Raw genomic sequence first — 60,948 nt, forward strand, 5'->3', positions numbered from 1 at the left:
CCCAATATATGACTAATAAGGAAAATGCAAAAATGTTAACCTTTTCACATAGGACGCGTCAAATAGCCGGAGAGGGAAGATCACACTTTTGATGCAAGACAGAGGACATCTCTGCCACAGCAAATTTATGGCTTATGTGTTCATGACCGGACTGTCACACAAGAGCAACGAAAACTGCATTAAAGCACCACCTAGTGGCCAAACTGAAAATTGTCGTAAATACGTAGAGTATGAAGCGTAAAGGATACTGTTATCAATCACATGGTAATCATGTACATTACTTTTGCTATGTTTGCTTTGTGATTGATATCTGTAGCCTTTATACTGTGTAGTTTTCGTGTATTTAAGGGTCTGTTCGACAATGTTCACTTTGGGCACTAGATGGCACTTTAAGGCAGTTTTAGAATGTAATATGACAGTTCAGTCATAATGTTTATAATAATAATAATAACTAGTATTTATATTGTGCCTTTCTCCCAGTGGGACTCAAAGCGCCTTTCAGCGCACGCTCTCGGAATTGACCAAATCGGCAGCTGAATAGTAATAGATGTTACTACCTGGTTATATTTACTGCTGTTTTAATAGGTCCTGTAATTTGTCAGATTTGGCATATATTGTTCACTTAGTACCAAATGGTATACTTTCACTTGGCTTATTTTAATACCGAAAGGGCCTTCAAATAATATTTCTGAGCATGTATACCTAACGCTATAGTATTCTACAGTCAAGTTAGATTCAGGTCCCCCCTTAAACAAATTAAGAAAAAATATAGCAGGTTTTAATTTAACTTTTTCAGCAATCTCTGCAGCTGCCCACTCGGCCTCCGGTGACGTCTTCCTGCAACTATTCTCATCTTTGTCTTCTCCAGCCAATCCAATGCTTCTCACAGGAGAAGTATTAGGGAAGGGAAGCACATGTGCTGCGATGGCCATGCTCATTCAGTCAAATGCCTCACACAGGACATGTGTTTGGCCCTGCAATATAAACATTAGCGTATCTACAAAACAGCAATGTTTTACATTGCAGGGCTAAAAGGACAGAACCACTGCACCCAGACCGCTTCATTGAGCTTATAGTAGTAATGAAAGATAAAGAATAAGGGAATAACAAGAGTATGCAATAAGTAAATGTTGGAGCCTTAAGACTCTGCACATCTTCGAAACTGTACACAGTCTCTCCTGGGGTTAAACTCTAAATAACAATTCCTGGCGTTAAACTGATTGAGATAAGATCCAGAGAATGCATTCTTGGGTTCAACAATCCTCCGTGTTTTGCGGCAACAGTGGAATGTAGTTTATACCAAGACTTCGTAATAAAATGCCAGGTTTTATCCATAGAAACTGACAAGACAGTAGTATACCCACTAACCATAAGCAATAGAACTGCTAAATTGAAAGTGGTTCCAGGTGAACCTCACTAACACCAAAAGTAGAAAACAGAAAGCAATAAAGTGGAAACCACCTTCACAAAAAATAATAAGATACAACCTGAGGAATATATCCAAAATTGGAATATTCTATATAAGCATGTAATAAAATCTGGAATGATAAAAAGTGTATATCATAGCGTAACACAGTAAGATGATAATAATAAATTGTGGAGTAAGTAATGCACTCACAAACAAAAGTGTAAATCAGGCCTCTCACCCCCCTGGGGTATATGTAGTATGGGACTTGATAGTAGATCCAGATATCAGAATTTCTTCAGAGAAATGGGAAAAAAAGGACCATGCATAGTGAAGTATGTATAAAAATATCAAAAGAGAATTTATTGGTTACACTTACAGACATAAAGTGGTAGTAAGCATGTCTCCACTCTCAGTGGAACTGGAAGGCAGGGTAGAAAATACCAGACACAGATCCAATCGGAGCAGCAGAGTACAGGAACAATAAACGGACTATAAAACAAATAAAATCAAGAAACAGTCCGAAAAAGTTCGAAAAAGTTATTTTTCGGACTGTTTCTTGATTTTATTTGTTTTAATTTTTTTTAATTTTTTTTTTTTTTTTTTTTTTTTTTTACACACTACTCTTAGGGTTGCCAGATATTTCTCATGTATTTCTTAGGGTTTCCAGGTATTTCTCAGAAGTATTTCTCAGGTATTTGAGGCTGCCTAGCTGGTGCCGGTATTGCAGTAATACCGGCAACACAAATGTCTGTCTCAGTATAAACATAGATTATTCTGCAATACCAGCGCCGGCCAGTAGGGGTCGCTGTTTGTGTGGAGAGAGGCAGTGATAAGAAGTTACGGCATCTCCCTCCCTGCCTCTCTCTACTCACTGATCCGCGGGGGAGCAGCTCTGCACAGAGTGTCCAGACAGCAGCTCCGAGACATGGGGACGCTGATACATTGGGACACTGGGGAACATGGGGACCCTGAGCATGGACGTCCGCAGGAATTTTTCCGTGGGGGGGGGGGGGGCATAATTGTAATGACATCCATGCTTGGCCCCTTTTTGACAGTGTCATGAAAGGGAAGGAGCATAGTCATTTTCACATAAAGCAAGGATGAATAGCGTTTTCACAACTATGGTGTCAGGAATATATGTTTGTATTCCTGACACTATAGTGTTCCTTTCATCAAATTACAGGAACATTCTGGTCACCATAACAACTTTATCTAAATGAAAATGCTGTGATGCAAAGAGGCCCCTGCGTGCTCTTTCTTTGAAGGGGTGAAACTGCTCTCAAATGGTTTACCCCCAAAGGCTTCCTTCAGCTCCAGATCTCCAGGTCGCTCAGTGGTATTCGACTTCTGAAACAGAGTGTCAGGAAGTGCAGATTGGCATTGGGCATGGGTGCCGCTGATTGGCTAGAGTGGTCAGCTGACACTCTAAGCCAATCGCTAGTTCCCGATTCATAAAAATGTTTTAGCCAACAATGTTTTAGCCAATCAGCGGCACCCCTACCCAGCGGCATTCTGTGTTTCCTGACACTCAGTAAATAAAAGTGAACACATTAACACTGATATTGTTTCCTGTTCCCTCTTCCTACTCCTTGCTGCCTCTTCCTACTCCTTGCTGCCCCGTCCTACTCCTTGCTGCCCCTTCCTACTCCTTGCTGCCCCTTCCTACTCCTTGCTGCCCCTTCCTACTCCTTGCTGCCCCTTCCTACTCCTTGCTGCCCCTTCCTGCTCCTTGCTGCCCCTTCCTGCTCCTTGCTGCCCCTTCCTGCTCCTTGCTGCCCCTTCCTGCTCCTTGCTGCCCCTTCCTACTCCTTGCTGCCCCTTCCTACTCCTTGCTGCCTCTTCCTACTCCTTGCTGCCTCTTCCTACTCCTTGGTGACCCCTCCTGCTCCTTGCAGACTGTCCCTACCCCTTCCTGCATCCCCTTCCTATTCCTTGCTGACCCCTCCTGCCTCTTGCAGACCCTTTCTACTCCTTGCTGACCCCTCCTGCTCCTTGCTGACCCCATCCTGCTCCTTGCTGCTCCTTCTACTTTACCCTCCTGCTCCATGAAAACCTTTCGACCCCTTATTGCTTCTTGCTGCCCCTTTCTATTCCTTGCTGACCCCTCCTGCCCCTTGCAGAACCTTTCTGCTCCTTCTACTTTACCTTCCTCTATGCGGTCTCCCCCACCCCCCCATCCCTCACTTACCTGCTCTGTAGGCTGCCTTTGTGCTGCTCCCCTGCGGTTTCAGTCATGAGAGAGAGGCAGGGATTAGCTGTAGCTTTCTGCCTTTCTCAATTCACAGCGCCACCTACTGGCCAGCGCTGGTATTGCACTGTATTCTCACACTAAAATGAAAAATAGCAGCACAAGCTGAAAAATCCGGGGGGGGGGGGGGGGGCGCAAGTACCCCCCTTTACCCCCCCCATTCGGACGCCCATGACCCTGAGACACTAGGGACACAGTGGCCCCATGTCTCCCAGTGGCCCCTAGTCTGTGTCCCCATGTCTCCCAGCCACTGTCCCTAGTGGCTCAGTGGCCCCATGTCTCCCAGTGTCCCCATGTCTCTAAGTGTCCCCTAGTGTCCTAGTGACATCAGGACACTGGGAGACATGAGGACACAGACTCTAAGGGACACTGGGAGACATGGGGATACAAACACTAGGGGACACTGGGCGACATGGGGACACTGAAAGGCATGGAGACACAGGGAGACATGGGGACACTGGGCGACTTTGAGACATAGGAGACATGGCAGTGTCCCCATGTCTCCCAGCCAGTGTCCCTAGTATCTCAGTATCCCCATGTGTCCCTGGTGTCTCTCAGTGTCTGTAGTGTGCCAGTGTCCCTAGTGTCTCAGTGTTCCCTAGACTCCCAAAGTCCCCTAGTCTCCCAATGTCTCTGTGTCCCCATGTCTCCTAGTGTCTCAGTGTCCCCTAGTATAAAAGAAAAAATCTCAGGCACTCACTGTGATAGATTTAGGCAGGTTTATTGGACACCGCAACGTTTCGACCTGTACCCAGGTCTTTATCAAGTCTCCAATGTCCCCTATGTATCAGTGTCCCCTATGTATCAGTGTCCCCTATGTATCAGTGTCCCCTATGTATCAGTGTCCCCTATGTATCAGTGTCCCCTATGTCAGTGTCTCAGTGCCCCATGTCTCTATGTGCCCGTAGTGTCTCTGTGCCCGTAGTGTCTCTGTGCCCGTAGTGTCTCTGTGCCCGTAGTGTCTCTGTGCCCGTAGTGTCTCTGTGCCCGTAGTGTCTCTGTGCCCGTAGTGTCTCTGTGCCTGTAGTGTCTGTGTCCCCTAGTATAAAAGAAAAAAATCTCAGGCACTCACTGTGATAGCTTTAAGCAGGTTTATTGGACACCGCAACATTTTGACCTGTACCCAGGTTTTTATCAAGTCTCCAGTGTCCCCTATATATCACAGTGGCTCAGTGCCCCATGTCTCCCCGTGTCCCCTCGTGTCTGTCACCCAGTGTCCCCAAGAGTCTCAGATTTCCCAGGTCTCCCAGTGTTCCCTAGTATCTGTGTCCCCATGTCTCCCAGTGTCCCAATGTCTCTCAATGTCCCCTAGTGACATAGGGACACTGGGAGACATGAGGACACAAACACTAAGGGACTGGGAGACATAGGGACACAGACATTCCCCCTTTTTGTGTATGTTCGCCCTTTCAGCCGTTCTGGTTAGGTGATTTGTGTCAGTAGCCCACCATTTTACCGCATCCATAGACTTCCTGCTTTACTGGACACTGCTGTTAGGGGGTATGGGTTTACTTGAAAGATGAAAGCATGAGATTAGCAAAGGGTATGTTTTTTCTCATAGTTGCATCCTATGAGTTTCCCTACAGCATCATCTCCATCAGATACATGACGCTTAGGAGGTAGGACTGTTTTAGTGTTTTTGGTCAATAAGATTTTGTAATTAGGCCCATCATAATTATCAGCACCAGGCCCACTGGGCTCTTAATCCGGCCCTGGCATAGGTGTATAACCATTTGGCTTCCCCAGGCCAAAATAACCCCTTAAACTCTTAAAGGATCACTATAGTGTCAGGAAAACAAAGCGGTGGCTTCAGTTACTTACCTTAAAGGACCACTCTAGGCACCCAGACCACTTCAGCTTAATGAAGTGGTCTGGGTGCCAGGTCCAGCTAGGGTTAACTAATTTTTTTATAAACATAGCAGTTTCAGAGAAACTGCTATGTTTATCAATTAGTTAAGCCTTCCCCTATTTCCTCTAGTGGCTGTCTCACTGACAGCCGCTAGAGGCGCTTGCGTGATTCTCACTGTGAAAATCACAGTGAGAGCACGCAAGCGTCCATAGGAAAGCATTATGAATGCTTTCCTATGTGACCGGCTGAATGCGCGCGCAGCTCTTGCCGCGCGTGCGCATTCAGCCGACGGGGAGGAACGGAGGCGGAGAGGAGGAGGAGAGCTCCCCGCCCAGCGCTGGAAAAAGGTAAGTTTTAACCCTTTTCCCCTTTCCAGAGCCGGGCGGGAGGGGGTCCCTGAGGGTGGGGGCACCCTCAGGGCACTCTAGTGCCAGGAAAACGAGTATGCTTTCCTGGCACTAGAGTGGTCCTTTAATCCAGCGCCAGGCTCCCTCGGTGCTGGTGACCTCTCCTCCCTGTCTGACGTCAGCTCCCCCGTCCGACATCACTGGAGCTGAATGCGCATGGCCGCGCGCGCATTCAAAATGTCCATAGGAAAGCATTTCTCAATGCTTTCCTATGGACACTCTGCGCGATGGAGGCGAAATGTGCCTCCAGCGTCGCAGATGCGCCTCTAGTGTCTGTCCGGAAGACAGCCACTAGAGGCTGGATTAACCGCAAATGTAAACGTAGCAGTTTCTCTGAAACTGCTATGTTTACATGTGAAGGGTTAAAACCTGAGGGACATTGCACCCAGGCCACTTCATTGAGCTGAAGTGGTCTGGGTGACTATAGTGTCCCTTTAACGCTGTTACGGCGTTATATGCCGTCCGCATTTTAATGGGCTATTAAGTTGAATTCTGATGACTCCGCAATGCTATGGGGCTGGTATGTAATTTTTTCCAGGGCTGGTTTTCATACCCAGTCCGGCCCTGAGTAAAGCACTGCCCTATAGGAGAGAGCAAGAGACAGGTGTGTGAGGTAGAGGTTACTCTGGGAGGCCATACGCTTTCCTAAATGACTGAAGCCTAGGGGAGAGTCTGATGGCGGTAGGCAGGCTGTTCCATAGGAAGGGAGCCGCCCGCGAGAAGTCTTGCAACCATGAGTTGGCCATACGCATGCGAGCAGTGGACAGAAAAAGGTCACGGGCAGAGCAGAGAGACCAAGATGGGGCATACCTATGGATCTGTGAGGAGATATAAGAGGGGCTAGAATTGTTCAGTGCTTTATAGGTATGGGTTAGCACTTTGAATTGATTCCTATAGGATACAGGAAGCCAATGTAAGGACTGACAGAGGGGTGAGGTGTGAGAGGACCGACTGGAGAGGAAAATCAGTCTGGCGGTAGCATTCATTACAGACTGTAGTGGGGCTATACGGCTTTTGGGGAGACCAATCAGAGGGTTACAATAATCCACGCAGGAAATTACTAGAGCATGGACAAGCTCCTTAGTAGCATCTGCGTAAGAAAGGGGCGGATGCGGGCTATGTTTTTAAGATGGAATCTACAGGATTTGGCAACAAACTGGATGTGAGGCTCAAATCCTGTATTGAAGGAATGTCTAAGTGGGCAAGTCATATTACTTTTATTATCTCTGTGATGGCATTGTAATAAAGCTAAACCTAGCTACTTTGGATTTATATCTGCACCGTTATGATTTTTACATGTCGGTGTTGGTCGATAACATCGTTTCTAGTCATTTTTGCGTGGGAGCCCTTGCCATTTAAAATGAGACTTTGCAAAGATATTTACTAGGACGCCATTCCACACAAGGAAGAAATGTTCTCTTTGCCAATATTGTTCTTGCAATCAGCCTCATGTCTTCGTCCCAATCTTCATTCTGTTTTATCAAAATGCTTCAAACTAAAAGATACAAACACACCCTTAGCCACTTCATATCTCTTAGAAATTTGCATATTATTGATCCAATGAAATTACTATTTGCCAATTTACTATTGAAATTTAACTTTTTTTACAACACCTTATGAAATTATTAGATTTTAACATCTCAACGCTAGATACAATTGTGGCAGCTAAGATCTTTTTACAATCTTTTTGTGCATATTCCTATTTGTATGCATTCCATTGTATTCAACACAAAATTCTGAAATGTATCCTTTGGTTTTTTTTCTGTCTTCAACTTCCTGTTTTTATATGTTGCTTATATAATAATAAATATCATATAATAATAAAGAACAATATCTCAAGATATCAAGTACAATCCAAGTCTAGGGGGAGTCAAAACAAATAATAACTTTATGAATAACGTGAGTGTAAGGATAGTCAAATCCAAACTGCTATAACGTGTTATATTGATTTTATAATTTTATTGGTATATTATATGGAGTGGAACAAACTAATAATGACAAGCTCCACTAGGGGGGCCTAGCTGTAGAAGAGATCACTCTCTTCTGAAGCTAGGCTCCCTAGTGGAGCATGTCTTTATTGGTTTGTTCCAAATTTATGTAGGGTTAAGTCCTTAAGATTTACCTTCCAACCATTTTTTCCACTTCAGGTTTATTTTACGAATCTCTTTCTTTCAATTTATTTTAATACATAGAGTGGATTTAGGGACATTCCCTTTGGTATATGAGAATATATATTAATATAAAACGTGGGAAAATATTAAAATTCTTTATGGTTGATATAAATACCTGCTTTAGTCAGGTTACACAGTACAAAATAGATATTTTATTTATCCTAATTTAATTTGGATGAATTAAATTTTTACATTTTCAAAAGAAAAACAAATTTGATGAAAAGGATGTATAATTTTAAATGATGCAATATATGCAAACATGTTTGACTCAAAATCAAGGTCAAACTCAAGGTGAACTTATTGCTGTATTCGTCAAGGTCTTCAGAGAACAGCAAGGTATGCTACTAGCAATAGTGATGTCGAGAACATAAAATTTTCCGTTCACAAATGGCGGATGCGAACTTCCGCAAATGTTCGCGAACGGGCGAACCGCCATAGACTTCAATAGGCAGGCGAATTTTAAAACCCACAGGGACTCTTTCTGGCCACAATAGTGATGGAAAAGTTGTTTCAAGGGGACTAACACCTGGACTGTTGCATGCCGGAGGGGGATCCATGGCAAAACTCCCATGGAAAATTACAGAGTTGATGCAGAGTCTGGTTTTAATCCATAAAGGGCATAAATCACCTAACATTCCTAAATTGTTTGGAATAACGTGCTTTAAAACATCAGGTATGATGTTGTATCGATCAGGTAGTGTAAGGGTTACGCCTGCTTCACAGTGACAGACCAAACTCCCCGTTTAACGCACCGCAAACAACCGCAAACAGTCCATTTGCACAACCGCAAACTCCCCATTTGCACAAGGTTGGATACCAAGCTAGCCATGTCCCGTTCCTTGTCCTCACTGATGTAATTGAAGGACTCTTCCTCCACCCAGCCACGTACAACACCAAGGGTCCCTGAAAGGTGACAACAAGCCCCCTGTATTTTTTTTTTTTTAAATGTACCCTACTGTTACACCAGATATGAGTTGCACTGGTGTGACACTGTGCCCTGGCAGGCCCTGAAACGCACACGTGTTAAGGAAACTGACTGCTATTATTTCACAGTTAAAAAAGTCTTTTTTTTTTTTTTTTTTTTTAAATGCAAGCTATTGCACCAGATATGAGTGGTGGCACTGTGACCACCTTAAAAATATTGGATATCGCTAAAAATCATGATCACTATATACTTTCTCTACAAACCTCTAAAACGAACCAAACTACTCATCCATCCGCTATACCACTTTATCCCACCTAGAACTAGTGCCCAGTTAAAATACTTGACTCTTACTTACCCACACTCAGTCATGCCACACACATTTCACCACTACTCTCACTGAATCCCTGTGACTACGGCTAAATTCATCTTCTACATCAGAACACTACTCCTAAGATTGTGTTGTATCCATGTCTCTGGTCTTTCATTTAGAATAGTGGCAGCTTCGGTCTCCTTCAACACTGACACTCCAATGCATATTATTAAAAGATTGGGCAGATGGAAATCCTCAGTCTACAACCGATATATTCCTCATCCCGAGAAAGAAATGAGGAAAGCTTTTAAAAGTTTGGCTTTGTAAATTTGATGCAATAAGTGTGTTTTTCTTTAATACCTTTTCACCCTCTTAGCATGAACCCAATTTACATATATTACTAATTTGTTTCTGAACATATATATTATATTATTCACTCACTCTCTGGGCCGGCCTAAGACATCATGCTGCCTAGGTCCAACGATCAATGACTATGGGGGATAGTGTATAATAAATACAGGTTACTGGCTATGGGAGGATAATGTATAATAAACACAGGTTACTGGCTATGGGGGGATAATGTATAATAAACACGGGTTACTGGCTATGGAGGGATAATGTATAATAAACACAGGTTACTGGCTATGGGGGGGATAATGTATAATAAACACAGGTTACTGGCTATGGGGGGGATAATGTCAGGGCTCGAGTCCTGCAGGAACGCGTGGGAACGGCGTTCCTGCACTTTTTTCACAGCAGGAACGCCGTTCCCCCTGCAGGCACTCAGGGGGCGGCAAAAAATGCCGCCCCCAAATGCCCTCTGTTCCCCCTGTCATGGGGGGGCCACCTGATTGCCCCCCCTCCTCCCCCCGGCGGGCGGCTCTCTCCCTGTCACACGCGGCGAGGGAGCTGTGTCCTCTCTGCTCCCTCTCGCCGCGTGGGTTGTCTGCTGATGCCGGGAGCCGGAATATGACGTCATATTCCGGCTCCCTGCATCCGAAAACGGCGCGCGGCGAGAGGGAGCAGAGAGGACACAGCTCCCTCGCCGCGTGTGACAGGGAGAGAGCCGCCCGCCGGGGGGGAGGAGGGGGGCAATCAGGTGGCCCCCCCATGCCAGCCTCACTGCAGCCCCACTGGACCCCAGGGACCCATCCATGCCAGCTTTCCTGAAAGGTAGGGAGGCTGGGTGGGTGGGCAATGTTTATTTGAATAATTTGCATATATGTATGTCTGTTAGTGTATGTGTATGTATGTGTATGTATGTCTGTGTGTATGTCTGTTAGTGTATGTGTATATATGTCTGTGTGTATGTCTGTTAGTGTATGTGTGTGTATGTCTGCATGTATGTCTGTATGTATGTCTGTTAGTGTATGTGTATGTATGTGTGTGTGTATGTCTGTTAGTGTATGTGTATGTCTGTTAGTGTATGTGTGTGTCTGTTAGTGTATGTCTGTTAGTCTATGTATGTGTGTATGTCTGTTAGTGTATGTGTATGTATGTGTGTGTATGTCTGTTAGTGTATGTGTGTGTGTGTGTATGTCTGTTAGTGTATGTGTATGTATGTGTGTGTGTGTATGTCTGTTAGTGTGTGTGTGTATGTCTGTTAGTGTATGTGTGTATGTCTGTTAGTGTGTGCGTGTGTGTGTGTATGTCTGTTTGTGTGTGTGTATGTCTGTTAGTCTATGTGTGTGTATGTTAGTTCATGTCTGTTGGTGTATGTATGTGTGTGTTTGTGTCAGTGTGTGTGTGTGTGTATGAGTGTATTTACGTCTGTTATCATATGTACGTGTGTGTGAGTGTATGTGCTTCTGTTAGTGTATGCATGTTTGCGTGTATGTGCTTCTGTTAGTGTATGCATGTGTGTGTGCGTATGAGTGTATGTGCTTCTGTTAGTGTATGCATGTTTGCGTGTATGTGCTTCTGTTAGTGTATGCATGTGTGTGCGTATGAGTGTATGTGCTTCTGTTAGTGTATGCACATGTTTGCGTGTATGTGCTTCTGTTAGTGTATGTTTGTAAGTGTCTGTCAAATCAGTGAGAGTCTGTTTGTCATTTAGTGCGTGTGGCTATTAGTGTGTGTCTGTCAGTGTGTTTGTGTGTGTCTCTCTGTCAATGAATGAGTGTGTGTCAGTGAATGTGTGTGTGTGTCAAATCAGTGACGTCTGTGTGTTTGTCACGTAGTGTGTGTGTTACTGTCAGTGTGTATCTGCCAGTGTGGGTGTCTGTCAGAGAGTGTGCTTAGAGGGACACTATAGGCACCCAGACAATTTCAGCTCATTGAAGTGGTCTGGGTGCAGTGTCCCAGTCCCCTTAAACCTGCAAGTGTAATTATTGCGGTTTCTCAGAAACTGCAATAATTACCTTGAGGGGTAACTCCACCTCTAGTGGCTGTCTATCAGACACTAGAGGGACTTTCGGGTGGTTAGGTGACCAAAAGTCGCCTAACTGATGCTGGACGTCCTCACCCCTGTGCATGAGGACATCCAGCATCTGCTAAATACCCATAGGATTTTAACCCCATCAGTGTCGAATGAGGGAGGGGGGGCACTACAGGGAATTATAGTGCCAGGAAAACAGCTTTGTTTTCCTGGCACTATAGTATTTCTTTAAAAGGAGCAGGAAAAGGTGGAGTCTAAAGAGGAAGGGGTGGGTTCTTAATCAGGAAGCGGTGCGCCCTTGACAGGAAGGGGTGGTAAATATAGATTAGGGGGTGCTCAGGTATAGTCATGCCTAGGGCAGCACAAAATTAAAATACACCACTGTGTGAGTGTCTGAGTATGTGTGTGCGTCTGTGAGTGTCTGAGTGCATGTGTATGTGTGTGCACACGTTTATATATGCATTCGAGTGTGTTTTTTACTTGGTGGGGGAGAGTTCCCACACTTTTTTCCCCAGGACTTGACCCCTGGATAATGTATAATAAACACAGGTTACTGGCTATGGGAGGGATAATGTATAATAAGCACAGGTTACTGGGAGGATAATGTATAATAAACACAGGTTACTGGCTATGGGAGGGATAATGTATAATAAACACATGTTACTGGCTATGGGAGGGATAATGTATAATAAACACATGTTACTGGCTATGGGAGGGATAATGTATAATAAACACAGGTTACTGGCTATGGAGGGATAATGTATAATAAACACAGGTTACTGGCTATGGGAGGGATAATGTATAATAAGCACAGGTTACTGGGAGGATAATGTATAATAAACACAGGTTACTGGCTATGGGAGGGATAATGTATAATAAACACATGTTACTGGCTATGGGGAGGATAATGTATAATAAACACAGGTTACTGGCTATGGGGGGATAATGTCTAATAAACACAGGTTACTGGCTATGGGAGGGATAATGTATAATAAACACAGGTTACTGGCTATGGGAGGGATAATGTATAATAAACACAGGTTACTGGCTATGGAGGGATAATGTATAATAAACACAGGTTACTGGCTATGGGAGGGATAATGTATAATAAACACAGGTTACTGGCTATGGGAGGATAATGTATAATAAACACAGGTTACTGGCTATGGGAGGGATAATGTATAATAAACACAGGTTACTGGCTATGGGAGGGATAATGTATAATAAACACAGGTTACTGGCTATGGGGGGATAATGTATAATAAACACAGGTTACTGGCTATGGGAGGGATAATGTATAATAAACACAGGTTACTGGCTATGGGGGATAATGTATAATAAACACAGGTTACTGGCTATGGAGGGATAATGTATAATAAACACAGGTTACTGGCTATGGAGGGATAATGTATAATAAACACAGGTTACTGGCTATGGGGGGATAATGTATAATAAACACAGGTTACTGGCTATGGAGGGATAATGTATAATAAACACAGGTTACTGGCTATGGAGGGATAATGTATAATAAACACAGGTTACTGGCTATGGGGGGATAATGTATAATAAGCACAGGTTACTGGCTATGGGAGGATAATGTATAATAAACACAGGTTACTGGCTATGGGAGGGATAATGTATAATAAACACAGGTTACTGGCTATGGGAGGGATAATGTATAATAAACACAGGTTACTGGCTATGGGGGAATAATGTATAATAAACACAGGTTACTGGCTATGGGAGGGATAATGTATAATAAACACAGGTTACTGGCTATGGGGGGATAATGTATAATAAACACAGGTTACTGGCTATGGGGGGGATAATGTATAATAAACAAACACACAAAAAAAAAATGAATGCAGCTTCAGAATTAATCTAAATTGTATGCTGTCTAGGAGGTGGGAGGGTCTGGGAGTGAGGGTCTGCTGCTGATTGGCTGGAATGTGTCTGCTGACTGTGAGGCACAGGGTCAAAGTTTACTCAATGATGACGAATAGGGGGCGGACCGAACATCGCATATGTTCGCCATCCGTGGCGAACGCGAACACGCTATGGTCGCCAGGAACTATTCACCAGCGAAACGTTCGAGACATCACTAACTAGCAAAGATAGAAGATGTAATCTATATAACAAATCTGTAAGGAATTGAAGTAAAGTAATGAAAGCAGGGGGTGTGGCCGAGATATTGAAGGGAGCAGACGCATGTTGGACTACCTCCCGCTGCGAATACAGCAAACGCATGCTAAACGGCATTTTCTCACCCTGACACCACCGCAGACCGGGCCCAATAACACCTAAGATGGGCAAAAAGACGAAAAAACTCAGAACCCTCGTGGGGAGGGCTCCAGAAGCATCTGTGACCTGCTACAGCAACCGCGGCCTAGACCCAAAATGGCGTCGCCGGCGGACTCGACCTGCCCCTCCTCCGACGAAGAAATCCTCGATGCCCCCGATGACATCCCGAGATCGGAGGGCCCAAAGGTATCCTTACTGCAGGGTGACCCTCAAGCCCCAGCTACCAAGGGCGATATTCAAGCCCTGCTGAACAACATCAGAACTTTATTTAACGCAGACCTAGACATCATCAGGGAAGACATCTCTATGGTCACGGCGAGAGTGAGAGGTGCAGAGGAGTCTGTTTCCGCCATAGCCCAACGCCAAACAAGCGAAGCAGAGCAGCTTCTGCAGCTTCAGACCGCACAACATTCCACCCAACTTCAACTAGAGGCGATGGAAGATGCGAGAAGGCGCACAAACCTCAAGATTAGAGGCATTGCAGAATCGGTAGATGACCAAGAACTGCCGCATTTCATACGCCGCCTACTCGCAGCATTATTGCAACAACGAACTGCCAAAAACATACAATTAGATGGCTGCTACAGACTAGCCACTTCAGCGAGAGCCCCGGCAGGGGTACCTCGAGATGTGATGGTACGTTTCCTTATGCTCAGAGACAAAATGGCGGTCCAACGAGAGACTAGAAACAAAGCACCTTACCTCTTCAAAGAAATGCAGCTTCACTTCCTACAGGACCTATGCCTCTCCACTCTTACTTGGAGAAGATCCCTCCAACGGGTCACGCAAGCACTGAGATCAACAGGAATCGCCTACTAGTGGGGACCCTCACGAACCCTGATAGCTACGAAGGACAGCCGCAACTACACTATCTCCACGGCGGACGAGACTACAGCCTTCCTGCAAAAGCTGGGCATAGCACAGCCTGAGACAAGCATCATGAGACACACAGACACTTGGGACGTTTCCACGATAGTCCCGTTTACCCCCCGAGCTGGGACTGACACAGGCTGAAACCGCAGGGGACGCTTGGTGGCGAGAGAGTCGCAGACCGAAAACCGCAGCGTAATGTTGCACAAATGTTTTGTTAAATTAGGCGTTGAACCCTTCAGTTTAATTGTTTGCTCCTGACAGTACCAGGCCGGTATCTGAAACACCTTACCCAGCCCCAATCCCCCCCCCCTGCGCTCAGGGGTTACTGAGCGACACTTCACAATACATGTAGTAAATGTTTAATACTGCCTATAGACAGCCCTTAAAGTTCCTGACTTATATGTTAGCATACGCATTCCTTCAAGGTTTTAAACATCACACACTGGCTGCATACGCACCCCTTACATGTTTTAGTAGCCCTGTAGCACCAGCAAATGTACTCCGCATACATTGTTAAAGTCGTACACTGCCGACATACTTCACACCTAAATGTTCTCAAACCAGAAGCTACAGCCACCCATGCTCATATGATTATATACTATCAACACGCGTTATTAGTACCCTTTTCACATGTTACAATAGGCATGCCACATCAGCACAGATATTCCTTAACTGCTCTTAAAGCGGCACATTATCAACGGTATAATCCTTAAATGCTTCTAAGTCACGTATTATCTGAAACAGCAACTGTTTTCATTATTGCTTATGTTTGTAGGCTGTTTTATTTCCATGTTTCTCCTTTTATTTTTTAACTCATGTAACATCAGCACCGTGCTACTTACATTTTTGTACAGTCGACCATCGTCACCATATATAAGCCTTATGTATTCTTAAAAATTCATATGTTAACAGCGTATAACTTCCTCAAATGTTATAACTGTAATGTCAGCATGCATGTTCCTTTTCATTTTGCCTTAAAAAAAACCAAAAAAACGGTGCAGCTTCTTATAACATATTACTGGATCTTTTACTCGAAATGTTTTGATGAGATGTTTATAACGTGCCGTTGTAACAATCTGACGCTACTCGCACCACAAAAATAAAGAATTAAAAAAAAAAAAGTAATGAAAGCAGGTTCGGAAATGACTGAGCACCTGTGTCCCCATTGCCGTACCCTGCAGCTGTAGACAGTAATTGTCATTGAAGGGTGAAATGATACTTATATAGAACAATGTCAAGCATTGTGAGCAGAACATTTCTATGTGGTCCACTAAAATCTAGGCTTGTAAGGGCCAACACAGCCAGCTGCCTCCTGGAGAGATACATTACAAGCAGCTGACATCCAGAAAGAATTGGCACATATAGACTGCAGTGGCATCCCTGCCCGGCGGCACTCTGCGCTTCTTGAAAGTCAAACTTCAGAAGCCTCATGCGGTCTGGTGGGGAGTTGAGACCGGCAATGAAGGCAACTTTGGGGTTAAAGCATTCGTTTGGGGTTAAAGCAGAAGGGCCTCCTGGCACCATAATGACTTCATTTAGATTAAGTTATGATGGTGCCTGTAGTGTTCCTTTATCGTACGAATTGAAATTTGGAATATACTTGACTGGATTCTTTTTACCTTTGTTACCACATTATAATATACTACTATAATATTTTGGACTTGCAGTTGCATGTGGTTATTATTTTGGCTGATAGAATTTGGTTGGCAAATGTTTAAATTGTATACAAGATATATCTGCTTTGCTCTTAATTCTCTTTGCCATCACATATTGTATTGTCTTTTTCCCCAATTGTACAGTTCTTTGGAACATGTTGGCGCTTTATAAACGGCAGTAAGAAATAACAACTAACTCTCTAACACTCTAACTCTCTGATCTAGCTTCATTTTGACTATTTCTTCCTGTATTTACTTTTTTTTGTCCTTATTTTGTTTTCTAGTTCAAGGAATGAACAGGTTTCACACCGATTTGTATCTGTGTATGTGACTGTACGTGAATGGTTAGGTGGTTGTTGACGACACACAAAAGTTTAAAATTTGTTCAGCGTTGGTGCCAACATTGGGTGCCCAGTGAGCTAGCTATGCCTGGAGCAGGTATAGACAGGTAAGTTCTGATAGCAGATTCCTGTAAACCCTGACTCCAACAAATGGAATCCCTAGATTTTACGACAGGGTTATTATCTAAACTATGAACTGTCAAGAATTATCCACAAAATTGACAATTTTAGGCCACAACTGCTGAACTGTAATATTTCTCCAACATACCTAGTCTACAATAGTTTCTGATTCAAATTTGGAATTCCCCGGTTACATCCTGACTATTGCCAGTTCAGAGAATAATTCTGTCTGTGAGGACGATTGTTGACAATGTGTTTGTGAAATGCGGATATTAGAAATGTGCAATATTACCTGCTTAACGCAGCAAAGGCATCTATACCAGCTAGATGGAAACAAATCCAACCTCCCACCATTGCAGAGTGGCTACAGAGAGTTGAGGAGATACACACAGCAGAGTCGCGATACGCAGAACTACTAGGAAGAGGCACCAAGCATGTTGACATCTGGACCCCATGGTATGTTTATCTCTCACGTCTCAGAACTTAGGAAGACACAAGCACACAACACAGCACCTAGGGAATTGGGATGACCGGGCGCACCTCGACACATGTTATCCTCTCCACACCACCTCCCCCTCCCCCCCCCCACTTCACCCACCCCATTTTATTCACATAACTTTTCTGAGGGACTCCGCAAAAAACAGTGTGATTTGCGTCCGAGGGGGCCGGAGCCGGGAGGACTCGAATACTCTGACATGCAATATCTAGACATGGCACGAAGCAACATAGATACGCTATATCAACATCGGCAAAGGCCAAAAAGACAGAGGCAAGACGGGGACAGGCGCATGGAGACCCAGTCTCCAAGACATAACACAAACAATCTGATGAGAGGATAGGAGCTGAGCAATTGCTCTATGGCAAATAAGGGCGACTAGATGCGAACACAACTCACATTAGAACAGCGAGATACACACACACACAAAAAAAGGTCAGGCTCGCTAGAAGAACAAAGATAAGAACACAGGCATGACAAAACAAGGAAAAATCTTATTTCGCATTCTAGGACGCATGGCCCGCTTATGGAATTTAAACGCGCATATTTAAACGAAATGGTTAAGAATGTAACATACTGCATCAAACAGACACACCACTCACAAAAAATATCAAACCCAACTACATATTCAGTGTGCCTATCTTGATCCCCTTGTCCGTTCTACGTCATTTCTGATTTAGTGAATACAACCCAAAAAAGTTTACATTTATTTCGTAATTTACTTCCAGAGCTAATTTTTATAGGAGAACCCATGTTGAAGCTAGGATTTAGGGATTCACTTACTAAACAGTGACATGTAAGGAATTGGAAACTGAATTGCAAAATTAATTCCAAAATAAGACCTTAACTTTATAATCTACATGTCAAATATCTCTTAGAATTGATGCTCCTGCCTTGTTTTTCCCACCGACATGTATGCTTAACTTTACGGCAGTAATCTATAGCAACGCAGTAATTCATCATTTATGTTCAGCCTGTTATTATCTAGTTTGTTTATGTTTAAAAAGTGCACACACTCACGCCAATGTTAAGCATGTATGCATCTATTTGAACGCTGTTGTGGCGCTTGACAAAAACCTGTAATCAAAGAACAAAAATGCACACATATCTGTGCCACTGTTAAGCATGTTTATATGCACGTGTACGCTGTTGTGGCATTTGTATTTGTTTTTGTACACACCTGCGCAACAAAAATAAATAATAAAAAAAAAAGTAATGGTAAACATCATAATTAATTCCAAAAAAAAAAGAAATGTGCAATATTAATGTGGCGAATATTAGAAGCGTGCAATATTAACGTGGCGGATATTAGAAATGTGCAATGTTAACGTGGCGGATATTAGAAACGTGCAATGTTAACGAGGCGGATATTAGAAACGTACAATGTTAACGAGGCGGATATTAAAAACGTGCAATGTTAACGAGGCGGATATTAGAAACGCGTAATGTTAACGTGGCGGATATTAGAAACGTGCAACATTAATGTGGCGGATATTAGAAACGTGCAACATTAACGTGGCGAATATTAGAAACGTGCAACATTAACGTGACGGATATTAGAAACGTGCAACATTAACGTGGCGGATATTAGAAACGTGTAATGTTAACGTGGCGGATATTAGAAACGTGTAATGTTAACGTGGCGGATATTAGAAACGTGCAATGTTAACGTGGCGGATATTAGAAACATGTAATATTAACGTGGCGGATATTAGAAACGTGAAATATTAACGTGGCGGATATTAGAAACGCGTAATGTTAACGTGGCGGATATTAGAAACGCGTAATGTTAATGCGGCGGATATTAGAAACGTGTAATATTAACGTGGCGGATATTAGAAACGTGTAATATTAACGTGGCGGATATTAGAAACGCGTAATGTTAACGTGGCGGATATTAGAAACGCGTAATGTTAACGTGAAGGATATTAGAAACGCGTAATGTTAACGTGGCGGATATTAGAAACGTGTAATATTAACGTGGCGGATATTAGAAACGTGTAATAATAACGTGGCGGATATTAGAAACGCGTAATGTTAACGTGGCGGATATTAGAAACGCGTAATGTTAACGTGAAGGATATTAGAAACGTGCAATGTTAACGTGGGAGATATTAGAAATGTGCAATGTTAACGTGAAGGATATTAGAAACGTGCAATGTTAACGTGGTGGATATTAGAAACGTGCAATGTTACCGTGGCGGATATTAGAAAAGTGTAATATTAACGTGGCGGATATTAGAAACGCGTAATGTTAACGTGGCGGATATTAGAAACGCGTAATGTTAACGTGGCGGATATTAGAAACGCGTAATATTAACGTGGCGGATATTAGAAACGTGTAATATTAACGTGGCGGATATTAGAAACGCGTAATGTTAACGTGGCGGATATTAGAAACGCGTAATGTTAACGTGAAGGATATTAGAAACGTGCAATGTTAACGTGGCAGATATTAGAAATGTGCAATGTTAACGTGAAGGATATTAGAAACGTGCAATATTAACGTGGTGGATATTAGAAACGTGCAATGTTACCGTGGCGGATATTAGAAACGTGTAATATTAACGTGGCGGATATTAGAAACATGCAATCTTAACGTGGCGGATACTAGAAACGTGCAATGTTAACGTGGCGGATATTAGAAACGTGTAACGTTAACGTGGCGGATATTAGAAACGTGCAATGTTAACGTGGCGGATATTAGAAACGTGCAACATTAACACGGCGGATATTAGAGACGTGCAACGTTAACGTGGCAGATATTAGAAACGTGCAACATTAACGTGGCAGATATTAGAAACGTGCAACATTAACATGGCGGATATTAGAAACGTGCAACGTTAACGTGGCAGATATTAGAAACGTGCAACGTTAACGTGGCAGATATTAGAAACGTGCAATATTTACGTGGCGGATATTAAAATCATGCAATATTTACGTGGCGTATATTAGAAACGTGCAATATTAACGTGGCAGATATTAGAAATTCTGATTCTGCTGGTGTGCATCCTAAGGACAACCTGCAGTTGGGGATGCATGCTAGGAGAATCCTCTTGTTGGGCGTGGTACCATGCGGTGTGCATGGTATTAGAATATTTATACTTTTTGTTTATATTAGCTGAATCTTGATTTTAGGGTGTGCATGATAAGAATTCCTAATAATGGGTGTGTGCATGCTATGGGAGTCATAATATTAGGGGGTGCATGCTAGGGATATACTGATATAGGGAGGCCATGATATTAGGGGGTGCATGCCAGGGAAATACTGATATTAGGGGGTGCATCCTAGGAGAACCCTAATATTAGGGGTACATGTTAGGGCCAGGGCCGGATTAACATAGGGGCTGATGGAGCTGCAGCTCCAGGCCCAGGCCCATGGAATAGGCCCATTGGTTTAAAAAAAAAATAAATTTTTTTTTAATTTTTTTTTTTTTTTTTTTTTTTTTTTACACACTACTCTTAGGGTTGCCAGATATTTCTCATGTATTTCTTAGGGTTTCCAGGTATTTCTCAGAAGTATTTCTCAGGTATTTGAGGCTGCCTAGCTGGTGCCGGTATTGCAGTAATACCGGCAACACAAATGTCTGTCTCAGTATAAACATAGATTATTCTGCAATACCAGCGCCGGCCAGTAGGGGTCGCTGTTTGTGTGGAGAGAGGCAGTGATAAGAAGTTACGGCATCTCCCTCCCTGCCTCTCTCTACTCACTGATCCGCGGGGGAGCAGCTCTGCACAGAGTGTCCAGACAGCAGCTCCGAGACATGGGGACGCTGATACATTGGGACACTGGGGAACATGGGGACCCTGAGCATGGACGTCCGCAGGAATTTTTCCGTGGGGGGGGGGGGGCATAATTGTAATGACATCCATGCTTGGCCCCTTTTTGACAGTGTCATGAAAGGGAAGGAGCATAGTCATTTTCACATAAAGCAAGGATGAATAGCGTTTTCACAACTATGGTGTCAGGAATATATGTTTGTATTCCTGACACTATAGTGTTCCTTTCATCAAATTACAGGAACATTCTGGTCACCATAACAACTTTATCTAAATGAAAATGCTGTGATGCAAAGAGGCCCCTGCGTGCTCTTTCTTTGAAGGGGTGAAACTGCTCTCAAATGGTTTACCCCCAAAGGCTTCCTTCAGCTCCAGATCTCCAGGTCGCTCAGTGGTATTCGACTTCTGAAACAGAGTGTCAGGAAGTGCAGATTGGCATTGGGCATGGGTGCCGCTGATTGGCTAGAGTGGTCAGCTGACACTCTAAGCCAATCGCTAGTTCCCGATTCATAAAAATGTTTTAGCCAACAATGTTTTAGCCAATCAGCGGCACCCCTACCCAGCGGCATTCTGTGTTTCCTGACACTCAGTAAATAAAAGTGAACACATTAACACTGATATTGTTTCCTGTTCCCTCTTCCTACTCCTTGCTGCCTCTTCCTACTCCTTGCTGCCCCGTCCTACTCCTTGCTGCCCCTTCCTACTCCTTGCTGCCCCTTCCTACTCCTTGCTGCCCCTTCCTACTCCTTGCTGCCCCTTCCTGCTCCTTGCTGCCCCTTCCTGCTCCTTGCTGCCCCTTCCTGCTCCTTGCTGCCCCTTCCTGCTCCTTGCTGCCCCTTCCTGCTCCTTGCTGCCCCTTCCTACTCCTTGCTGCCCCTTCCTACTCCTTGCTGCCTCTTCCTACTCCTTGCTGCCTCTTCCTACTCCTTGGTGACCCCTCCTGCTCCTTGCAGACTGTCCCTACCCCTTCCTGCATCCCCTTCCTATTCCTTGCTGACCCCTCCTGCCTCTTGCAGACCCTTTCTACTCCTTGCTGACCCCTCCTGCTCCTTGCTGACCCCATCCTGCTCCTTGCTGCTCCTTCTACTTTACCCTCCTGCTCCATGAAAACCTTTCGACCCCTTATTGCTTCTTGCTGCCCCTTTCTATTCCTTGCTGACCCCTCCTGCCCCTTGCAGAACCTTTCTGCTCCTTCTACTTTACCTTCCTCTATGCGGTCTCCCCCACCCCCCCATCCCTCACTTACCTGCTCTGTAGGCTGCCTTTGTGCTGCTCCCCTGCGGTTTCAGTCATGAGAGAGAGGCAGGGATTAGCTGTAGCTTTCTGCCTTTCTCAATTCACAGCGCCACCTACTGGCCAGCGCTGGTATTGCACTGTATTCTCACACTAAAATGAAAAATAGCAGCACAAGCTGAAAAATCCGGGGGGGGGGGGGGGGGGGGGCGCAAGTACCCCCCTTTACCCCCCCCATTCGGACGCCCATGACCCTGAGACACTAGGGACACAGTGGCCCCATGTCTCCCAGTGGCCCCTAGTCTGTGTCCCCATGTCTCCCAGCCACTGTCCCTAGTGGCTCAGTGGCCCCATGTCTCCCAGTGTCCCCATGTCTCTAAGTGTCCCCTAGTGTCCTAGTGACATCAGGACACTGGGAGACATGAGGACACAGACTCTAAGGGACACTGGGAGACATGGGGATACAAACACTAGGGGACACTGGGCGACATGGGGACACTGAAAGGCATGGAGACACAGGGAGACATGGGGACACTGGGCGACTTTGAGACATAGGAGACATGGCAGTGTCCCCATGTCTCCCAGCCAGTGTCCCTAGTATCTCAGTATCCCCATGTGTCCCTGGTGTCTCTCAGTGTCTGTAGTGTGCCAGTGTCCCTAGTGTCTCAGTGTTCCCTAGACTCCCAAAGTCCCCTAGTCTCCCAATGTCTCTGTGTCCCCATGTCTCCTAGTGTCTCAGTGTCCCCTAGTATAAAAGAAAAAATCTCAGGCACTCACTGTGATAGATTTAGGCAGGTTTATTGGACACCGCAACGTTTCGACCTGTACCCAGGTCTTTATCAAGTCTCCAGTGTCCCCTATGTATCAGTGTCCCCTATGTATCAGTGTCCCCTATGTATCAGTGTCCCCTATGTATCAGTGTCCCCTATGTATCAGTGTCCCCTATGTATCAGTGTCCCCTATGTCAGTGTCTCAGTGCCCCATGTCTCTATGTGCCCGTAGTGTCTCTGTGCCCGTAGTGTCTCTGTGCCCGTAGTGTCTCTGTGCCCGTAGTGTCTCTGTGCCCGTAGTGTCTCTGTGCCCGTAGTGTCTCTGTGCCCGTAGTGTCTCTGTGCCTGTAGTGTCTGTGTCCCCTAGTATAAAAGAAAAAAATCTCAGGCACTCACTGTGATAGCTTTAAGCAGGTTTATTGGACACCGCAACATTTTGACCTGTACCCAGGTTTTTATCAAGTCTCCAGTGTCCCCTATATATCACAGTGGCTCAGTGCCCCATGTCTCCCCGTGTCCCCTCGTGTCTGTCACCCAGTGTCCCCAAGAGTCTCAGATTTCCCAGGTCTCCCAGTGTTCCCTAGTATCTGTGTCCCCATGTCTCCCAGTGTCCCAATGTCTCTCAATGTCCCCTAGTGACATAGGGACACTGGGAGACATGAGGACACAAACACTAAGGGACTGGGAGACATAGGGACACAGACATTCCCCCTTTTTGTGTATGTTCGCCCTTTCAGCCGTTCTGGTTAGGTGATTTGTGTCAGTAGCCCACCATTTTACCGCATCCATAGACTTCCTGCTTTACTGGACACTGCTGTTAGGGGGTATGGGTTTACTTGAAAGATGAAAGCATGAGATTAGCAAAGGGTATGTTTTTTCTCATAGTTGCATCCTATGAGTTTCCCTACAGCATCATCTCCATCAGATACATGACGCTTAGGAGGTAGGACTGTTTTAGTGTTTTTGGTCAATAAGATTTTGTAATTAGGCCCATCATAATTATCAGCACCAGGCCCACTGGGCTCTTAATCCGGCCCTGGTTAGGGCAACACTGATATTAGGAGGTGCATGCTAAGGCAATACTGATATAGGGTATGGTGGTAAGGCTATACCATGGGGTATATATATGCATGGTAGGGGTAATACTGATATTAGTGGGTGCATTCTAGGTGAACCCCGATATTGGGAGGTGCATGCTGGGGGACTCCTGATATTAGGGGTGGCATGGTAATATAATACTGATATAGGGGGTGCATACTAGTTTAACCCTTATATTGGGGTGCAGTAAAGCTTTGTAATCCCGGACTCAGATGTGAACCCTGATATCGGGTGGGTGCATGCTATGTGGGGGGTGGGGGGGAAGCAGTAAAGCTTTGTTAACCCATTCAGCGCTGGCATAGAATGCCCATTCCAGGGATGTGAGCTGAATCCCCAGGCATTTACCCTGTTTCCTGCTGTATCCGGATGTCCCAGGCTGAGGCTCCTCCCTAGTCTGAGCCGGCTGGGGCTGCAGAGAGGACTCGGGAGCTTTGCGGGAGGTGAGTGAGAGTGGAGCTCCAGGTACTTACTGAATATCTGTATGTAGTGCTGGTTACTGGCCAGTCCAACTCTGACAATCTGGTATCTTACAGGAATACCCTAATAACAGCTCTCAGGACAACTAGTTGCATTGTGTCAGCTGATGGAATCATTGCAATCAAAATATTTACTGTTTAACATTCTATCAGCTGATTATATCTGGAACTAGAGACTGATATTGTAACATTGTATCAGTGATTAGATCTGTGACCAGTCTGATATTGTAACATTGTGTCAGTGATTAGATCTGTGACTAGAGTCTGATATTGTAACATTGTATCAGTGATTAGATCTGGGACCAGAGTCTGATATTGTAACATTGTATCAGTGATTAGATCTGTGACCAGTCTGATATTGTAACATTGTATCAGTGATTAGATCTGTGACTAGAGTCTGATATTGTAACATTGTATCAGTGATTAGATCTGTGACCAGTCTGATATTGTAACATTGTATCAGTGATTAGATCTGTGACTAGAGTCTGATATTGTAACATTGTATCAGTGATTAGATCTGTGACTAGAGTCTGATATTGTAACATTGTATCAGTGATTAGATCTGTGACCAGTCTGATATTGTAACATTGTATCAGTGATTAGATCTGTGACTAGAGTCTGATATTGTAACATTGTATCAGTGATTAGATCTGTGACTAGAATCTGATATTGTAACATTGTATCAGTGATTAGATCTGTGACTATAGTCTGATATTGTAACATTGTATCAGTGATTAGATCTGTGACTAGAGTCTGATATTGTAACATTGTATCAGTGATTAGATCTGTGACTAGAGTCTGATATTGTAACATTGTATCAGTGATTAGATCTGGGACTAGAGTCTGATATTGTAACATTGTATCAGTGATTAGATCTGGGACTAGAGTCTGATATTGTAACATTGTATCAGTGATTAGATCTGGGACTAGAGTCTGATATTGTAACATTGTATCAGTGATTAGATCTGGGACTAGAGTCTGATATTGTAACATTGTATCAGTGATTAGATCTGGGACTAGAGTCTGATATTGTAACATTGTATCAGTGATTAGATCTGTGACTAGAGTCTGATATTGTAACATTGTATCAGTGATTAGATCTGTGACTAGAGTCTGATATTGTAACATTGTATCAGTGATTAGATCTGGGACTAGAGTCTGATATTGTAACATTGTATCAGTGATTAGATCTGGGACTAGAGTCTGATATTGTAACATTGTATCAGTGATTAGATCTGGGACTAGAGTCTGATATTGTAACATTGTATCAGTGATTAGATCTGGGACTAGAGTCTGATATTGTAACATTGTATCAGTGATTAGATCTGGGACTAGAGTCTGATATTGTAACATTGTATCAGTGATTAGATCTGGGACTAGAGTCTGATATTGTAACATTGTATCAGTGATTAGATCTGGGACTAGAGTCTGATATTGTAACATTGTATCAGTGATTAGATCTGTGACTAGAGTCTGATATTGTAACATTGTATCAGTGATTAGATCTGTGACTAGAGTCTGATATTGTAACATTGTATCAGTGATTAGATCTGTGACTAGAGTCTGATATTGTAACATTGTATCAGTGATTAGATCTGGGACTAGAGTCTGATATTGTATCAGTGATTAGATCTGTGACCAGTCTGATATTGTAACATTGCATCAGTGATTAGATCTGTGACTAGAGTCTGATATTGTAACATTGTATCTGCTGATGGAATATTTATTTATTATCTGGTATTGTAACTTTGTGTCTGCTGATGGAATATTTATTTATTATCTGGTATTGTAACTTTGTATCTGCTGATGGAATATTTATTTATTATCTGGTGTTTTAACTTTGTATCTGCTGATGGAATATTTATTTATTATCTGGTATTGTAACATTGTATCTGCTGATGGAATATTTATTTATTATTTGATATTGTAACTTTGTGTCAGCTGATGGAATCTGTATTGTTATGTTCATGGTGTATTTAGACATTGACTCGTTTTCATGTCAGAATGTGGTCGATACAAGCCATTTTACAGAGTTCAAGAACAGGGCAAGTTGAGTGCTGAAATACTTATCTTTGCTCTCCAGAGATCTGGCAATCGTAGGGTTAAACCACTAGCACCCAGTGGGTCATCAAATAGTCAGTCACCTCTGCATTGTCTAATAGAAGCATGTGTAATATTTGAGATATAATAGTAACGCAGAGACATATCCCATCCACACCAAAGATTAATAACATTTCTAAATAACACAGTAAGTCATGTAGCTCAAATTTTATATATATTTTTTTTAATTGAAAATAAAAATATGCAAGCATTAAGAGTAAATAAATATAGGGAGATAACCATCAAATTTACAAGATTTAGGATGGATAATTAACCTATGGAAGACAACAATTTGCTTTACAATTAAATAAAGACTTTGTTTTAAAAAAAAAAAATACCATCCCAAACCCTTTAAAGACAATGGATACTTTTACAGTGCACCCAAAATTAGGTTGTTTACACTGGAGAAACTTGTTTATGGTATAAAGGGTTAAGAATTGAAAATGCAAACCTCAGTTAAGAGTTGCAAATGAAACCGGTCTCTCTACCTGCGCTTTACCTGTTTGTGATTATTGTCATTTCTAAGTTGAAAGGCCCAAGCATTTAAATGGTAATTAGGTCTGTTTTACATTCATCCTTAACAGATCTTGAATCTGAAAAGGCAAGTTGTTTTTAACCCCTTAAGGACCAAACTTCTGGAATAAAAGGGAATCATGACATGTCACACGTCATGTGTCCTTAAGGGGTTAAAGGACCACACCTGTCTCGAGGAGCATTCTATTAAAGCATTGAAAGAATACAATTAAAATATGAATGGATTAAAATGTAAATCATAAATCGCTCCTTTGGAAATGTGTAGTGAGCACACTTAACTCGGCTTCATAGACAATCCTGTTGCTTGGATTATCTCCCATTGGTATGAATAGGGAAGTACAGTACATGAGAATGCGATAAGTATTTGTCTGTGCACTTTGCACCTAACATTAACACAAACCCATCATTTATTTGATGGTGCATTGCTGCATATGTATTGCTTTAACCATTAACTCATCCATTATGTATAACTACATTCCCCTTATTGTGGCGTGGTTTATCAATCTTTGTTTGCTTGTTTTGTTTCACATGGGGTTGGGAATCCCAGTGGGATTTACTGCTGCCCTCTTTATTGAAGCGAGCGCCTTTAATTGTAAATCTTAATGGAAGCAAGCCATCATGACAACGTTTCGGCCACCAACAGTGGAAAACTGCTTCTGGTTTTAGAACCACCAGCTCATTATTCTAATTTAACACTGTGGCACGAGGGCAGCCCCCCCTTTCTGTTTCATACATTGCCAGGCTGGGACTAAAGCTCAGTTGGAGAATTCTTCCAAAGTGGATATTTAGGCTTAAATTTCACAATTAGTTTTTCTATAATTCACTAGGAATTACTGTTCATTGAAGAAAAGAAAAAAAAACACAAGGTCACAGGGCACCCCTAAATTCAAACAAATAAAGATGGCTTTGTTCTACAAACTTGATAGCTCTTAAACGACTCCTATTAGATGATGCGTTGACGAGAAGTAGTTTGGAGGATTGCTGGGGTGGAAATAATGTGATTTCCAGTGTGGGACAGTGGAGCATTTTGTTCAAGAAGGTAAATCTGCTTAGTCTAATTAAAAGGCCTTGCTATGTGTAAGGGAATTCACTCATTGTTGATCCAAGAAGAAAAGCCATTTTGGAGTCAAGAATGATTTTTTTTGTTCCATTGTTATTGGCAAAAATGGAAATTTCTTCAAATTGGGTTTTTCACCTTTGTGAATGTGCAAGATAAGAGATGCGTGAATGGTTGAATTTAGTTTTGTTTTATCTAATTTACTAGCAATTCCATTTGATTCTGGAATGTTGCTTGGAAAGACCTTGTACAAATGCTGTTTAAAAAGAGAAAACATTTGCGTATTAATTGATATATTACCTTTCACCCTTTTTTTTTTTTTATAGAATTGCCCTGTGTTTCTATGGCTTGGATAGATATTCCCAGAGAGAACCTGTATCTGTCAGAGCAGGTCATAGTGCTACTGTCCTGCGTACTGTCCTTCATCGGCTCTGCTCTTATCATCTTCACCCATGTCCGCTGGCCGGAGCTCAGAAGTCGTCCCCGTGAGCTGCTCCTCTACTTATCTGTGGCTGACCTGCTGTCTGCTGCCTCTTACTTTTATGGAGTCTTGAGAGACTTTAATGGACCCAGGTGGGATTGTGTTGCCCAAGGCGCTGTCTCCACTTTTTCTAACACCAGCTCTTTCTTCTGGACAATGTCGGTGGCTTTGTACCTCTACATCACAATTGTGCATTCTAAGAAGGCTTTGGCAGACCACATGATTTACTGGTTCCATTTAGTCAGGTGAGTAAAATATACATTTTAGAACGATATGTGCTGTTAACTATCTAACTCAGAGGTTCCTGAACCAGTCCTTATAACCAACCAACAATCTAGGATTTTTGTACTTCTCTTTTTTTATTCCAATGGAGACACTGACAAAACCTCGGCAGTTGCTTGGTCATGAGGACTATTTTGCGAACCACTGATCTAACTACTTGGTAGGTAATTTGTCTTTTACTTTTGTCTGTGTTTATTGATACCTACATTTTTACTATATAATCTTCTATTTTTTTTTTCTCTCCGCTAATCTTTCCCAAAGGATTTCCTATTTGCCATTTCCCTAATGACCCCCAGAATACCAGGCTATTCATTGACTTAATTGTAATAATACCTAAAGAATGCATATATTTTCAAATGTTTTTTTTTTCTTTTTAAATTCCGACATTAAAGCATCCGTAATCCAACTATATTAGGGTTTATTTAAAAAAAATAAAAAAAAATGTTATAGAATATACTCCTTTTCCCTAAACAAATGTTTTTTTCAATTAAAACATATATGAAGGTATATTTATGACCATTTGTAAAGTGAAGTTCTGTTTCAGATTTCATAGGGTTCCACCATGCACAGCAAATATATTAATTTAATTACTAGAAAATTTACATATTCCGAATCTTGCCATGCTTTGGCTAAATAGGTCTGCACCACCCTTTTAAGTGTGAACTCCTGCTTATTCTAAGGGTAATATTGGCCCCACCTGTCTAGTTTCATCTTGGCTGTTCTGCCTCTTTGTTGCCCCTTTCCTTAGGGGAGATTTCCAGACAAAAAAACAACTGAACAGTTCTCATTTTTGCAAATTATATGCCAGTCCTGCTCTGGTACATTCATGCTGTTTCCTCTTCTGAGTCCCACTGTCTTTCACTGCAGGAAAATTAGATATTTTCATATATTCAGACAGACTAATCAGCATTGTGGGGTTGTGTGGTTTATAAATGGCACGTGGCATATCCGGCCAGCTGAGCATGCAAAAATGGTTGCCGTGTCATGTGCAAGTATAATTTAGCTCACTGTAGGAACATGAACACTGGTGTTAAAAATTAAAAAAGGCCTGATTATATACCGAGGACAATTAAAATACCTAACACAAAGCATCAATTTCCTTCCCCTTTCTGTTATACAATATTATTCTTATCTAGGTTCTGTGTGTGTGTATGATGTGAATATGTGCAACGTTTCTCATTGCTAAGAAAATATACTAATATATCTAATTTTCTTAATTAGGATCTTAGGGTGAGCTGAATTATCTGTTACTATCCGCTCAGCTAGTTGTATTGAGTATACACTCAAAGTAGCAGTGTGTATGGCATGCTCAATACGCAGCGCACAGCGTATCATTGTGCCTTCACATGCACCCTCTTCTGCAAATCTATTTTAGTCAAATTTTTAGCAGATGTACAGAGGAAGTTCTTCTTTGTGTTTTTTTGTCTTGCACCTGTGTGTGTGTGTGTATATATATATATATATATATATATATATCATAAATAAGTTACAGTTGCACATCGACAATCTATTATTCTTTTTAAATAATGTTCTGGTTCTGTTATACTTATAAAGGCCAAAAAGTATTTTCATTTTTTTAAAGCAATGGCACACAGCTGCAGGCAGTGTGCGTGCGTGCGTGTGTGCGTGTGTGTATATAACTGTGATTTGTTTCCATTTACAGTTATTGAGTCAAATTTGCTTTTTGTTTTTCACAAATCTGAGAAAAGAAAGTGTAGACAGAATTAGTAGGAAGTTCTGTGGTTTGAAAGAGTAGGTTTCCACACAGCTTTCAGTAATTACTCTTATATACACGACTCATATTGTAACTAGTGTTTTATTTGTTGATTTTCATTAAATTGTAAAGCAGATTTCAACATTTAGGCTAAAATAGCCCGAGCCAGGTCATTTTGAGTTGAATTTGTTTCCCTAATAGTCTGGGTTTATCAGTGTAGCACACTCTGTACTTACATGCACATTTTCCCAGCTGAATCAGCATAGATACATATTCTGTTATCTTATCCCATATGTGTATGCTTAGTAGAAAACAGATTCGTTTTGCATTGGGAGCATTCAAATTAAAGGGATTCAATAGGCACCATAACAACTTTAGCTGAAAGGGACACTATAGTTACCATAACAACTATATGTAGTTGTTCTGGTGAGTATAGCTTGTTCTTTCAGACATATACATGTAAACTCAGCCTTTTCAGAGAACAGGCAGTGTTTACATTACAGCCTAGGCACACCTCCAGTGGCAGGCACCTAGACGGCCACTAGAGGTGCTTCCTCTACGTTCAGTGTGTCCACACTCTGCATGGAGCCGATGAACGTTCCCCATGATGCATTGATGATCTCAGCAATGGAGGTGCAGCCAGACAGGGCCAGCCACCGCGAGACCAGTCCTGTGTGAAAGAAAAGTAAAATCACATTTTATACTGAGATCGGAAGGGGGACGGTCACCTAAACAGCCACTTCAGGACTATAGTATCAGGAGTATATGTTTGTTGCTTAAATGAAGCAGTGCAGGTGTATAGATCATGCCCCTGCAGTGTCCCTGCTCAATTCTCTGCCACTTAGGAGGAACACTATAGCGTTAGAATTACAAAGCTGTATTCCTAACTATATAGTATCCCTAACTTTATGCACCCCTCCCTCCCAACCTGAATGATAAAAGGAGCTAAAAAAAACATTTGTTCACTTACTTCTTGCCAGCACTGAGGCTCCCTCTGTTCTGGCCAGGTCTCCTCCTATTGCAATGTCACAATGAAGGTGGGAACGATTGAGCATCAATCAATGCTTTCCTAGAGGGAATTTGAAGGTGCAAAGCCTGAGGACGCCACATGTTCGATAGTGGAGTAAAACTCCTCTAGGACCCAGAAACACATCTGGAAGACAGCCGCTAGAAGTGAAGTAAACTCTGAAATGTAATTATTGCAGCTACTCAAAAACTGCTGTGTTTTACATTGAAGGGTCAGAGATCATCAGAATTGGTGCTGCAATGAGATGAAGTTGTCTGGGTGCCTAAAGTGTCCCTTTAAATCACTTTGTTTATGCAGCCCTAGTCCCATCCCCTCCATATGTTGCTCGTAAAGCCTTAATAAAATCCATTTTAAACTTTTTTTAGCCTGCAGGAGCCTATTGTGTGTGACTAAAGTTCAACTTACAAAGCAGGAGATAAAAATGTATAAAGTAAGTTAACATCTGACCGAAAATGTTTTTTTTTGTGGCAAGGGCTGCATAAACAGAAACAAAGTGATTTAACTACTAAATGGCAGTGAATTGAGCAGTAAAACCTGAGCGGCATGATCTGTACACCAAAACGGCTTCATTAAGCTAAAGTTGTTTAGGTGACTATAGTGTTCCTTTAATCAATGGTGTGATGTCCAGAGAAGTGATGGAAAGGGGGTTAGGCAATTTTGCTGATATTTGCTGTGCTGTGACTTCTCTTAGCTTGTGCCACAATTTTCATGAATGAAACTACTGTATGTGTTGAATAACCCACCCACAAGGCCATGGCTTGGGTTTCATGGGAAATGCTCATCTACCATTGGAAATTACTGTAGGGCTAGGATCAGCTGTAACTAAGAGCATTAGATTATAATGTATTAGATTAATTTAGCTTGGTGTGCAGTGGATACGGTTTCCCATAGAAGGGATTGTTCTTGTAATTTGTATCAAGTAACACTTTGTTAAACAGTATGACTTAAAATCCATGTAACAAGGGATTTCATTCAGGGATTAATTCCAATAATATTATTAGCGGTGTGCATGAAACGACAAGAACTCAGTACTTACCAGGTGCACAGACTATAGTTCATGATGTGAAGACCATTTACAAAATGCACGCGGGCAGTACTGCATAGTTTATTATCGCAATTAAACAAAACCTGTCCTGATTTTATTGAACTGTTAGTGGGAATACTTTAATGCATCTTTTTACTTTTAGCCTCATTAATATACTGTATTTGTTTTTTAAATCGTTTTTGTACTATAAAGTAAATTTAAAAAAAATAAAAAAATGTTTTGCACCATAAGCCTTCCTCTTTAGCCACGCCCCCTCATTCCAGAAGAACGGCTTCCTTATCAAATGTATGTACACAGCTCAGTCACTGACAGTACTGAATGATCTGACCTACAAAGTAACCTGCATTAAAAGGACACCCAGGGAGACTTACAGTTTGGCTGACTCTCTTCAGCCAGGTTGTGAATTAAAGGCAGCTCACTCAGAGCTGTTATAATTAAGGATATATTTGATAAGGAAGTCTTTCTGGCATGAGGCAGTGGGGCTGAGGAGGAATGCTTATGTTGCAGCATTCTGCAAATCATGTATCTATTTATTAATGTAAAGATTTGGGCATGCAAAAAATAATTGCACATCAATGAGGCCCAAACCTTTCAAATGCATCAGTTGTACTGCTGCCTGGAGAGTTCCTTTAAATTCTCACACTTTTAAATGCATGATAGAATTCATTAATTTACCATAAACAAACATCAACATTTGCTGCAAGTCTGCACCTTTTTCTACGTCCAATAGGAGCCTGCGATTTCACCCCATTTTGTTTCCAATGTGAGCACCTACATGTACACATCTATGCAAGGTATGCAGGAAATGATGGGTTATGAAACGTGCAGTTCTGCAAAAAAAACTGTAGTTTCATTATTGAAAGGGCATAAACGAAACCAATGAACAGTCTAATGGAAGGCTCTAATGGAATGTTATATCATTCATATCCTGGTAGGGACATTATTACGTTTAAAGGGACTGCAGTGCCAGTAATACAAACCCTTTATTTACTTAATAAGTACTCCTCTTTTTCCAGTGCCCCTCGGCGCTGGGTCGTCGCTCCGCCCCCTCTTCCATCCTGTGACAAGCAGGGTCTAATGTGTATGAGCGGCAAATTACTCAATGCTGTTCTATGGGGAAAAATCTGACGCTGTAGGTCCTCATGTAGAGCATGAGGATTGTTCAGCGTCCGATACCAATTTCAATTCAGGAAGCACCCCAGTGACTGTCTGTTAGACAGCCACTGAAGGCAGACTTAGAGCAACAACATAAACATTGCAGCACTAAGTGCAAAAGGGACACGGCACCCAGACCACTTCAATGAGCTGAAGTGGTCTGGGTGCCTACAGTGTCCCTTTAACTTTGTTATAGAATGGGGGTGTTATAGCTGGAAATCGCTGAATCTATAAGTAGAAAATTCATGGAGACGAGGTCAGGGAAGCTCTTGCCCTATAACCTATACAACAACATTTACTTATGGTGTGCAGGGTGTCTCAATCATATTTTTAGTAAGATACCTGCCCTGTGACCTGCTACAAACAATGGTTTAAGAGATCAGATGCCAGTAAGACCTGAACGGAAAACACGTGTTCTAAGCTGCGGACAAATGATCTGATTGACAAACATGATCTTGACCTACAGGGTACATTGAGTACACTGTCACACTGCAGTAAACACAGCTATTTTTACTCCAGGATGCCAGTAGAAGTAAACAACAGATTGCTGAGAACTAACTTTGTCATCTCTCGTAAAATCAGAAAAAAACTTTCTAAATTTGCAAGTGAATTATATTATGGATTAATGATTAAACAGTGAGTTAAGCTGCTGATAATTTATACAAAAATTGCTGAACTGTAGGATTTTTCTACCTTTTTTCACATTTTACAACTTTGTTGTGAATAATTCACAGCACCTTATCATATTTCTGTGTTCCGTGACTATCCTCCACAAGAAAACATTTTGACACTTTATGGTTAATTGTAAAACAAACAATATATAAGGGCTCTTGCTTTGTGTACACTTTCTTTGCCTATTCAGCCCTCTACGATTATACATAATAACAAGGAGTACTTAGAACGAAATAACAGTCAGAGTTCATTGGTCATACGGTGCCAGTGCGAGGGAGGGTCCTTCCCCTAACGAGTTTCTGCCTGTTTTACCCAAGTCTCTGATTGGACTGTCTTGTTCTAATTGGCACTCTGTTAAATGTTGTTGTGTTTGTGTTACTCTGTATTTGTTCTATTTTTATTTAATTAAACATTTAAATACATAAAGGGAATCAACACAGTAAAGGAGGAGACTATATTTAAAAGAAGAAAAACTACCACAACAAGAGGACATAGTCTTAAATTAGAGGGACAAAGGTTTAAAAATAATATCAGGAAGTATTACTTTACTGAGAGGGTAGTGGATGCATGGAATAGCCTTCCAGCTGAAGTGGTAGAGGTTAACACAGTAAAGGAGTTTAAGCATGCGTGGGATAGGCATAAGACTATCCTAACTATAAGATAAGGCCAGGGACTAATGAAAGTATTTAGAAAACTGGGCAGACTAGATGGGCCGAATGGTTCTTATCTGCCGTCACATTCTATGTTTCTATGTTTCTATGTTTCTAAGTTTATTTCAGCATGCATAACATTAAGGCCCCCAAGTTTGATGGTTACTCTATGGCTACTGTGTAGACAAATAGTGAGCATCACTGCAGTGGCCCCTGGGTGCCAGAATTAGTGTCTATGCCATGGGTTCACTGTTGGTGTGATCGCTCATTCCTTCAAGTTATTGTGTATCCTTTACTGTCACATCACTGGTAATAACACCATTGATTAAAACATAGAATCTGTACATTGCGTTAACAGCAGCAAATTTATATAATTCTCTTTAAATTGCCACCATGTAACCGTTGCTTGACAGGCAGGGTCACTAGACCAGACCTGTTTTCCTGCGCAAATCACTTATTTAAACTGGCAGACAACGCATGTAAAGTGCTGCCCTGCAATATGTGCAATTCACATGCTGCAGAATTCCTCAAAGAAGAAGAACTCTTTCTCCCTCGTTCTGCACATGACGTCTACCAACTTCCAAACAATATGTGTAAATGACGTCTGTCCACGAATACATGGTGTATCTGGCCACAGTAATGTTAAACTTTCACAGTCTCTGTTTGTTAACTGACATCAATGCAAAACATTTTAGTAAGAGTTAAAGTATGCATGATGTCTAACTGGCATAATTTTAGCAGGTAATAATCGAGATCGTTATACCTAATGGAATGTTAATTTGAATATTCTTTTCACCCCTAGAGTATTTCAGCTTTTAATTACTGTGTGCAACCTTGTTAAGCAATGACACATGTTACAGCATTCGATATTATACAAGTTTTCGAGTATGTGCACATTATAAATGTGTGTCAAGTTGCTCTGGGTAAACACTCCAGACACGTGTCGTGGAGTAATATTTCATGTTCCTGGGCGTCCACTTCTGACTATTCACTGTCACTTCACTATATCGTACTGAACACTTTGTCAGTGATCGTTGTGACGAACTCACAGCACAAAATTTAAAGAGCTCAGTATTAGCATTTTTAAAAGTGAACAAGTTTAGGTTATATTTAATGTTTCATCTATTTGCATAATGTCCAGTGAAGTGGTGATAAACCACACTTTTGGATCTTCACAAGTGATCCTCCAAATTGCATGTAGGCACACTCTTTTTTTTTTTCTTTTTCTTTTCTTTTATAATCGCCAGGCATTCTTTCAAATAAATGCCTTATACACAAACCGCTTCTTTACAGATTGATAAGCATGGTCCCTGCTTGGCTGTTGATGAATCCACAAGAATAGGTGTTGAGTTTCTCGTTGTGTGCCCACATTAAAGGGACTCTCCAGTGCCAGGAAAACAATTTGTTTTCCTGGCACTGGAGGTTCCCTCTCACCCCCCAATCCCCAGTTGCTGAAGGGGTAAAACCCCTTCAGTGACTTACCTGAGGCAGCGACATGTCCCACGTCGCTGCCTGCTCCTCCCCCACCGCTCCACCTTCTGCCTCCGTCAGCCGGTGGGCGAGACTGATCCCGCCCACCGGCTGAGGAGACCTAATGCGCATGCGCATTAGTGCACCCCATAGGAAAGCATTGAAAAGATTTTCAATGCTTTCCTATGGGGATTTGAGCGACGCTGGAGGTCCTCACACAGCGTGAGGACGTCCAGCGACGCTCTAACACAGATAATCTGTGTTATAGAGCAGTAAGTGCCCTCTAGTGGCTGTCTAATAGACAGCCACTAGGGGAGGACTTAACCCTGCAAGGTAATTATTGCAGTTTATAAAAAACTGCAATAATTACAGTTCCAGGGTTAAGGGTAGTGGAAGTTGGCACCCAGACCACTCCAATGGGCAGAAGTGGTCTGTGTGCCTACAGTGTCCCTTTATAGGAACACTATAGTGTCAGGAACACAATACACATGTATTCCTGACAACATAGTCCCCCGTGAAGAGAGTCAGAGTTGATTTTACTTACCATTTTCCTGCGCCACGCGGGTCTCCTTTTGGCTGGCTCCACCTCTTTCCCTGCTTTGGCTGAGATTATCAGACTTGATGATCTTACCCAATCACATGCTTAGGAAAGTATTGGTAGGCTATCACGCATGCGCGGCAAAATCAGCGTCTCCTCTTAGAGAGGCAATGAATATATTGCATCTCTATGGGGAGCGTTCAGCGTCTCCATGCAGAGTGTGTTGAAGCTAAACGTTAGTGCCGCACACTCTGCAGCACTGACCTAGGAAGCACCTCTAGTGGCCATCTTACTGACTCTAGAGGTGTTACTAGGCAGTAATGAAAAAAATAACCTTTTCTCTGAAAAGGCAGTGTTTACTTTAAAAAGAATGCAGGGACAAGTAGTTATGGTGACTATAGTGTCCCTTTAAGTTAGAAATAGTGTACTTCACCTTTCTCCCTAAAAAACTTCCTCTATTGAGTTAACACACAGATGAGTTATTCTCATCAGACTAAATATATCTCATATAAACAATAGCACAGGGTACAGTGACCAGAGTTACATTATGCGATGATGGTAACCTCGAGTTACATAACCTCTTCTTTATAGTGGTTAGATCACCTGAAACATTGTCTACTAATCTATGTTTGAGGAGCAATCTGGAGCAAAGTGCTAAAAGTGGAGCAATTGGCACAATAATCAGACTGGTTTCCATGGTAATTGCTCCACTTTAAAAAACTTTCCAACACTTGTACTTAATTAGTAACACACAGGGTTAATTGTCAGGAATTCAAAGTGAATTTTACATTTAAGGCCAAATAGCTTTTATTTAATTTTGAACATGTTTTGTTCCATTAAAAAAAAAAGGGTGGAGGAGGGGAGAGGGGAGAGAGAGAGTGTGTGTGTTATATATGCTAGCTCATTAGACCCTCCACATAGGAAAGTATTGCTGCAATGCTTTCCTATGGAGATTTAACTGACGCTGGATGTACTCATGCAGAGCGTGAGGACATTCAGCCTCCGTTATGCAACAAAAAGTGGCCAAGCAAGCAGGAAGTGCCTCTAGTGGCTGTCTGATGGACAGCCACTAGAGGCAGTCTTAACCCTGCAATGCAATTATTGCATTTTTTTTTTTTAGAAACTGCGATATTTAACATGGCAGGGTTAAAGGGACAAGTACATCGCACCCAGACCACTTCAATGAGCTAAAGTGGACGTGGTGCCTATAGTGTCCCTTTAATTTTGAAAGGAATTCATGATTAAAACATTATCAAGCATAATCATTGTTGATTGAATTTTTTCTTATACTGAAAAACATGGACTGCCTTTATATTCTCCAGAGCAATAAGTATCTGTTTGGAACACACAGCATTTTCACAAACAGCTGTTCTCTTGTTCTGTCTGGAATTAAGTGGGAGTATGAATAGGAATTACCCTGAGTTTCTGAATGTGTTATTTGATCTTATTATTCCTGTTTCCAGAAGTGTCCTGCATATTTTCCGAGTCATGGGTATTTTCGAATAATACCTTCTTAGGCAGTGAGCGGATTGTAATCTTTTATGAAACCTCTTGCTTGTGTCGGTTCACTTGTAGTTTATATAGAAGGATTCTGGGTAACACCCAGGGCCAGATTAACAGCCCAGTGGGCCTGGTGCTGACAATTATGATGGCCCCCCATCCCTCACTTCCCTGAGCTGTAGGCTGTCTCTGCAGGGTGGAAGTTGCTGTCTGGACTCTCTGTAGCTGCTCCCTTGTGGATCAGTGAGTAGAGCTAGGCAGGGAGGGATATGCTGGAACTTCCTATCCCTGCCTCTCTCCACACACAGTGACCCCTACTGGCCAGTGCTGGTATTGTATAGCAATCTCTTGTTTATACTGAGAAAAATACCAGCATTTGTATTTCCAGTATCACTGCAATATTGGCACCATCCAGGCAGCCTCAAATACTGGCTGTGCCAATAAAATAAAAGCCAGGTGGAATCCCTCAGAGTAGTGTGTGAAAAAAATGTACATTTTTTTAAAGATTTTTTTTTTAAATCAATGGGCCTATTCCATGGGCCTTGGCCTGGGCCTGGAGCTGCAGCTCCATCAGCCCCTATGTTAATCCGGCCCTGGTAACACCATTGGAATGAGATCACCGGATATCCTATATTTTCCTATAAGTTACCACTATTACCTTATGTAAAATCTAATAACTAACACATAATCCAGGATTTACTTGAAAACTGGAGAAATCCCCAAAATATCCTTCCTGGTAAAATAATTTAGAAATAAATAACGTTGTTGTTAAAGATTCCTGAATAGTATTTTAAACCTTTCCTCTACTGCCCCACAGTTCATTTGAATGTGTGGCACCCTGTATTTTTAATGGTTTATTAAGGTGTAGTGCAAAAAAATTTAATAAAATTAAAAGAAAAAGCCACTTATCACAAGTTTTCCCAGCTACATCACTATTTAGTAATTGTGCCCTCTGTGAGAGGCAGACCACCCCACAGTGGAAATACATTATTATCCCATAAACACCTGTACAGGAGAGAATTGTGGGATAAGAAGTTTATACCCAAGTACCGTTCAACTCATCACTTTGGAAGTATCAAACCACTCTGAAAGCTTACAGCAGTCATATTGCAGTTACTAGCAGTTTACACAAAGCGTGGTTGACTGTTTAGTGAATCGGGCTATGTTGAGATGTTGAAAGAGTTTATGTCTCCTGGGAGGAGAGAGCTCAGTCTAAGCTGCACCACATTCAAAACATGGATAAAATTGACATAAGCCAGGCTGGCTGGCAGGATGACTGACAGGAGGTGGAGGCGGAGTTAGAAAAAATGCCAAATATTTTGGATCTGGCAGAGTTTCAAGACTAAAAACTACACAGTTCCTGCACTGTAACCCGTTCAGCTTATAGTAACCCTTTAACTCCCACTATTTTACTCTGTTTTTACTTTCTTTTGCCACATTCAGGCTTTTATTCTACTAACGTGGGATTGGATTGCAAGAGTGTCGCTGGCAAAAAAATGAAATAAATTAAAAAATGGTCAAGGTTTTCCAGTGGAAGCGGTTTTAAGATTTAAAGAGCGATATACATTTTAAAATACATATTGTTTCCCAATCACTGTTACCTGTGCTCTGATCAGCTCAGGTAACAGTGCAAACCATAAAAACTTTTCCTGTGCACTATCCCAATTCTCTATGCACATTTTAAATAACTGGTGGGTTTTCGAATCACTCCAGTGGCCATTAAAGAGTAAGCTCTCCTGCCACATCAAGGCAAAACCTCTTTGGTGAGTCCTACACCAACAACTCACCCCGCTGTTTTCAGCTAAAGGTAAAAATCTCTAATGGAACAGCAAGGTGTAATGTTCTAAACTTGACACACTTAATAAGCCTTAAAGGGAAACAATAGTGCCAGCAAAACGTCAGTTGGCGGCGGAGACATGTATAAAGTTTTCCTATGGGGTTTTACATGATGCTGGATATCCTCATGCACAGCTTACGGACGTCCATCATTGATACCGGAGAAACTGACGGAAGCCAAGCACAGAGAGATGGACACAGGTTTCTTCAGGAAGGAAGAGATTCTTTATTGGATCACCGATCGGGACTCAGAGGGACTAGCGTCACCAAAATACAGCAAAGTCTGAGTACTGAATACATAGAGTACATTCCTTATATAGCACTGTAGCTCCTCCCACAATTAACTACACCCACACATACCCTTAACCTATTTAATGAATAGAGTCTAAACTCATCCATCCGGTCTAACCACGTGGCTCATCTGATACAAAGGAGAGGGACGCGTAATTCCAGTTCTTACATTCCTGCACCTGGTCAGTACAGTGATGACAGTATCTTAGCTACGTGTAATTAACCAACTGATACTACAAACACATATACATACATATGCCTTGTGGCAATCTTAGCCTGCTAAACTTGTATTTTACTGGAATTACATCACATTCCCCCCTTTGATGCCTCTGATATTTCACAATTACTTGAGGCATCACTTAACCTTGGTTTGCATATACCTCAGGTTACCATGAACCAGACCAGACTTATCTTATGATGTGAATCTTCAACATTCATCTTCTTGCATTGGTTCTCCCTGATCTAGAGCCTTATACTTATATATCGCCATTATCTGTGCAGCAGCCTTCCTCTCTGCTATACTTCCTATCAGGCTTTGCACAGACCTAACTACTAAGGGTATAAGACACGGTAGGAGTAGACACAACAGTAAAATCAGTAGGACTCCACCTACCACTGCCTTAAGCCCTCCAAACCACTCATACCAGCTACCAAACCAACTACTTGGATTGTACCCTTTCCATACCTGAGTAGGCACATGCGCTAGTTTAACCATATGGCTAGTAAGCTCAGCTATTGCTTGCCCTTCGTCATCTATTTGAAGACAGCAATTACTTAGGTTAAACTTCCCACATACACCTCCCTCTACTGCCAAAAGGTAATCCAAGGCTAATCTATTTTGGTAGACTGCTGTCCTCATCCTGGTGTTATGCTTCGCTAGAAGATTGAGCGCTTGTGATGTCTCATTTGTGATAATCTCAACCACCGCCTGTAATCTTATAATACGGTTGAGCATATAAATAGGGGTTCTATAACCAAAGGTACCATCCTCAGCCCACGTGGCTGGCCCATAATAATCTATGATACGCTGGGGAGGCCATTCATCATCTTCCCAGGCGCCTATCTCTATGGGTCCCCTTTTCTTCCTATGATTCACATCATACACTTTAACACCTAAAGTCTCACCTGTTTCAATCGGTAACAAGAAGAAGGATGGTTTGAGCATACCCAACACACATGCCCCTTCCCAGTCCTGTGGCAGCTCCGAATAGGCTTTCTTACCACAGATCCAGTACAAATTTGCTGGGGCTCTCCAGGTAGATGTGATGGATAGATCAAACCACACATCCTTTAAATTGGCATATCTAGCAAACGGGTTAGATGGTTCTGAGACATTTGAAGCCGACCACCAAGTTGTATTCTTTGTATCATCATCATAAGCTTTTTGCCCTAGACAAGTTAATTCTCCTACAGAAGTATTATACATTATTCCTTTCCTTGCTATGCAAACATAACCTATGATGGAGGTCTTTAATCTCCACTCAGATTTACCTCTAACACTCATATGATAATCGGCTTGTGTAGATATTAATTGGTCAACTGCCTCAGAACCGGACATTACCTCCTTTGCTTCCCAAGGCCATTGGTCTCCCATGTTAGTACCTCCACACACATAGCAGTTGGTAACATTAAGACTACCGGCAATACTTTCAGCTAAATCGATGAACAGGTTTTTAGCATTATGGGGGATCTTATTATCTATACTCATCTCTTCGTAAAAGGAATGGTATACTTGATGAGTCTGGGAGGATACCGTATCAGTCTCTATTCCTATAAACAATAATGTCCCAGGATCTAAACCCGTCCCGTATATTTGAAACCCAAATAAATTTCCATACTTATCTAAGAACTTGTCGGGGTTATTAATGAGTATATGGACTGGGTTGCATTCCATAGACTTACAATAAGGGCTAGTCGGCAACTTAGTCACTATCATGTCTTTGTCTACTGTCTGTCCCCAAGTTGCCCACCCCACACAAGACCAATATGGGCAAAAGTTATAATCTCTATTTGGGCATCTAGGACTTACATATTTATTTTTGCTACTGGGACAAATATATTTATCGTTAGACCCATACGTCCTCTCCCATCTAAGATCCCCACATACATTCCACGGCTTTCTACCACTCGATATCGCTTTACACGCATCAAATAGCAGAACACCCGAAGAATGTACGGATTCTAACACCGTTTTATTAATTAGGGTCCCCTGAGGATCTCCATTCCTGAGAGTCAACCAAATTGTACGCGGCTGATACTCCGGACTGAAGCACTTAGGTTCTCCTACTCCTAAATGGCACACACTATAATCTATATTTAAGTATCTACATCTCGATACATCTCCTTTACATTCGTATTGTGAATGCCAAATTAGGGTTTGGGAAATATGGTTACCTGTTCTCGTAGTCTTAATGCATACCTCACAGCTAGGAGTGTCGGTACCTCTACCTTCCTGAATATAAAAACACATGTAAATAAACACAATCAAAAGCACATCTTTCGCCGTCATCCTCAGTCTTCGTCCGTGCGATGGCGCCTCAGCTTCCAGGATGTGAGGGGCTGCAGGGAATGGAGTTCTGCTCGTCTTCACAGGTGTCCCTTCGAGACTTTCCTGGCTTATACACTATGTGATGGTAAGCGGACAGGCTTTATTATGGCCTTCTCACTCACACCTGTAACAATAAAATTTGTAATCCACAATAATTCCTCGTTACTCCGACTGAGTAGTGCGTTTTAACCGGATCTTGCAGGGATTCTCTGGATCTGCTGTAACTTGCCAAGAATCGACTGCTGCTGGTTTAACCCTGGAGTGATGTATCCACGGAGTCACTTCTGCTACTTTTATTGCTGTAGGGGTAGACAAGAGAACAACATAAGGACCTCTCCACTTGGGCCCTAACGGTACAGTATTCCACTCTTTAATCCACACTTGGTCTCCTGGATGATAACTATGAACAGGGGGATAAATATTCACAGGTAATCTATCTTGTACCCATTTCTGTACCTCCTCCATAGTTTTACCCAACTCTACAACCTGCTGCCGAGTAATTCCTTCTCCCAACTGACTCAAGTCCCCCCTTAAGTTACCAAGTACGGGAGGTGGTCGCCCATACATGATTTCAAAAGGAGAGAGGCCCATCCTTCTGGTAGGGGTACTGCGGATTCGCAATAAAGCTATGGGTAAGAGAACGTTCCACTTAAGTTGGGTTTCCTGACACATTTTAGCCAACTGGTTCTTTATAGTTCTATTCATTCTCTCTACCTTACCAGAACTCTGGGGTCTATATGCAGTATGAAGCCTCCACTTTATACCAAGCATATGAGTCAGTTGTTGTAGGCACTGGTGAACAAAAGCTGGACCATTGTCCGATCCTATAGAACAGGGTAGTCCATATCGGGGTATTATTTCTCGTAGCAGGAATCTCACAACTTCTCCTGCTTTCTCTGTACGAGTAGGACATGCTTCTACCCAGCCTGAATAGGTGCACACAATTACCAGCAGGTAACGATGTCCACCCGATTTAGGCATCACTGTAAAGTCTATTTGTAGATCGGACATGGGGAGTCCCCCCATAAACTGAACTCCTGGTGGCTTTACTGGTCCTTGTCTTGCATTATTCTTAGCACACGTTACACATCTACGTACAATGGCCTGAGTCAAGTTGGACAATCTTGGTATGTAGAAATGTTTTCTAAGAGATTCTTCAGTACTGTCTCTCCCAGAATGTGTCCCGTTGTGATAATTTTGGACAATTTCTACCGCTAGCGATGCTGGTATAACTATTCTTCCATCTTCTAGCTGATACCACTTGTTCTCCAGATACTTTCCCGGTTCAGTCTTTAACCACTCCTCTTCTTGAGCTGTATAAACTGGAGTCCATTGGGACAGTGGAGTTGGTATAAGAGCAGCTATATGCCCCACATACTCCTGTCTTCCTGATTCAGCAGCACGCTTAGCTGCACTATCTGCCATCCGATTTCCCTTGGTTACATCACCATCACCTCTCAGATGTGCTCGACAATGAATAATACCGACTTCTTTCGGCTCCCACACTGCTTCCAATAGTTGTAGGATTTCAGCTGCGTACTTGATTTCTTTGCCTTCTGAATTCAGTAGTCCTCTTTCTTTATACAAAGCTCCGTGGGCATGAGTGGTTAAAAACGCATACTTAGAGTCCGTATAGATATTTACTCTTAAACCTTCAGCCAATTGTAACGCTCGTGTTAGTGCTATTAATTCTGCCTTTTGTGCTGATGTTCCTTTCGCCAGTGGCCGAGCTTCTATCACCTTGTCTATTGTTGTCACTGCATATCCTGCATAGCGGATCCCTTCTTTCACATAACTACTGCCGTCGGTGTAATATTGAACATCGGGGTTCTGGATGGGAAAATCACGAAGATCTGGTCTACTTGAGAATACTTCATCCATTACTTCCAAACAATCATGTTGACTTTCAGTAGGTTGTGGCAAAAGGGTAGCTGGATTTAAGGTGTTTACAGTCTCTAAATGCACTCTTGGGTTTTCACACAACATTGCTTGATACTTGGTCATACGGCTATTACTAAACCAATGATTTCCTTTGTAATCCAACAACGTCTGTACTGCATGTGGGACTCGTACATAAAGTTCTTGACCCAGAGTGAGTTTATCGGCTTCAGCTACTAGCAGGGCGGCTGCAGCTACGGCTCTTAGACAAGGTGGAAGTCCGCTGGCCACTGCATCCAGTTGCTTAGACATGTAGGCAACAGGTCTTTGCCATGATCCCAAGTACTGTGTCAATACTCCCACAGCCATTCTTCTTTGCTCGTGTACATACAGGTAGAATGGTCGTGTGTGATCAGGTAGACCTAATGCTGGGGCACTCATCAAAGCCTTCTTCACATCTTCAAATGCCGTTTGCTGTTCTTGGGTCCATAGGAAGGGGTCGTGCTCTGTACCTTTGATAGCTGCGTACAGAGGTTTTGCTAGTATCGCATAACTGGGAATCCATATCCTACAGAAGCCTGCTGCCCCCAAGAATTCTCGCACTTGTCTTCTATTCTTGGGTATTGGTATTTGGCAGACAGCTTCTTTTCTCTCTGGCCCCATAATTCTTTGACCTTCAGAGATATGGAATCCTAGATACTTGACAGTTGGCAAACACAACTGAGCCTTCTTTCTAGACACCTTGTATCCTGCCTTCCAGAGAATGTGTAGTAGATCGTGCGTTGCTTGCTGACAGATTTCTTTTGTAACTGCTGCTATCAACAAGTCATCTACATATTGTAACAATACACACTCTCCTGGGATGGACTCGAAATCCAATAGATCTTGACTTAGGGCTGAACCAAATAGGGTAGGTGAATTTTTAAACCCTTGGGGCAGTCTTGTCCAAGTCATTTGGCGTTTTGAGCCCGTTACAGCGTTCTCCCATTGGAAAGCGAAAATACATTGACTTTCTGCGGCAATTCGGAGGCAAAAGAAGGCATCTTTGAGATCTAAGACTGTGAAGTAAGTAGCCCCGCCCGGAATTAAAGCAAGCAGGTTATATGGATTGGGTACAACTGGATGTATGCTAACAACCGCATCATTGACTGCTCTTAAGTCCTGCACAGGTCGATACTCATCTGTGCCGGGCTTTTGAACAGGCAGCAATGGGGTGTTCCAGGGGGAAGTACAGAATTTTAGGATACCATACCGTATGAACTTATCCAGATAGGATTGGATGTTCTTCTTAGCCTTCTGCGGAATGTGATATTGTCTTAGGCTCACTGGATAAACCCCATGTTTCAGTTCAATTTTTATTGGTGGAATATTGCGGGCCAGTCCTGGTGGGTTGTTCTCTGCCCAAACTCCTGGTATGTTAAACAATGTCTCATCACTCCTAGGGTTTTGGCTAGTCAACACTGTATAAAGTCGCCACTCTTCTTCCTTTGGTACGGATAAAGTCATAATACCTGAAGGTCCATTAAACTTTAAAGATGTTGTTCCATCTGGTAGGAACGTAATCTGCGCTTGTAATTTGGATAGCATATCACGTCCCAGCAATTGGACTGGACATTCAGGCATATAAAGGAATTGGTGTTTTACTACGTGGCCTCCCAATGTACAGAGTCGACTTTTAAGAACCGGTCTTTCAGCACTTCTTCCAGTTGCTCCTATCACAGTAATAGTCCTTCCAGATGGAGGAGCAACTAGATTAGTCACCACTGAATGTTCAGCACCAGTGTCGATCATGAACGCACTCCTTTTCCCCCCTATTGATACATCGACCATAGGCTCCGCTCGACCAAGGGGGATGGAGCCCGGTCGGTATCAATAGTCCTCCATGACCGTGTCAGCCAATCCTACGAAGTCCCTACCTTCTCTATCGCGGGACCTTTGCGCTGCTGGAATATATCTGTCTTCCCTAACACTTCCTCTGTTCCCATTACTCCCTCTATAACCATTACTCCCTCCGGGGCCTCCTCTACCTCTCGCTCTGCCTCTAAAGTTTCCGTAGCCTGCCCTGGGTTGGTCTCTCTCGTACTGCTCTCTTTGCGGACATTCGTTCCTCCAATGCCCTTCTTCCTTGCAATACGCACACTGATCCCTACTCAAAGGCTCCCTACTCCATCTATTATTGCCTCTATCTGGGCCCCGTTTATGTACGCCTGCGATCGCTACCGCTAGCATATCAGCCTTTTTACGCATCTTGCGCTCTTCCTCTTTCTTACTTTCTGTATCCCTGTTCATATAAACCTTATTAGCTACCTCCATTAGTTGGGTGATGGACATACCTGCAAACCCTTCTAACTTTTGTAGCTTGCGCTTAATATCTCCGTAAGCTTGGCTGACAAAGGCGGAGTTCACCATTCGGGAATTGTCTGCGTCTTCCGGATTAAAGGGGGTGTACAAGCGGTACGCCTCCAATAATCGGTCATAAAAGACACTGGGCGCTTCATCGCTTTTCTGGATCACCTCAACTGTCTTCGACATGTTAATGGCTTTCTTTCCTCCGGCTTTCATGCCAGCAATTATAGCGTCTCTATAGGCTCTGAGTTGAACCATATCAGCACCATTTACGTTCCAATCGGGATCAGTGTTGGGATAATGTGTTGCGGCCCATGCTGCTGGATTAGCTTGGTTCAAAGCACGGGCTCTATCTTCTAATGCTTTAATGGCTGCTTGATTTATTCTTGTCCTTTCCTCATTGTTAAATAAAGTCATTAGTAACTGCTGGCAATCAGCCCATGTCGGATTATGCGTCTGTACTATTGAGGTGAACAGATCAGTCATGGCTTGTGGTTTCTCAGTATACGAGGAATTATGGGTCTTCCAGTTTAAAAGGTCGGTAGTGGTGAAAGGGACATATACGAAGACAGGGTCAGCGTGTGCCATTTGACCTGCGGCATCGATATAAGCTGACCCGGGATTTAAGCGAAGAGGCATCTGATAGTGCTTTAATTGTTGGGCACCAGTCAACTGTCGGGTTTGGATGGGGCTACGTAGGGAAGCGTCAGTCATGGGTTCCGGTCGGGGAGAGATAGGGTATGGGGATGTGGGAGGTTGGTTTTGGGAAAAGGTAGTGAATAGAACACTTCGGGCCGAGCTAGATGAAGCTTGACCGGAAGTCTGAAGTGGCGCCAAATCAGGATATTCGTTTCTAATGGGGGTGGGTTCTGGTTCCGGAAGGGGAGATTTAGTACGAGGGGGGGTGGATCCTGTACTGGAGGAGGAAGCGGAAGTGGATGGGGGTAGTGAGGGAAGGGTTACAGGACTTCCTGCGTTTGCGTCACTTCTTCTTAACGGAAAGTAAGGGGGCGGCAAAGGGATCTCGGACTCAGGGGGCGTGTCCAAAATGGGCCTAACACCAGTCCTAGTGGACGAACAAGTCCTAGCTACCATGAGGCGACACTGCTCCTCGTGGCATGTCCGGAGCCATTTTGGCGAGTCATTTACGGCCTGTCTCCAACAATCAATATAAGGAAACTGGCCGTAAAGTTCAGGCCTACCTGATACAGCCACGTGTAAGCGCTGTACCAGAGTTGGATCCAAACTGCCACGTGGCGGCCATGCCGCAACCAAAGTAGGCCACTCCCTAGTGCACAAAGTGACCAAACGTACAGGAGACATCTTTACCCCAAAATCACAAACTTTGAATCCCTTTTTAAAATTCTTAACCATACATCCTAAGGGATCCGGAATCGTTGACTGCGACGCACCCATATTTAACAGTGGAACGTTGTCGACAACGATTACTATACACGCGTACTATTCAACAGTCACACCCGTTTCCTCTGGCAACAGCACCACGTGGTACGGTTATCAAGTGAAACGTACACCATAACAATAAACACTCAGGGAATTCCCGTACACACACAGCTGCTACACCAGTCACTATATAATCAATATTATGCCCTTTGGCGTAACTACACAGTCACCCACGCTATAATTCTCTATATACGAATTACCCGTCTATAACACACCCAGTAACATCGTCTTTTACAAATAGCGGTTACAGTACGGTTAGCATAGGTCAAAGCACAAGTTAAGGTCACAATACAATTATTAGTGGTTATGGTGTTAAAACATGCAATGGACGACAATGATTAGTACTTATTATACAATGTCAGTAAATATACAGGGTTATGGTACCGTGCACTATAATACAGCAACACACTATTAACACTCTCGCTAGACGGCTGAGCTCGCGCTATCTAACAAGATATACACTTTACTAAAACAATCGTTAACACATTTACAATTCCCAACTAAACTATTGGCCAGTACCTTGAATGGACTACCTAAAACTATATACACCCGTTTTGGTTAGCCACACTGCCCAATCACCACATATACATAGCGAGCTAGAGATCCGAATTTACACAGACGCCTCTTAGTCGCACTATACAACGAGCTAGAGAACCGAATTTACACAGGCGCCTCTTAGTCGTACTATCAAAAGTCTAGTGGGTTCCAAATTTACACGCCTTCCCACTTAGCCCAGATAGGATGAGAACTAGCGAACCGAATTTACACAGGCGCCGCTTAGTCTCCCGGTCCCTCCGACCTAGCGAACGTAATATACACCCTAGAACGCTAGTCTAGACAAGACACCGGTGTCCGGCTAGGGCTATCTTACACCAGGACCCCGCCTGACTAACCAAATCAAACGGTCTGACTAAAGAGCGTTCGATCGAGCGGTGCGCCTTCGCTCCTTCCCTCCGACAGAGGGGGCAGATACAGATTCAAAAACCCCTTTGGGCCTACCGCACAATCGGTATACCCCTAGCGGGTCCTGCCGTCTAAAACAGCAGTTATCTTACCTCCTCGTTCCTGAACCTGAGTTCACACTCATCGACGGGGACACCCCAGCACTTCTCACGTAGAGGCCGATGATCTCCTGGACAACAGACCAGTGGCGCCGAGACGAAGGGAGGTCCACGCAGAAGTTCAGGGGTGCAGCCGTAGAGAACGTGGGCAAAGATAGACCGTCTCACGCCTCTGCCTCTCAGCTACCGTTGAACGATGAGCTTCCCGGCCAATGCACCAAATGATACCGGAGAAACTGACGGAAGCCAAGCACAGAGAGATGGACACAGGTTTCTTCAGGAAGGAAGAGATTCTTTATTGGATCACCGATCGGGACTCAGAGGGACTAGCGTCACCAAAATACAGCAAAGTCTGAGTACTGAATACATAGAGTACATTCCTTATATAGCACTGTAGCTCCTCCCACAATTAACTACACCCACACATACCCTTAACCTATTTAATGAATAGAGTCTAAACTCATCCATCCGGTCTAACCACGTGGCTCATCTGATACAAAGGAGAGGGACGCGTAATTCCAGTTCTTACATTCCTGCACCTGGTCAGTACAGTGATGACAGTATCTTAGCTACGTGTAATTAACCAACTGATACTACAAACACATATACATACATATGCCTTGTGGCAATCTTAGCCTGCTAAACTTGTATTTTACTGGAATTACATCACATCATCAGTTAAGTGACCAAAATATGCCTAACGACACGGAAGTCCCTCTAGTAGACAGCCATTAGGGGAGGAGTTAACCGTCAAAGTTAATTATTGCTGATTATTAAAAACTGCAATAATAACTTTGCAGGGTTAACGGGCCTGGGACAGAGCACCCAGACCACATCGGGGAGCTGGCGTGGTCTTGGTGCCTAGTCCTTTTAATACGGAAAACACATGGGGTTGGTGGCAGCATTGTAACATAGCCCAGAAGTAGTCAGTTTGAGCGCAGGGCTTAACTTTGTATGTTTGTAACGGGGCAATCCATGTCCTCTACACGCACCATAACCAACCTTTTGGTAAAGTGGTTATGGGGTAGTGCCCACTGAATCATAGAGTGAGGGCTCTGTTTACATATGAAATTTGTTTTATGGACCCAGTTGATGTTTTATCTAGTGATGCAAAGAAAGACAAATAACTGCATTTATTCCACAGACGAGTCTCTTTAGTTATAATGTTTTATTTATAGAGTCTTTTTAGGAGCCTGAGGCTCAAGATATTCATCAACAATAATCAAAAGAATATATTGTGCCTAATATGCTGATACGACGAAAAACTTGTTTACATCCAAAATCACCCTTCTGCCTCCCTCTCCCCTAGAGGTAGATACTTATGTGAAACTTGTAAAACAAGAATTGCTATTTTGTATAACTCTAACCACGGCTGTCTGTTTCTTAACTCAAGCAAATCTAAGTATGTGAACCCAAAGGGCACAACGTTCTTATAAATAATGTCTCCTTTACATTCATTGCATGTGCCGCAGCCAGGCTCAAGCTGTGCGATATCTCCTACATGTCCCCAAACTATATACAAAATAAGCAACACAATGTACAAATGTACACTGCGTAACCAAGAAATTGAGGATCCGTTAGCGGTTTAAAAATCAACTTCATTACATAACTTTGGTTACAATTTGGCAGTCCTCATCAATTCATAGTGACTAAGCTAGTTGCCCTTCATGGCTTGAGATGAGCCACTTACATTATTATTGAACTTGCTGGTAAAGGAAGTGCGGTGGTGGTCATGTCTAAAAAAGATTATGTCCGAGGTCAGGCGATAGGTTGGTGAGCCTGACACACACAAAAAATGTGCTAGATACCCCCTTTAGGACTTGTAAGAAATATCAAGGCTGTGCTTAAGGGGGCTTTTCGAGATAAATCAGATTTTATTTTCCTTCTGCTAGTTTCCTCCAGTCTGTTACATTTGGCCTGTGGTTTCTTTTCTGGTTCCAAATATTATGTAGTACCATGGTAATTTTAAAGCATTATCTATTCATTTCAATTTGGAGTTAAGAAATGTTCCTGATGTTCTTTGGGCTAGCCATCTTCACCCCAGCTACATTTAAACAAATACATGGAGGTGAAATCACTGGCTGGCATGTTGTAAACAAACAAAAGTTTTGTGCACCACCAATAGACTTCCAGCAGGAAACCAAGACCAAGTAACACGTGATATCCTTCAGACTTACAGCAAGTGGCTTTTTCCTCTCCAGAAAAGTTCTCTCGGTTCTAGTAGGCCAGTAGATGAGTCCACCTTATACACATTATTTTGTGGACTTTTATGTGTAGCCTATAGTACCATCCTACCGTCTCTCTACATGATGCTCTTCTTTTGTCCTTCTCTAATAGCCAACACACCTCCTCCCCAAACAGCTGTCCTATTTGATGATAAGGGCCACTTAAAAGCACTCATTATTGAGATTGAATAGTTGCAATCCCCACACGCGTTATGTGGTTCTTCTTCAACCTCAATAAATACTCAAATTCCAAAAAACAAATGACTACCTCTTGCACTTGAGTTACATACTGTACTGACTAATGCACTCTGCATTCTTGTAATGAACACTAGGGGTCATAATATGTCAAGTATGTGTGGCAAACTGAGAGCTAATTTTTTCAGTGTGTTTTGTTTAACTCCTGCTGTAGTGATGGTGGAAACACTGAAAACGGCAGTACGTCTTCAGAAATAAATTAGGCTTTGAATTGCACAGTTAAACTTTGTGCTTTTGGTTTTCATTTTCTAAGATTTAGTATTACAAACTGGTGCACAGTTTTTTTTCCATTTGGTTGTTTTTTGTTCTCCCTCTCCCCCCCCCCCCCCCCCCCCGAAACATTTTATTAAAATAATCTAGATTTACATTGCATAAATAATAGCCTAGAATGCATTCACTTTTTACAATAATTCAAATCAATGGGCATATAAGCCTACAAGTACAAATGACAACATGGCATTGAAGGCATAGTGCAATTTCAAATAGTTACGAATATCAGTAAGGAACCCATAGAGGAGGTATGTAACGCAGCCATAAAAATACTGGGAGCGGAGATGTGGGATCTAAGGGGAGAAAGGCAGCAGAGTAGGAACTGTCTATATAGATTTAGCGGAGATGGGGAGGCTCTGTGAGGAGTTTGTGCACACACCATGGAATGGTTTCCAGTACTGATTTGATTCACTGCTGGAAGGAGTAGTTTAGATTTTTTATTTTTTTTTAATAATATCTCCAAAACTGAAAAATATTTGGACATTCTGGCCTTTTATTATAAAGTATATTCAGGCAACCCATTCTGAATGTGAATGAACGTATGTCTCTCTATAAATGAAGATAGCGTGGAACCACTATATTGTTTCTAGATTTGTAGAATGGTGTTGTGGGCTACAGGTGCTAATATTCTAAGAAATCCCTTGTGATAGTGAAGGTTCAGCTTGAGAATGCTGAACTTGTCCAATTCAGAGGTGATGGGAAGCCATGTGATAATGATGGGCAAATTAACCATACAACCTAGAAGACTTGGATTTGTGAACAAGGCATCAAATAGTGGTAGAGGTCAGCTTTGGGATGTCGGCATCCAGAACTGGTACGCCCAGCAGATAGGAAGTCCAGTTCAACTCAAATTTCTCAATTGACGTTGTTTAATTATGTGTGAATGAACGGAGTGCATCATTTTAAATTTATTTTTTTAAAAAAGGTGCATGGATAACCTCTGTCCTTTTTTCTACAGTTGGGGAGTCCCACTGGTGATCACCGTGGCTGCTGTGTCTTTGCAAAAGATTGGCTATGATGCCTCCTATGTGTCCGTAGGCTGGTGCTGGATAAACATTGACGCCGAGGACAAACTCATGTGGATGTTGTTGACTGGCAAAGTGTGGGAGATCCTGGCATATATCATTCTGCCTGTGCTGTATGTTCTCATCAAGAAGCACATCGGACGAGCGGTAAGGCCTTTTCTATCTTTTTCTATTTCTATTGATGTTCTCCTAGCTTTTGTTTTTCGTTTTTATTACGTTATAGGTTTTTTTTTATAGTTTTAAGGTTTATGCACAAACGAAGTCTCAGGAACCCCTCTTAGATTACATATTATTAAATAACAACACAGGAATACATTTTTGCTGCCTTACCGCTATCCACTCTACACCTCTTGAAGATAAGCCCAATTTGAGTGCATATATCAGTCAGAAGTTTATTTATAATACCCTATAAATAATGACTAGCTCCTTGATGTACTTGAAGAATTTAACTGTCTGCTAAGGTGTAATTTTGCTAAGGTGTAATTTTGAGTATCTTATCGATAATGAACAAAAAGCCTCACATTTTTTGAGTAAGCATGGTAAACTGCCTTGAGCTGTGTAGACCTCCCAACAGGACAGAAGTAAGAAAAACAAAGTCATGACTTCATAAGTCATATTAATATAGGCAGGCTTGGGGGTGTTTTCCTTCAAAATAGGTAATTGTACACATAAAGTTCCAAAATGTATTTTTGCCAATACCTTTGGTGTGACAGGTTCGTTCAATAATGGTGGTTTTTGATGACTTTGTGGAACAAGTAACTCTTGTACGTAAACGTGTATTTAAATGATTTTTTTTGTTTTACGTTTCTCCTTTCTTCAAACATGTCACCCTAATTCTGGGGTGAGGTGAAACTCTTTCTCAAACTACATCACTGAAAAGAGATTGGGGGGTTTCTGTTGAACCAGAGTTTGCAAAGGTTCTATCTAGAAAGTGTTTATATATAATGCCTCTTCCGAACTACATTGGTTTATACCGGAAGCAGGTTTGTTAGAATTTGAATAGTGACAGAAGATGGTATGATTAAGGTAATGTACAGCTACCACCGGTCATTTATCTGTGGAAATATCAACACTGTTTGGAAAAAAAACAGCACATATAAATTGTGACCCCGGATGTTGACCGGATTTCTAGAGATTTCTAAAAAAAAAAAAAATCAGTTCAAAATACTTTTCAAAGGCGTGACTTTTACTTAAGAAATAAGTAGATGTCATGTGTATGTGGTTTGAATTTAGTGAAGTGAAACTTGTGTAGCAATGAATTTGCATTCATGAGTAACCTTTATTAAAGAAGGGTTTTCTGTTGAATTTTTTTTACATATTTAAACATTGTTTGCATTTGGTCACTTCTGTTGCTGACAAATAATTTATTTCCAATTTAATAATTTTAAAAAATAAACACAAAATTTACATGTTTCTCCCCAATCCCTAACTCATTGTACACAGAGCCACAGATTTCTCAAAGGCCATTTAAGTGGTCTCATTCTGGCCACCATTACCGTCCTTAGCGGTAGCTTTTGGACACCGTAGGAATTAAAGGAAACACCTTATGCATATTCTGTCCATCTATCTGTATGTGTTACTTGTTAACATACACTTATATTCACAATTCAATCCAGTCTTTCGAAGTTCAAAATCAACGACATTCACACAGGTTTTAACAGAACTCTACATGTTTGCATATATGCTCGAAAACTCTCCCAGTAATTAAATTGTTTACCAGCATGACATCTGTTTTGTCCTATCATGACATGATATTTTATTAAAAGATTTCAAAAGCATTTACAGAAATATTAACCTTTTGAGCACAGCAGGGGGTGCGCACTTTATTCCTGTGTCAGGCAAATAGTTAAACGGTTCTAAATGTATAAATTACCATGGTGTGTGTAAAGTGTTATTTTAAACTTGATAAATGTTCCCATAACAAAAAGATGTGGCTAAGCCCTGGCCTTCTCCACCTCTGCTCTACCCAAAACAACCATATTTATCAAGCGCAAGTACAGACATTCTGTCTCGGTGAAAGTGTCGGCAATCAGAATGTATGTCAAAGGTGAGAGAGATCTGTCGTTACATTCTAATAGAACAAAGGAGTTTCACAAAATCCAGAATCACAGAATTTGTTCACAGAACATTCCAGGCTGCAGTTGAACCCAAATTAATTCTTTATATAAATGTTACACGAAAAACAAAAATAAAAAGCATCCATCTATTTGAGGTTTTTGTATTTTGTTGCAAAGCCCCAAGATTTACATCTACTGCAGAGAGTCTCAAATAAAGCTTTGAAATAGTGATTTGCGTTAATAATTTCCCAGACCCATCCATCTTGTTTGCAGTTGGAAATTACAGAGTAGAAGATATTGAGAGAGTATAATTAATGGGTAAAATGCGCCGGTTAATAACTACTGTGCTATTAAAAGACACCCAATTAATCTGGGAAAAATTTTCAGGGTTTGGTAAGCACATCCATCAACACTTCTTCAATTTCAGTGATAATGTGGTTTTTAAACCGGTATTGACTTTTGTGTTCTTTTCCCAGCATGCAGCTCTTTCAGAATATCGCCCGATCCTGGCCGTTACTCCTGTGTATCAGCCCAGAACCATTGCCGATAAGAAGCTGGTATTCATCCCCATTATATTTATCTTCCTTCGTGTCTGGAGCACCATTCGGTTCATTTTGACTCTGTGTGGTTCCCCGGCAGTTCACAACGTCATACTCGTCATTCTTCATGTAAGTCAACCTTCCGTTACAACAAATGTTTGTCCCAAATAGAGTACTGTGATCCCCAGATGGCCAACTGCATTCTTAAGTATGCTAGTTGTGTCTTTTTAATCCTTTCAGCTTCACAAAATAGAAAGCATCGTGAAATGATATCCTTTGATTAAAATCGTATCTGGTTTATATTCCACCTTTAACACTTTTGCTACCTACTCTTACTTCAGAAAAAGAATAAACAGAAAAACATGAGAAGAGACAAAATATAATAAATACTTGCCTAATACCTCAAGTTTCTCCTTGATGAATCCATGAGCTGTCAGCTGTCTGTGGTAAGGGGGAGTGTTAATGTAATGTTTATGCTCTCTCCCCCTTTTTTTAATATATTTATCTTAATTTGGTGTGTGGAAGAAGCTTTCTTGGTCAGTCGAAATGAAATTACTCCCATTACCCAATGGATACAATTACCCTACCTGTATCCTCTGATTTCATATTGCACTTTGTACTTCCCGATAGTTATATGGTTATATACACATTAACACAGGGATACGTTTTTAGAATATATTAGGGACCACCTATTGTAGGCCGTCAAAAATTCCTACAACTCTCCAGAAATCTCTGCTTCATAGTTCTCAGTGTTAACAAAGTAACTTTCACCCTCCCCACCGCCTCTGTTTGATGGCAGGTTCTCCTATTGCATTGCCTATACCGTAACACAATTCTTTTCTTCTTTTAGGGTATCGGAAACACCTTTCAAGGAGGAGCCAATTGTATCATGTTCGTATTGTGCACTGGGGCAATCAGGTCGCGCCTTTTGACATCACTGACCTGCAGGTGTTGCAAGCCCAGTTGGAGTAGCAGTAGTGAATACAGACAAATCGAAGAGTCTGTGGAGCCGGAATTCAACTACGCTTCCACGGAAGATGCAGGAGAGGGGGTAAAGTGGCCGACCCATCTGCCAAGGACATGACCTTGCTCGTGGTGTACATGTGTCATGTGAAAACTTCCTTAGGTTGTGCTGGTGCCAGCTTTCAAGACTTAATTATACAAAGAAGGGCTTTTAAGACATGAACCTGATCAGTTAAATCGACCCTCTTTTTTTAAGGAGCCTGTAAAAGAACTGTAGCAGACATTTGATGATAATTATTATTATTATTATTATTATTATTTTGACTTGGAAACCATAAGAGAGCTACACACTGCTTGGGACTCTGCTCTCCATCCAAAAGTGTGTGTGAATTTTTTTTATTGTTTTTGTGTAATATGTTTTGGAGTTTTTTTTTGTATGTTCAAGGACTCTATGAAAATATAGTATGGACTCTTCTTGTGATTCTTTTGGAACCATATTTCTCGTTTACAATATTTACCATCTCTACTACTATTGGTAGAGAAGATACGTAGCAAATGAACCTGCGCTCTGCACCTAAAGTTTTCCATACGTGGCCTTGGTTACATCGAGATTTGTCCACTTGTATACAGCTGACAGACCAACCAATACAAAGAAAGAAGATTGTAGACTTGGAAGTCTACAAGGTTCCAAATTCTGGTTTGTGCTGTAAGCTTTGAAAGTCATTCTCAGGACCTACCAGCAGTTTGTGTTTTCAAAATCTCCTCCATTAAATAATGTGGGTTCAATGCTTTGTCATCCCACTTACGTTTGTGAAAAATGAACTTTTTGTCACATATGGCTCTGGAAACCATCTGCTGCTGTTCTTCGTAAGGATCTGCGTTGACAATCTATGCCATTGAACACATAATGAAGTGTTAGCTGTGATAACAACATACACTGAAACGGTAGTGTGCCCCAAGGTTTACAAAGCAAAGATGCGTAACTATAAATGTTACAAATAGGTCATGACGGTGGAAATATTGGAAATTTCCAATTTTTTCCTACTTAAATAACCCTTTTTTTAAAAAGAAAAAAAAAATTGTTTTTCTTGCTGCAAGCTGTTTCTTTTGTAGATTGGATTTTCCTTTGTTAATGGCAGCTGGAGGTCTGTTTATCCCTAAATTGCGTTTGGACGAACAGTTCATGAATTTGTAGGTTTGGAATAGAGAACACTCCAATCAGTTTGCAAACTGATGACATTGTTTATTTAATATATATTCTATTCCTTTTTGTTACTTACGATTTCCGTTCTGAGTACAGGATTTAATCAATTCTCTGTAGTCATAATAAAGGGAGGGATCCTGTAGTCACTATTACTATTTCCTCTTAATGAATTGGTTATAGTACCTGGAGTCCCCTTGCCCTGTCTGTCCATTTAATGTTAAATCATTCGAGCAGCTCAACACTAAATAATGGTCCAATGGCCACCGATTACTCTAGGTGTGGCTAAGACAGAGATACCTTGTAGCCAGACACATTCATACCAGAAACGTGCACTTTGATAGGCTAGAAGCAGTCAGCAGACACTTTCAACCCAGCACAGCTGCCCATTGCTAGTCAGGCTAATACTGTCTCATTAGCCCGAACAGCACAGAGGGGATGAGTTGCTGGGGACTTTCTTTTAGCATTGAAACTTAAAAACATTAAAAACTGCCTGACGCTTAATGACAGTATGGAATCAGGAAACTCCACACACTGTAACCACTTCAATGAGATGAAGTAGGCAGAGTTCCTACAGTGTCTCTTTAAGTCTTGAATTAGATATTATAAACAGTCATATTTGAAAACAGCATTAAAAGAGGCTGAACCAATGGTCAAGTTGATTGTTGGGTGATTGCCGAGGAATTAAGCATTTGTCATGTGAAAAAATAATTGACAAATGTGTGATACAGTTAACTTATTCCCAGTTTTCATCTTTTTTGTGAGAAAATAATTATACAATTGAAAAATACTAAACTCCACCTTTAGTAAGAGACTTATGAATTTGCATGGCATTTATAAAGATGTAATTTACGTATTGTGACTCTGTCCTTATATTGGGTGACAATAACTCCTAATGTCTTTTTAAACATGGAGGAGTAATAAAGTGCCTCTAATTTTGTAAATATTCTGTTTTGTCAGTGGACTGACCAAAAAAATTATTAAAATATGTTTTTTTATACCTATCAATGTTTTGTCTTTTAATATGGGAAATAATTAAGTTTTCTACATTAATTTAATTTACCGATACACTTGCTGTTGGTTATGATCTTATACAAATTATATAAACTTTCCGAATGTTACTTTATTTCGCAATTACTTTGCGTAATGAAAGGTTTAATCATGCACATATCTGAAAACGCCTTTATCCAGAATAGATTTAATTGGGTTTGGCAGCTTACAATGAGAATAGACTTGGGAGGGTTACAGAAATATTCCAACCCACTAAATTCTAAAACACGCTAAAGCCTCGTGCAGGCACATCGGATTCTTTTCTTCACTGGATGCTAATTTCTCAGTAACCAAATTAATGTATTCAGAATGATACAAATGATACATTTCTGTGTTAATAATTCTGCATTTATTTCTCGGGCACTTTTGCACATTTGTTATGCCCGAATGGCCTTACATTATGTTTGATTGAATATAAATAATTAATAATAAATTGAAAATTAATACTGTATAATTAATATTGTAATGGGTGAAGTGGACCTATTTAATTTTTTAGATTTAATATGCTGATATCATGCATAAAAAGTAGTTTAGTTGAAAGAAATTAAAACGGTATTATAAATTTCATTTGTATTGCACAATTATAATTAACATTGACAAGACAATTCCCTAAACATCACAAATTGGCGTCTTAGTGTTTACAGCAACATCTTGTAGACCGTTCTTTATCAGTTGTATTAATTATGGAAGTTTTATTTTTATTTGGGAAAGTGACACAAACAAACCTATAAATTGAATCATGAAGGTTATTGGATGGTAGAGGTACGCAATACGGTGAGTTGGGGGTGGTGGGGGAGTGTACTAAGCAAAGTGTAAGATGTTTTAGACAAGTTCCTGGGCAGTCAATGTGTGGTTGATGAAGTGTCCTAAAGTACATCT

The 60,948-nt window shown here is 41.9% G+C and overlaps 1 protein-coding gene across 1 annotated transcript; it reads left to right on the forward strand.

Annotated features, from left to right (window-relative positions):
* The first annotated feature begins 24,741 nt into the window (after positions 1-24,741).
* GPR157 (G protein-coupled receptor 157) lies at positions 24,742-60,002 on the forward strand. The gene is made up of 5 exons (XM_063436721.1): positions 24,742-24,802; positions 28,856-29,255; positions 54,193-54,406; positions 56,793-56,984; positions 57,706-60,002. Exons 2-5 carry the CDS (start codon positions 28,873-28,875, stop codon positions 57,937-57,939), a joined length of 1,023 nt encoding a protein of 340 aa, XP_063292791.1. The 5' UTR covers positions 24,742-24,802; positions 28,856-28,872; the 3' UTR covers positions 57,940-60,002.
* Positions 60,003-60,948: the final 946 nt, after the last annotated feature.

This window comes from Pelobates fuscus, chromosome 11 (genome assembly GCF_036172605.1).
Source record: "Pelobates fuscus isolate aPelFus1 chromosome 11, aPelFus1.pri, whole genome shotgun sequence".
NCBI classification, from domain to species: Eukaryota; Metazoa; Chordata; class Amphibia; order Anura; family Pelobatidae; genus Pelobates; species Pelobates fuscus.

Bases quoted from the DNA above. Each gene is read 5' to 3' on its own strand.
- GPR157 (XM_063436721.1), top strand. From the start codon at position 28,873: ATGGCTTGGATAGATATTCCCAGAGAGAACCTGTATCTGTCAGAGCAG. The intron at 29,256-54,192 runs GTGAGTAAAATA...TTTTTTCTACAG, and splicing joins TACTGGTTCCATTTAGTCAG to TTGGGGAGTCCCACTGGTGA. The intron at 56,985-57,705 runs GTAAGTCAACCT...TTCTTCTTTTAG, and splicing joins TCATACTCGTCATTCTTCAT to GGTATCGGAAACACCTTTCA.